Source organism: Gossypium raimondii, chromosome 3, assembly GCF_025698545.1.
Source record: "Gossypium raimondii isolate GPD5lz chromosome 3, ASM2569854v1, whole genome shotgun sequence".
NCBI lineage: Eukaryota > Viridiplantae > Streptophyta > Magnoliopsida > Malvales > Malvaceae > Gossypium > Gossypium raimondii.
This window is the reverse complement of record NC_068567.1, coordinates 54,108,487-54,180,575: the sequence shown is the minus strand read 5'-3', so window position 1 is coordinate 54,180,575 and position 72,089 is coordinate 54,108,487. Positions and strand designations below refer to the sequence as shown.

Here is a 72,089-nt window from a genome sequence, read left to right as displayed (position 1 = left end):
TTGGCTACCGCTGGTGGTGGTGGGTGCGGCTATGTACAAGAAAGGGGTTGTTTTGTTTCTTAGTTCTTGCCCATCTTTTCCCAACATTAATTTGATTTATTGAACCCTCCTAATTAGCCTTTAATCACATGTTAATAAGGAAAAGACGTTCTTGATCAATTAGCCATTCGGACCTCACAATTCGGGAACTGTAAGTGTGATTAATTGTAAACTAGTTTGTTGTTTCGACAAAGTTGTTGGGAAAAGGTTATGGATTGATTAAATGAGGGATTTTAATCAATATTAAATGATGAATTTAATTTAGTGTAAGAAATCTAACGAGTTTAGATTCGTAAAATAGTAGTAATTTTGATGATTGGTTGAAACCCATAAGTGAGTGTTTAAGATATGGCTAAAAGATGTATTGATGGAATTTATATTGATTTTGGACTTAGGTTCGTTTTAAGGTTTATTAAGGAAAATTAGAAGATTCGCTAGTGTGCTGTGAGAAAATGAAAAATAAGGTGTGGGTCCTAAAATAAAAAAACTTAATTAAAAATGATAATTTTTTTGATATATTTGATGATTTAGCTTGCTGATTGGATTGCCTTAATAGCAAAGAACAATTAATTTTGTAAGTGGCCGAACCAGGTATGTTTCAAGCCCTAAAAAATTGATATGTTAGCAAAGTTGCTAGTTTGACAGTGTGACTGTGTGAATGGTAATGTGATGCATGATTGTGTTATTTGGCATGAGATTGATTGTAAATATAGCATGATTTGCTGAGATATGAGTTTATGCATGATATAATTGCATGGATAGTTTGCTATGTTATATTGGAAAGGTTGCTATACATGCACATTGGAAAATCATAAAAGTATGTGAAATTGTGTAATATTGAATGATATCATCTTAATGGTAAATTGAAAGTTGGAACATTATTTCCATTTACTGAAAGTATGTGATTGAGGGCATGTTGAACATGTCAAATAAATGTGAAAAGTATTAAGATATGATTATGTATGAGTTTGTGTGACATATTGCATTTGCATTAGGATGGGATATCTTGTGGTTGATGGAGGAGTTTCGTGGAGTATTGACGTCATATTAAGTCCACATTTATATGTAGTCAGTGTACTGCACTTGGAGTACTGAGGGGATTGGCGATTTTATCACATATTATATGTTATTGGCGGTTGTATCACACTATTTGATATCCGACAGATTTTTCTGTATTATTAATTATTCAGTGGTTTTACCACATCGAGATATGCTCAAATTTGTTAGAGTTTGGCAGACAGGTTCTGGGAAATTCGTGGTGTGTAATGGATGGTATGGGTAGGAACCTTTTTGCATTGCATCATGCTCACGACATATTCGAATGTTATTGATTTATGCTACGTATTATGTTGTGTTGTATTGAATGGTAGCAAAATTAATTATTGTTACTCGAATGGATGATAACCCATGCTCATACACCGTTTGACATGAATTTGATAATGGCTATGTAATGATATTAAATTCTAATGATGGTTCCGTGTTCTTCTGTTAAAGCTAATATGTTTCACTGTATTCAATATTTATGTCTGTTTAAATAATTGTTCCACTCACATCGAGCTTTCATAAGCTCACCCCCAATAGTGTTTAACTTTTCAGGTAAACCTCGAAATTAGGACCAGACTCGGCATTCGAAGAATCACCTTGGACCTCAGACTATTCTTAATAAGTATTATGAAGTCTTTATTGGTTTTGGTTTGTAATTTTTAATTATTTCTGATCTGAGGCTTGGTAACTTTTCTTTTGAAAATTTTTGCATGCATGGATTACTCAAGCATAATAACCGAAAAATGCACGATATCGGGCTTAAGTAAAATTTGACATTGTTCCCTAATTTCTGTTGCATTGCAAATGAACCATTTTTGGAAAAAAAATCGATAAGGCAACTAACTTTCCAAAATAACTTGAAAAATGGTTTTTTCGCTGTAGTAGTTTAACATCGAGTTTTATAAAGAAGAGTGACAAGCAAACGATTTTTTTTTCTTAAACAACACTATCAATAATAAAATGAGCCTTAAGTATAGATTATCTAATAAATGAACTGTTTTAAACTAACTCAAAGTGCAAATACGGTTTTTTTTCTAAAATGAGTTTATTTAAAAATTTCAAAAGCAACGTAAGTTAGCTTAGCCATTTCGGTGGCTAATGTAGCATTCTCAATCTAGCCATAACGTTTAAGCCAGGTTAAGAAAGTTACAACTATGATGAAAGGAGAAACATTATACCCCTCATCAGATTATTATATTTGAGTTTCTTTTTTAAATTAAGATTTAATATTTTAGCTTTTTACTTATAAAATCTGTAATACCCAAAATTTGCCTTGCCCGAGCCCAAGTATTAGCCAAAATATAAAAAAAATATATAAAATAAATAATAATAAATGTCCAGTTTCTTTACAAATTCAACCCAAAACAAAATTATTTTAGCCCATTTAAATTACCCAACACCAGATCCAAATATTAAAACCCCAACCCAAAATCAAATTCGGCCCAACCTGGCCCAAAGCATTCCCTAAACCCCGAAACCCTAGCCTTTAGCAACCAGCTAGCCGCCGCTTTCCCTCGGCCTCACGTACCCCACGAGCCACGCCTCCGCACACCTCCGTACAGCCTTCACACACAGCCATCGCTACCGTACGTGCCACATCCACTGACGCTGCACTCCGTACTTGCAAGAGACGAACAAACGAACAACACAAGGACAACACAGCACAAAGAAACAAAAAGAAAAGAAAATAGCAAAAAATGACAGATTTTGTTTTTTTTTTCCTTTTTCTATTATTCTGTTTTTTTCAATATATAGAACGATTGTAATAGAGCAAAAAGACGGGAATTCGGTATCAAAAACAAAATCAATACAAAAGAAAAGGTTTTTCTTTTTTCCTTTTTTTCGACTCGGCTCTTTTTCCGATTGATTTTATTTCTTTCTCTATTTTGATATTAAGGATATATACAGGCATATATAGAGAAGAAAAAAGAAGAAAGAAAGGGGGGAGATTATACCTTTATTTCGTCACTGTCAAATCCTTGCTCACTGCGCCTTGATCGGAGTTTGGGCAAAGGATATAAAACAATAAATCGACAAAGTTTCTTTCTTCTCCGATTTATTCTTTTCCATTTCTTTATTCAGTAATTTTTTACTAAAAATTAGAGGGAAAGAAAGAGAGAAAAACGAACGTACCTGGTAGCCTAGTTCTTGCTCTCTCCGCAGTCATCGGAGTTGAAGCAAGGTTTGAGGGCTCCTGGACGATGAGTCGACAGAACGACGCAGAGGTCGATCGATTCTCTTCAGTTTTTTTAAGAACGAAATGGGGCTAATGCTTTAGGGTTTGGTTTAAAAGCAGTGGAAGAAACGTCGCCGTTTGATACCAATCTGATGGTTTCAAAACGGCGTCGTATAACGCTAGTATCCGTGCGGTGACCCGACCCGAAGGAAGGATCCGCACGTTTTGGGTCTGATGGCCTATTTGCGCAATCAGTCCTCTTTTGTTTTGTATTGTTCTAATTTGATTTTCTGCAGTTTTTCAATTTATATCATATAGTTTATTCTGGTTTCAATTTGGTGCATGGCCAAACAGCGACGTTTTCATTATCTGAATATTGGACTCTTGAACTTATTTGTTTAATTGATGTATTAGTCCTTATACTTTGGATTGATTGTAAGTTTAATCTTTTAGATGCTATAATTTTGATTTAATTATTATTTTTATTTCTTATTGATCATGATATTCCATTTATTTTTATAAGTATTATAGATCCCTATGGTGAATAAAGAATGATTCTATTTACACTTAGTATTTTTATATATAGTATGATGTAAAATTAGTTTTAGTATTTATTTTAATATGTTTATTTATAATAAATTTTAAATAGTAGGATTAATATTGTTTCCAAATGTTTTTTGCAATCTTAAGATACAGTATATTGTTATTTTAAATTATTACTAACATATTTTGAGTTTATCATACATTGTTTTAAAATTTATTCTTTTTTATTTCCAAACTCTATACACTACACCAAAACAGGCTTTTAGCGGCATTTTTAGTGGCGTTTGGACAAAAAACGCCGCTTTCCATAAAACGCCGCTAAAGATCGAGCATTAGCGGCACTTTTAGGAAAGTGCCGCTAAAAATGAGCACTAGCGGCGTTTTTCCAAAAAAGGCCGCAAAAAACCTAAGTACCTTTCGGGGCTTTAGCGGCGCTTTTGAAGAAGCGCCGCTAATGCTCAGAGCTTTAGCGGCGTTTTTGATGAAGCGCCGCTAATGCTCAGAGCTTTAGTGGCGTTTTTGAAGAAGCGCCGCTAATGCTCAGAGCTTTAGCGGCGTTTTTGAAGAAGCGCCGCTAATGCTCGGGCTTTTAGCGGCGTTTTTATAAAAGCGTCGCTAATGCTCAGAGCTTTAGCGGCGTTTTTGAGAAAGCACCGCTAATGCTCGGGCTTTTAGCGGCGTTTTTATAAAAGCGCCGCAAAAATATTTTATCTGTCTATTTACTATTTAATTTGTTTGTTTATATTAATTAAAATTCAATTTATTTTAATTGAATATTTGTTAAAATGGATAAATTTGAAATAATGACACGTAGAAATAATTTGAAATAAAAACATAGAAAAATATTTGTTAAAAATGAAAAATTAAAATACTATTATTTAAAATAATTTTAAATTTTTGGGGTACATGATGATTGATTTTAATTTATATATTAAATAATTTCATATATAATTGTAAGAGATACGATTGTATTAATTTTAAAATATTTAATTAATTATCATTATAGTTTAGGGTTTAATATATATGGTTTAGGGGTTAAGGGTTAGAGATCAAGAGTTAGGGATTTAGGGTTTATGGATTTAGTGTTAGGTTAGGGTTTAGGGTTTAGATTAATTATTGTGTTTTAATCTATATTAAATAAGGTTTAGGGGTTATGGGTTAGGGGTTCGGGTTAAGTTTAGGGTTTAGATTAATTAGTGTTTTTAATTTATATATTAAATAAGGTTTAGGGGCTAGTAGTTATGGGTTAGGGGTTTGGGGTTAAGGGTTAGAGGTTAAAGGTTAGGGGTTAGAGGTTAAGAGTTAGTGATTTAGGGTTTAGAGATTCGGGGTCGGGTTAGGGTTTAAGGTTTAGATTAATTAGTATTTTTTAATTTATATTAATTAAGTTCTTATATAATTGTAAAAGAGGGGTTAGGGGTTTAGGGTTTATATTTTATGATTTAGGGTTAAGAGATAGGGGTTTAAGGTTTAGATTAATTGGTGTTTTTAATTTATATATTAAATAATTTCTTATATAATTGTAAAAGAAAATATTAATTTTAATATATTAAAATTATGATTATAGTTTAAATTATTTAAAAGATAATAGATCAATTTTATATATTAAATGGTTTAAAATTTAAGGTTTACTTTAGATTTATTAAATGATGAAATTTTATACAATTAATTAATTTTAACAAATAAAATAAGAGATTTTTAGCAAAGTAAAACGACATCGTTTTATTTAAAATGAAATGATTTTTTGCGGCGTTTTCTAAAATTAAAAAAATAATAATAAAATATAAATGAGTTTAGGTTTTAAACTTAAGATTTAAAACTATAGAATATTTCTAGACGAGATTGGAAGGTGGATATACAACAAATTCCAAGAGAGATTAATGTTTTTGCGCATGAATTGGCTAGTTCGATGAGAGAATTTCCTTATGGTTTTAAAGTGTTTCTGTAAGTGTAGTTTGTTTCTTTAGGGATTGTCTTATTAATTATAAAGAAAAATGAATGGCACCATTTTGTTTCTTTTCTTGATTGTGCCATCTTTCGATGCATAATATATACTTGTAACTATACTACCACAGGCTGTTGTAAAGTCTGGTGGAAAAAGGAATGGCCTAATGAACAATGCTAATGTCTTAAGTATCTGTATTCTTAGCGTGTCCGCAAATCAATGTTGATATGCAGGAAGAGAAGGAGGTTTTGGCTCTCTTATCCAAGCCAGATTTAGACAATATTCATTTCGTTGATTCTCCTCCAGGCATGTTTACTTTGAACCATATATGCTTTGGTCCTAGGACAAAAATGCTTTGCATATTCATTTCACTAATAGTACTTCCTATTGATTCTCTTTGATATATGAAATGTTGGACATCTATATGTATTTATACTTGCAAAACTTATTTTTATACGCTCCATGTTCTGCAAAACCTTCACTAGTATCTTGAAACAGTTAAATGAATGAAAGAAATGAGGCATATAATTGGAGTAAGAAAACTAATATTTTTCTAAACTGTCTTTTTTCTTTGTTGTCCTTCTTTTGGACTGTTTGTCGTAAAAGGTAGGTTTTATATTTTCAGTTTTGTTTTTATTATTATTTAAAATCAGGGTAAATTAAAAGTTATTTGGAGACAGTGTGCAACAATAAAACATATTAAAATTTAAGTTGAAATTTTGGAAATAATATATTAATTTTCCAACACTATAAAAATACATATAAAGGTATACTAATATATAAAAAAATTACCGTCAAAACAATTAAGAGTAGAAGCATTGTAGAATTTAGATTACTTGAATTTTCAATAAAACATTACTTTTGTATAAAATTTCAAGTTTCTACTCAACCTTCCTTTTTTTTTCATCTCAACCATTTTCTTATACTTTAATATTCAAATTTTAAATTTATTTAATATTATTAGATTATTCATACTATTTCACTTTGATTTGCTTTTTGCTTTTTCTATTTAGGTTTTGGGTTATTGACAAAATAGAAATTTGCTTTATAACTTTTAGGTACTATTTGGTAAAATTTCAAATTTGTTTTTCATAAATATTCTTTCATTTGGTCGAGCAAGTAAATTATACAGCATGAACAACAAATAAGACAGTAGAGTTGGTTGATTCAAAAACTAATGGAGATCTTTCACGTTCCAAGTCTGAATCAATGAATGCGGATGAAAATCTTCTTTGTCTGACAAGAGATGCTAAGTCGGATTTTGTTCCAGATCTTCAACAGCAGGTAGTATATAATTTTTCCTTTTGATGAATACAATATTTCATTACAGGCCAAACTAATGTTTGGCAAGTTGAATAGATAATAGCCTACATCTTACTCAAAATGTATATTTGCTTGCCTTAAGTTCATGCATGAGAATTTTGTTGGCCTCTTTTGTGATGTTTTACTCTTTAATTTATTATAAACATTCACATGCAGGTTGTAGGGTTAAAGGTCGAGTTGTGCGAGTTCTTTGGAAGAGAAAAGATCATTGTTCTCGGGTTAATAATTTATATTATGTCTATTACTTTTGGTTATTCGATTGTCAGTTCTCTATAGACCGTAGAGGAAATGTAATTTATTTTCTTGGTTGCAGGTTGCTCTTTACCTCTGCTATGTCATAATGTTTTATAAATTGGATATAAGTGACTATTTAATCTTTGCATTTTAAGGAGGAACTTCCCTGTTATTTATTTTAGAATTGTTTTTTTAATGTTCATGTTAATGAGCATATGACTAAGTTTGTAATCTATAATGGGTTTAAGTCATGGTTTTCATTTGGAGCTTTGTGATTAAAACACTATTATTACTTGAATGGAAATGCATTTGCATTTGTGTATCCTGCAATGCTTTTTAATTGAAATTTGGGGTTGGAATTGTTATTAGGAAGTAATTGATGTTTTTATGTTGATGTTAATGAATACAATAGACTAAGTTGAATTTTTTATGGGTTCAAGTCATGGTTTTCATTTGAACTTCGTGATTACAACACAACAATTTACTTGAATGGAAATGCACTTGTGTTTTCATATCCTGCAAAGCTTCTTTAGTCAACTTTGGAGTTGAAATTGTTATTAGGATGTAATTGATGATTTTTGATGATGTTAATGAACATAATAGACCAAGTTTGGGACCTTTTCTTTGGTTTAAGTCATTGATATTCATTGAGAATTTGTGCATTGTGATTAGAAAATTACTTGAATGAAATGCACTTGTTTGTACCCCGCAATGCGTTTTAATGCAAGCCTGGGATTGGAATTGATATTAGGATTTAAGAATGGAGATGTTTCCCCAATTAATCTTGCTTTAGGATGATGCTATAAGATAGAAAAAGGTAAATGCAATCATCGAATTGTTACACTTAGCACTTGTTGTGGTTCTATGATACTCGGACTTGTGTATATGTATTGGATACGAGTATGTTCATGTATTTCTGGTGATATAGTTCTTGCAACAGCTTACGGACATGAGCTTCCTCGCTATGGACTTGAAGCTGGCCTTACAAATTATGCAGCAGGTGGGATTTACTTTTCTAGATGTTAAGATGATCTTTTTTCTTCTATTTGAGGATATTATCTTATTTAATGACATTTTGAACATAGCTTATTGTGTTGGACTCCTTTTGGCTCGCCGAACATTGAAGCAGCTGGAGATGGATGCTGAATACGAGGGTAATGTTGGGGTATGCATTTGCCCTGGTTTCTGAGGTGTGGAGGTGGACTCCTATTTTTTCATGCTTTTTGTAATATATAAACTCCCCTGTTTCACATAAACAATTGGAGTTTATAGAAGCAATAAACCCATGTAGTAAACAGTGAATGTAGTAAACCTATTTTAGTCTAATTTCAAAGGGTTTTTTAATTTCCATTGTAGTCTATAAATTTTCAAGTTTATTACTGCACATTTTGAACTTGTGCATTTTTTTGCAATCAATTAGTTGCACTATTTGAACTTGTAATTTTGCTATTTAAATATTAACATGATTTTTTAATATTTTGACTAAAAAAATATTAATTTATTATATTCAATACTAATTAATTTTTATATTAATAATGTTTAATTTTTAATATTTAATATTTTTAAATGTTTTTAAAAGCTAGTGGCGTTTTTTCATAAACGCCGCTAAAGGTCATGATCTTTAGCGGCGTTTGTGATAAAAGCGCCGCTAAAGGTCATGTTCTTTAGCGGCGTTTGTGATAAAAGCGTCGCTAAAGGTCGTGATCTTTAGCGGCGTTTGTGATAAAAGCGCCGCTAAAGGTCGTGATCTTTAGCTGCGTTTTTGGGCGAAGCACCGCTAAAGATCATGTTCTATAGCGGCGTTTGTGGGTAAAGCGCCGCTAAAGGTCATGTTCTATAGTGTCGCTTTTTCTCATAAACGCCGCAAAAGTTAGCGATGCTATCAATAGCAGCATTTTTTGCGACGCTAGTGAAAGCGCCGCAAATACTTTTAGCGGCACTAAAAAACGCCGCTAAAGGCCTAAAAAACGCCGTTAAAAGCCTATTTTGGTGTAGTGATATCATCATATGTTTCATCATCTATACATGTAAAAATGTTTTCATAATAATTTAACATACCTTGTACATATTTTAATAATTCATTTTGTGTTATAACTCTTTTCATATATTTTAAATGCTATTGTAGGTGTTATTAAATTATTTCAAAAATTATATATATATATATATATTATTGTTTGATGTTTAATATTATTATGGTTATAAATTTCAAAGTATTTTTACATGTATATAGGTGGTTTAGGTCGATTTCATTTATATAATTTATTCATTTCAAAACCTATCTAGGTGGTATTTTTAAAATTATATATGTATCGAGATTCTTACATAGTTATTTTATATGTATTATTTAAGGTGAATTAATAAACATATTTTATTTGTTTCAAGTTCATTTCAAATGCTATTATCTGAAGTCATTATTATTTTATTTCAAATCTATTTTTTTAATTCGTGAATAAATCCTTTTTAGAACTTGTGTGCATAGATTTTGTTAGGTGAAATTACTCTCTTATTATCTTGGATATACTTTAGAATTTAATGTTCGATTGTCAATGTTAGCATTAGTATGATATTATTAAAACTATTATTGCTATTCTTTATTTGTATGTATTTATCGCTTATTTGCCACTTCTAGGTGTAAGTTTGAATTATCATTTATCTTTTGCATCACATGTTTCTTTTAAAATTTCTCTTTTCATTCTATTTCACATTAAAAAGGCCTAGCGTTTATGATTCTCAAGAGAATTGTGCCCTAACTTACTGGGTTCCAATTTTTCTCGAGGAATTTAAATGGCATGTGATTATTTTATCTAAACCATATCATTTTAACTAAGCATTTAGGATTCAAAATGTCGGATCCTAACTTACCGAATGTGACATTCTGTTATCCTGATTTTAAAATAAAGGCAATGTTTGACGTTTAAGAATTTCGAGAAATCGAAACCTAACTTACTGGATTCTGATTTCTCGTTTGACTTAAATGACCGAACAACCTTCTCAAAATGCATGAATTTTAAATTTAAAAACTAAAAAGACATACTTAATTTTGACGATTGAATTGTTGCACCCTAACTCACTGAGTGTGGCAATTTATTTCTTCAAAATAAGTACATCTCATTATTCAACTTGGTTTATTCAAAACTTCAAAGGATCGTATTTCAAAATCTTTTTAATTTTTCGACCTTAAGACATTAAACAATCAATTTGGTACCAATTTTGGTCGTTACGAGGGTGCTAACCTTTCCTCGTACGTAACCGACTCCCGAGCTTATTTTCTCAAATTTCGCAGACCAAAAATCATTTTTAATGGTGAACCGATCACACCTCAATAAAAGATCGGTGGCGACTCCCATTTTATTTTCAAAGTCGATCCCCGTTTTTTTCAAATCCAAAAATGGTTTCGACAAAATCTTTTTAAATAGTTATATAAAAGATTAAATCTTTATGAAAACGTTCAAATAATCTTTTATAATATTGAATGAGGGTAAAATGTATAAGAATTTTTCAAACGTATATTATGTTTAAATTTTTTTTCTTTTCAAGTAATATTTGATTCACATATTATGTATTGAGTTCTAAATAAGTTAATATTCACTTATTTTTTAACTACAAACTAAATTAAAGCACGAAAAAAATATTTATTTAAACACTTTCATAAATGTTTAATTTTTATATAATCATTCTAAAATATTTAACGCTCCTAAGAAAATAAAGATTTGGATCCAACTGGCTGTTAAATTTAATGAAGAAGTAATAAGCGAAGACCACAAGTTGCGATGATAAAGAAGAATTAAGTAGGAAAATGGCAAGTGTGGAGTAATGCAAAGTAATGGTTGGTCCACACAAAGATATTTTGGTGCCGACGACCACAGTCAACAGTCGTATTTATGGTTTGTTCAAATCATCCACGTGTGCGGTCCCTGCTGAAAGCAAAGCAACAAAACGCAGCCCATCCATCCCCCCATTCCCATTTCCATTGTTCCAGCTTATACACCATACATCAAATGGAGAAGAACGAAGCCACGTGGAAGGCAATGCCTGGTGCGATTAAAAGAAAGCTCAGATGTGAGGTATCGTTTGTCTCCAAATGTCTTAACCGTCATTATCTAGTACTCATTTGAGGGATGATGGAAGCGACACACATCCAGGAGGGACTGACTCAATGATGTTGCCAACTCCCCCTTCCACTTCATGGGGGTATAGATTTTCAACTCCCATATATGTCATTTTTTTTAATATTTAAGTTTTAATTGCATAATCTTTTTGAAATATCCAAATTTAATAAATATTTAATGGTTGATAACTACATTTTGTATAAGTTCACTATGGATATTAAGTAAATACCCAAATTCATATATATATATATATATATATATATATATATAAGCATCCTAGAAACCTGCAAATATGCTAATGTACCTATTTCGTTTCCATCCCTAATGATGCAACAGGGTGGGGGGGCGGATTTTTCCCGTCTCGACCCCGACCCAATATTGTACTGCTATATTTCGACTCTGATTACATCTTGAGCTTTAAAAAATTTAAATCAATAAATTAATTGTATATTCAATCTTCCAAGTTCAAATTGTTTTTATTTGAAATTGTGATTAATTAAATTCAAAAATATTTAAAAAATCATACTTGAGATAACTAGGTCAAAGATATATATTACATTATAGAAAAAAAAAATAAGGCACGAAAATGAGAGACAGCAATTTCATTAATATTAAAAATATGGTAAAATGGGAGTAAATGTGGTAAAATGCTATTAGTAGCTAAGTGTGAACAAAACTCGATTCAACTTGAAAAAATTGAAAAAATTTCGAATTTCAAGTTAAACTAATTGATTTATTTGAGTCAACTCTAATTTTTTTTCGAATTTCGAATTCAAATCGAGTTGAGTTTTCAAATTTGAATAACTAGAATAATTTGAATAAACTAAATATCAAACTATAATATTTTACATTTTTACCTCAAATCCCCAATCTTTTTTACTTTTCCCCCAAAACTTTTACTCATTCCACTTCCCCCCAAAACTTTTACTCCCCTCCCCTCCCAACCCCCCATCTATCCCAAATCCATTTCCCACCAAAATTTTCTTTTAATATTTTTCCTCCAAAATTTTACTTCCCCATTTACCTTTCCTTAAAATTTTACTCTCAAAAACCCTCAAAATTTTTTATTTTCCCCCAAAAGTTTTACTCCCTCCCACTTTTCCCTTAAAACTTTTACTTCTCTCCCATCCCACCCCCATCTACCCCAAACCCATCCCTCCCCATCCCCCAATTTTTTTTTAATATTTTTCCTCTCAAATTTTACTCCCCCTATTTACTTTCCCTCAAAATTCTCCCCCCCACAACTTTTTATTTTCCCCCTAAACTTTTAGTCTTTTACTTCTTACCCTTTATTCCCAAATAAAAAATCAAAATCATCCCAAAAAAATCCCTAAACCTAAAAAGTAATAATTTTATTTATATCTATTATTTATATTATTAAATTAATTTTGACATTTTATACTAATTATATTATTGAATTGTTTAATCATATTGAATATTTATATTAAAATTGAATTATTAATAATGTTATAAAATATTTGTGTTAAAATTTTATGTTTGTATGAATTTCACATTTTATTTTTAAAATAACATTTATTAAAAAATCATAGTTTTACATTTAATATATTTTTTATTTTCAAAACACATAGTGACAAGAATCAAAAGATAATTGAAGCAACTAAGCAAGTAAAGAAGCTAACCCGTATATAAAAGATTAATAAATAAATTATGAGGTGATGAAAGTTAATAACAAATTTGATTACGGTAGGTGACAGTGGTTACAACGACCCAAAATTATTTTTAAAAATTTAACTCGAACAAATATATTCAATTCGATCCGATTCGAATTTCATCTCACTCTACTCGATTCGAGAAAATTTTAAATCGAGTTATGATGATAAAATGTGATTCGTGAACTCAATTAACTAGAAATTTTTTCATTCGATTCAATCGAACACTCACTTCTATTGGTAGTAATTAAAATTTAAGGGTTTTTAAAATTTAATTAATATTTAAAATATATAAAAAGCAATTTCAGGCTAAAGCAGATCAATAGTTTTTTAAAGCTAACCCGATCCGATTTGTCCCGAATCTGGATTTCAAAAAGGAAAATGTAATTCTAGCGGATTCAATCAACTCGGCTCAGACAATGTCGATTTCAGAATTTTGTTTTCGAGATCCCTAAATGATGCTATCTTTATACATGGTTACATTTTACAAGGTTTGATGTAATGTATCGTTTGGTGCAACATTTTTTCTTGTTTTGGGTTTGTGGGGTTGGGATGTTGTGTTTACCTTGCTGAGCACGTGCGCACCATAGCTTGCGGCCCATGGTGGTGAAAGGGAAGGGATCCATTGTGACTGTGGGCTGTTCTGTTTTGAATTTTGAGAAAATCAGCTTTATTCATCATCTTAAAAGTGTGAAGACCAGCAACTTCTTGTTCACGAATCATTCAACAAGTATTTTATCCAACCAAAAATTAGTTTAAAATATAAAAATCTTATATCAAACCATAGATATACAACTAATATTATTTTGTTTTACTGTTACGATTCAGCTGTACTTCTGAAAAGTAATTTAACATATAATTTATGAAATATAAATATAAATATAATTTATTTATAAAATTTAATTTAAAGTCTGTAAATCATATCTTAGGTATTAGTAATATAATAACAATTCTGTATAACAATATAATTTATTTGTAAAATTTAATTTAAAGTCTTTCAATCATATATTAGATGTTAGATATTAATAACATAATAGCTGTTTAAGTATTTCGTATAACACTACATAATGTTTGTGAGTTAAAGTGAGCTCATTAAACTACAAGTTATCGAATCTATTGTAGCTTCCATTCCATAACCATGATCATCTACTTTCATTAATATTATTATATGCCCTATCATTTTCATATTTCATAAAGCCAACATTACCTTCATATTTTTAGATAAAATTGTGTATTGTCATTGTAGCAACAATAATCAACATATGTTTTTCAAAACTATAACTTAGCATATCCCTTAAAATTGTCCATTTTTAAATACATCAAAAGATCGCTCAATCACACTACGTAATGATGAATGTGCAATGATCAAATACTTTTTCTTTATCAAATATAAGTCTACCTCTACGAAAGTCAAGTAAATGATATAATTCTCCTTTATATGGTCCAAGAATTCCTTTCATTTGAGGATATCTTGAACCAACAAGATAATATTTTCTTATATGTCATAAGATAATAACTAATCAATTAAAAACTTGTACTTTATTTAAATGAATGAATGAAACAATTTACCATTTGGTGGATGTGGAAATTTTAGTCTTCAATATGAAATTTCATTAAAAAATATTCTAGTGTTATGCATTGATCCTTCCCATCTAGCCACTACAAATTTAAAGCACATATTAAAATCACAACAACCATAACATTTTGTGTTGAGACACATTTTCTTCTGATATAAGTAATCAATTCATTTGGTGCAAGAATCATCATAATATGTGTACCACTAATCAGACCTATGCAATCCCAAATAAATAATCATATTTAGAACACATGTATATGTGAAATATATTAAAATATAATATTATGCTCTTACAATGCAACATGTATCTAGAATCATTTCAGATTTGTTCAAGTATTAAACTAAAAGTACAATTATCTCGATGCAATTATATCAATAGCCAACTTTAAAACTTTCTCAAGCATAATTGCAAAGTATTGACTTATTGTCAATTTAGACCTTTGAAATCTCTCTCGACATTCATAAACTTTTGTACCAGGAACTAACATATGCAAAAAAATACCCAACATTTCATAAAAAAATATTTTTTTGAACATTGCAAATTGTATCTTATTTTCAAAACTCTGAACAAGTTTCTAAATATGATTGGTGACATTTTAAAATTAATCATGCAATGCAATTCATGACCATTAAGGACCTCCCAAACTCATGCATCACTTGGTTGTTTTGAATTTATGTATGATTGTTTCAATAAATATTTATCATAATATAGTTGCACAGAAGACGTTGCAATACTAAATAACGTTTTAAAACCTTTCACGCGCTGTCGAATCTTACTCCTATCATCATTGGTTAATATATACATAGATACTTGAATTTGACAACTTGTATGCGCTTGATACCTAAACTTATTTTAGACCTAATTAGAACTTAAACTTGAAAACCTTAAGCCAAGTTGATACTTTTTATTGGTACTTGACTATATATAGGGGTGAGCAAAATTTGATTCCATTCGCAAAAATCGAAAAAAATCGAATTTCGAGTTAATCAAATTGAGTTATTCAATTTTTCGAGTCAACTTGAATAAGTAGTTCGAGTTTCGAGTTCAATTCGAGTTGAATTTTACATTTTGAATAAAAAATTGGTATAAATACCCCTTTGGCCCTAGTAAATTTTAAAAATGAGCAAATTGGTCTCTTTCTCAACCAAAATTATAAAAAATTCAAAATAATTTTCAAAATTTCAAAATAATTTTAAAATTCAAAATATTTATAAAATTCCAAATTTATATATTTTAAAATTATAAAAATTTAAAAATTATAAAGAATATATAAAGAAAGTTAAAATTTTAAATTTTTCTAAAATAATAATTTTGGGACCTAAATAAGTTAATTAATCATTCAAGTTTATCATACTAAAGATTTTTTTTTTCTTGTGTTGCTTCAAAAAGTTTTCAAATATATATGATTTCAAATTTATATGCTTTAACATGGAATTAGTTATATTGTAACAAGATTTTAATTTGATATGTCTAATTTTTTAATTTAACTAGAACAATTTCACTCGATTCGACTTGACTTGAATTTCATTTCACTCGACTCGATTCGAAAAAGAATTTCAAATCGAGTTAAGATGATAAAATAGGACTCGTCAACTCAATTAACTAAATTTTTTTCACTCGATTTGATCGAATGCTCACCCCTACCTGACTAACATCGTTAGGATTTGGGTTGACTACCAATAAAATGTTGACATGTGTCATAAAAATAAAAAATATCATTTCAAAAATTAAAAAAATCCTTTAAAAGTAAATAATTTTTTTTTATTTTGCATGATAATGAACTCGGAAAAATGTTTGTCCAGACTCATTTGTACTTGGATAACAGTTTGTCTAGGCTCATTTTGAATTTTTTTTTTTATAAGTTTTGTCTTCTTTATAATTTCAAAAATAAGAATATACATTTTAAAAAATAAACTCATGTAATTTATAAAATTTTCTATTTTAATTCTTTTAAATTTTAGAATTTTCTTTAATTTTAAGAATTTTTATTTCAAGTACACAATAAATTTAGACAAATAATTGTCTATATACAAATGAATCTCGAGAACTAGTTGTTCAAATTCGTTTTGAACGTGTTTTCTCTAGTAGTTTTATATATTTTATAATTTTGTAAAAGGATAATATGAAAATATTTTAGAATAAATTCCATGTTTTAAAGTAAATTATAATTTTATTGCTTAAATTATTTATAATCATTTTAAAACCTGAAATTTATTTTAAAGTTATTACTTACGTAATAAAATTTATTTTAAAATTATTTATAATCATTATTATTATTTAAAATCTAGAATAAAAATTAAATTTATGTTAAAATGATTTATTACTTAAGTAATAAAAATTAAATTTAAAATCTTGAAGAAAATTTATTTTAAAATTTTTAATTTAAAATTAAATTTATTTTAAATGATTTATTTTGAAAAATCTAAAATATTTTATTTATTATTTTTATGGCACGTGTCAGCATTCTATTGACTATCAACCCAAAATTTAACGATGTTAATGATATACCAATAAAAGTATCAACTTTGGTTACGATTTCCAAATTTAAATGCTATTTAGGTCCAAAAATTTTATATACCTAATAACTACAAATTGTGAAGTTTAAATATCTCCTTATATATTAACCCTTTCATCGTCACTTCCAACACGATTTGAAATGTTGTTACTATTAATCATACTCATTCTTTGTGAAAATACATTCACCATTGTCACATCATTTAAATACTTCAACAATATAATTATTATTAGTAAATGTTCCATTTATAAACATTATCAAACCTAAAATGCATTCATCATTGTGCGAAAGTAAACAAATGATCAAACATGGGTGGCACTTGTAAGTGTCCAATACGAACCAATATCTAAACATAACAATTGAAAGTATAAGGAACCATGTAAATTTGTAATACAATTCTTATGATCCAAGAATTTTACAAAATTTAGAACTCTCCTCTTTTCCATCTTAAGCCACTAAACTTTAATTTTGGAAGATATGAAAAAAATATAGATTGCTTATCCTTATTAACTGATAACTTCAAAAAATAAAATAACAAAGTGAACTTCACTAGTTTTTGGAAACTTTCTTCGACAAGCTATCAAACACTTTGAAAACTTGAAAAATGTTGTATACATCCATAATAGGAGTCAAACTAGATGTAGCTTAACTCATATTGTTAGTTGCATTACATAATTAATCAATTTGGCTAGATAACTTTGAGGATTACTTTTACTTGTCTTAAAATGAGAAGATCATACTTCCATGGATTTTTATCAATGTTTTTAAAATCGAATTGATGAAATCATCGGTTCTCGATTCAATCAACCCGACCAATTCAACCACCAATCTGATTGGTTTAAATATCAAAATAAATAATTTTGAAAAGTTTGGAAAAATAAGTAAAGCATATTTAAAAATACTCTTTAATCTTTTTTACTTTCATGACACAATTTACTATGCTTAATTGTTAATTGTATACCACTCTCGGGTTTTTTTATTCAAATAATATAAAATAATTAAATAAATATTGAAATGGGATAAACGAAGTAATATTTACGAATCTAGGCTGGAGCTACAGTAAAAAATCGATGTCGCTTGACCAATCGGTGGCACCCCTCTCCCCAGCCACCCGTCACATCAAGTTTTAAAAAAATATTTTTTTATGGGTGTTGCTTGGTCAATCAGTGGCATCGGACTGAAATGCAATGATCTAACATATTTAGGGACTTGATACGCAAATTTTCCATTTTGATTGAAAAGCATTAAGGGTGCCCTGACAGCTTGGCGACCGTAGGGTAAATTGCTTCATAAACCGTTCTTGTTTATTATTTCTTTTTATTTCCCTTCAACACAAAAAAATAGAAAGGTATCTTACCAATTAGTCTTGTAAAGAAGCTTATTCCAACTGGAAATAAATTTTATTTATTTTTGAAAAAATAAAATTTTTTGTTCAAATAATTTTTTTGTAAAATTATTTTTAAAAATTATTCTAACTGGAATAAAAAATTTGAAAAATTTTAAAATAAATAAAATTTATTTCAGTTGAAATCGGCTTTTTTACAAAAATACTTTTTAGTAGAAAAAACTTGTTGGACTAATTGGTAATAGGCCTCCCTATTTTTGGTGTTGAAGGGAAATAAAAGAAAATAAATAAGGGGTTATTAAGCAATTTACCCTTTTGAAGTTTGGTGTCGCCAAGCTGTCAGGTGGCACCCTTAAAGCTTTTCAAACAAAATGAAAAATTTACATATCAAGCCCTTAAATATTTTGCGTCATCACGTTTCAGTCCGATGTCGTCGATTGATCAGGCAGCACCCATAAAAAAATAGTTTTTTTTAAACCTGATGTGACCAGTGGCTGGGGAGAGGGGTATCGCCGATTGGTCAAGCGGTACCGATTTTTTTATTGTAACTTCGGCCTAAATTCGTAAATATTATTGTCTTTATCCTATTTCAGTATTTATTTAATTATTTTATATTATTTCGATAAAAAACCTACAACTCTCCGAATATTTAAAAATAATAATAACAAATTATATTGTCATTAATGAGAAATAAGACTGATGGCTACAAAACCAAAGTCATCCCGTTAGAAACGCAAGCAATTTTCTAAAGCATTAGTCTTGAAAGCAAATAAAGAAATAATATTAGTTTATTCCCAATAAAAAAGAATCAGTTTGAAACATAGACAGGAAGGAGAAAAAAACTAAGGTGATGAAAATCTTATTTTTTGTCTCTCCAAAAAAATCTTCAAAGCAAGAAATAATGGTCGGCAGTGATTGGAGACAATGATTGACAGCAACTAAGGTTGAAACTTGAGATGAGACGAGTTGAAGAGAAGTAGAGAAGTGGTCATTGGCACACAATAGAGCAAAGGCCAAAGCAAAGAGCGGCAGAGTTGTAGATTTTCTTTTTAGGTTTCTTTATATAAATAACCTAAAAATATTAATTAATTATGAAAATAGCTTGAAGAAAAATTTATATACGAAAATGACCTGTTTGCTGTACTATCAATCAGTTCCCTGTAATCATACCCAATCATTAGTATTTAAAAAAAGAATTTTTTTTGTGCATCCATTGTGTTATGTGGCACTCGTATGTGTTTTTCAAAATAGCTATAAAAATGCGGTATTTATGGTGGAGAAAAAAAAAGGAAATTATTTTAATCGGTGCCGCTTGAGAGTCAAGTAGCACTGACCATTTTTTTTTTAAAATTTTTGTCAGTAAAAAAAGGAAATTTTTTTTTCTAATCGGTGCCGTTGGTGTGTCAGGCGGCATTGCTGACAAGTTGTTAGGGAAAAATTTAATGGGTGTTGTTGGTGTTTTCTTTTTTAAATAATTTTTTAATTGGTGTCGTCGGTATGTCAATCAGTACTGGTGGCAGGTTGTCAGGAAAAAAATTTTAATGAGCACCACTAGTGTGTCAGGTGTCACTTGTATATTTTTTAGAAAAAAATAGCTGTGAAAGGAAAAAAAAGAATTCAAAAAAAAATTATTAATGGTGCCGCCAGAATGTCGACGACAACACAAAATATATAATCCCACCCCTGCCAAAAAATCTGTATGTGTTGAATGTTTTGGTTTTTATTGAAGTTTTTGGTATCGGTTTAAGAGAGAAAAAAATAAGGAAGATTTGTGTTTAGTAGAAGGGAAGAAAACCAAAAAAAAGAAGAATAATAAATTCTTCGTATACGTTCATTTCGAGGGGTTAATTTTACAAATAGCAGTTGGTTGTATGTAACGTCTCAAAAATTTAATCTTTGATTTGATAAAATTTGTTACAATTAAGTTTTGGTGTCTATGGCTAAGTGCTTTGTTAGTGTATTTGAGGTCTTGTGTTTGAATCCTTAAGATGATATATATATATATATTGCGAATTTTGTTCTATGTTGTTCAGCTGATAGAAATTGAGTTAAATTTAATTTTAAAAAAATCTGTTAGATGTAGATGGGATTTGGGGGTTGTGGGCAGTTGGATTTGAATTTGAATTAATATTAAAGTGTTTTATTATAGAAAAAAAAGGGGATAATACGGTTATTATTATTATTTCCTTTGTTTTACTAAAAGAAAAAGGGACTGCTTCCAAGTTTGGGTGGTCCTTCCCACGTCTGTTTCTATTACTCCCCAAATCCATGCCGCCATTCCCAAGTCATTTCTAATTTCCTTTTTAATTGATTTCGCTTTGTGCCTCTGTTTATTTCTTTTTCTTTTCGTTAGTTCTTCGTCCCTTAAATTTTGTCTTTCTTCTCCTTTAATCGTGGGGCTGCTGTTAATTCTTAAGATAACCGTTCAATTTTCTTTGACTGCAAATTTAAGGGTAAGATGTTCAAGTTCAGTATTTATTTTATGTGTTATTTGTAGTCGTGTTGGGCATTGGGTTGCGTTAAATCGGTATAGTGGGTATTGTGTTGATTTTGATGTGTTTGTTTTAGGATTGGTACAAGAAGCCGTGGACAACCCTCCAGCGACTTGAGATTTGCGTGGTAGGCATTCGTTCAGTCGGTAAGCGCGTGGATATAATTTTGTTTGAATGGTTGTTTTAGTTGATTGTGGGTGATTAAAGATTAGAGTTGTGCGAATCATTACTGAAATCAGTTGTGTTAATTGGCGACTTAGGTATGGAATTGCTCATGTTCGGCTTCGTTTCTAGAAATTATTAGGTGTGTAACAAGAAACTCGAAAAACAGCGAACTACGAAAGCCGAAATTGGGGCATGTCGACTCCACACGATCGTGTGTCAAGCCGTGTGGTAGGCCGTGTGCGACACACGACCGTGTGACAGGTTGTGTGTGAGACACAGTCTAGGCCATTTTGGGCTGTGTAGGCCACAAAGGCAAGGCGATTTCGGCCGTGTGGGCCCAAAACTCAGAAATTTTCCCTAGGGTCGTACACGTTGTCCCGATCGACTGTGAGCCTTTCGTGGGGTTGGTATGTGATTTTATAAGCTATTAAGCATGAAATCTGTTAATCTAATAGCATGAAACTAGACGTAAATAACGTTCAATATGTATGATCTGTTATGTATAAAACATGTTCTACATTTGTTATACGAGCATGTATGATATGTAATTTTGGTATCTGTTATTTCTGTTATAACTGACTATGGGGTGGGACACGTATTATGTGGAGGAAGTGTTCTGTGTGAAGCGATACCTCACCATTATACTGGCATCATTGCTGCAATTATTCTGAAAAGTGTCGTATGGGCACTATGCGGTGTGTAGGGCTGGGTGGGTTTTATACTCCACGTAGTGTGTTGGGATGGTCGGAGCTGGTGTGTAGAGGATGAGGGTAGGATTATACATATCTGCATTTGTACTACTCTGTTAAGATTCTGATTCTGTAAGAGATTTATGTCTGTATCTGTTTCTACCATGTGATTAAATCTGAATTTTTGTTTACGTATAAGTCACACACTGAGTTTTAAAAGAAAACTCACTCACTGTTTGTCTGAGAATTTCAGGTAACCCTCAGACTTAGGCGGATCGATGTGACGGGAGCTCGGTTGTGTCCACGTTTCCGTAAAACTTTATTTACACAAATTTGGCTTATTTAAAATTCCAATTTGAGAATTTTTTAAATTTTGAACTCTTTGGACTTTTGAGAATATTTTTGGATTTGACTTTTATTTTGGGTTTTGGCATGACGTTCGATAAACGATTTATTGAAAAATGACTATGTTTCTACAATCAACTGTTTTTAAGAAAACAAACTCGGTATTCCAAAATATAATATCTTAAGCACTTCCGCTATAACTTATTCGTTTTATTTAAAAAATGTAATCAATTAAAGGTTTTAACTATTAATAAGACAAACGTTTTCAATTAAAATGGGCTTTTAAATAGCAAAGGTTCATGATTATTTTCAAAAAGCGAAAGTTAAATTCATAACTATTTTATGTAACATTTCCAGATTCAGCCATAAAGTCTAGGCTGAGTTTGGGGTGTTACATTGTATATTTGAATCTCACCAGAAAATTCGAAGATAAGAAACAAAAGATTAGTGCAAAAATAGCTCGACATTGTGGGAAGAGAATGTCTAGACTATTCTACAAATTTACAGTTTCATCAAATTCGTGCAAATATAAGAAGATGATACTTGTAAATAATAAAGACGAGGAGACTATGATCGTGCTTTATTGCTCAACTAGAAATGTAAACGTTAAACCAGTTGAGTTGTTTGCTGAGTTAGCGGATGTGAAGTTCGTTTAAAATGCCACTTCATTAAGTCAACAATATGAAATTCAAGACCCGTGTACGAAGGTTCTGAAAGTATTTGTTGCTAGGTGATCATTGATACATGAGTTTGACTTTGATCTGAATGTTGGATGGGAAAAACAATTTTATTATAGAAGGGCATATTCATGGGTTGAAAATCTGCACCATGGTCTGACTACGTATAACAACCCTAATATGAGTCCCTATTTGCAAATACATCCGGTGGTGATTGATACTGATGCAGATGGTGAAGGACCCGATAATAATGGTCATTCTGATAATGAGGGTGAAGATTTTAGTGACCCCGATTTTGATGAGCTTTTGGATGATATTGACGATGAAGGCGCGGACGAGGGTGAAAATGTACACACCCTTCGGTAGGGAACCTGAGTCATGGCATTGTCATACTTAATGACCTTGAGGCCCACATGTTAAATATAGATTCCGATGGGACGCATGAACCTGAATTCCCTAAGTACTCAGATACAATTCCTTCTCACTAGTTGGCGGTAGATTCCGAATTGGAAGAGTTGTTTGTAGGCCAATAATTCGCGAACAAAGAGGACTACGTATTTGTCATCAAGCAATATAGTATGAAAGTGTCGGTGGATTACAAAGTCGTTAAATCTACACCAACATTATGTGTTGGGGAGCGTTGGAAGTTTGCAAAATGGTGCAATTGGAGGATACGAGCTGCATTTATCCAGAGGTTGCAACTGTGAGAAATTCAAAAATTTGAAGGGCCTCAAACATGCATTGTTGCACGTATGACGCAAGACCATTGCAAACTTGATGCCAAAACAATTTGTAACTGCATCCTGCCACTATTGAAAAACATGCCCACCATTCCTATACCAATCTTCATTGTCGATGTGCAACCTTGGTTTTAGTACAGAGTGTCGTACAGGAAAGCACAGTGGGCTAAACAGATGGTTATGGAGTAGTTATACAGAGATTGGGATGCGTCGTACAACAAACTTTAGCGGTGGTTAGTCGCGATGCAGGAATACGTATCAGGTACTTGTTGGAAAAAATTCAGTTTGAAAATGGTTTTCTTTCACAACAAAAAATAAAACATTTTAAAAACTGAGCCAGTTTGTGATATTTATAGTAATAAACCCTTTACCGAAATTGCACTTGTGTTTTTGGCTAGATAAATCTTTATCATTCTCGGCTTTCAACCGAACGATATTTTTAGCTATTCTTATACTAGTAACTGCTTCGAGCGTGGGCTCGAACAGTTCAAATAAAATATATAAAAAAATAGTTTCATTTACTCTCAGTGTGAAAGAAATATCTCTCTCAATAGAAATTGATAACATGTTAAATTTGCATGATTTTTTGTGTTTAAATCGGTTAATTCTTGAATTAATCCCAGTTGAATTAGTAATTTTATGTTTTAATCTTGTCAGTGATGCAATTAGTATGCTATGAGTTAAAAACGAGCAGAAAAGGACCAATTTACAACACAATCAATAAAGTGGGGCCGAATAAAAAAGTGGAAATAGCCAAGGACTCATCAGATTTCTTTTGACTTTGTAAAAGCCAAAATTATAAAAAATTGGATTTTAATTTTTTTATGAAATTTTAATTATGTATTGGGTGATTAAGCCAAATTTAGTAAGTGATATGCATATAAATAAGGCTTTAATGTAGCTTGGGAGACACACTAGACACTTGATTTCATTTGGATTAAATAAGAATTATTTTATTTCCTTTCCAAATTCATGCGTCAATAGCTACAACAATTCCATTTTCATTTCCTAGTTTTTACAAAATTTGTCTAATTGCTTTCCAAGTCCATTCCCTTCTCAATTTCCATCATTTTCATTCAAATTCAATCCATAGCCAACCAAAGCATGATTAAATCCATGCTTCACTAAATACCAACTTAGCTTTAGGCCAGTATTCTTTCCGGTCTAGAATTGTGAGATATGTATCCGTACTAAAAATCCTTCCAATCGGTATTCACATTTTTCCTAAGTATCGAGATTGACAACTTATCCATTAAAGTTAACTCGATTTCAAGTCAAAAAGTACACGTTGGGTTGTAGTCGTGCTTGGCGGACAGTTGAGGAAATGAGTCGGCATGTTGTTTGAATCTCTAAGAACAAATCAAAGGAGAAGTGATTGAGTTTAAACAACTCACGCGATTGAGGTCGCTAATTCGAGTTCGGTTCTTTAGAGCGCAAGACTGCTGGAATCTTAAATCGGGAACGTGTGTATCTCAATTAGATAATCGATAAGGATTGGTTTGCAGGTCTTATCGGGACTAGCTACGAGAGGAAAAATGGGCGGTTAAGACGTTCTTAACTGTTATAACCAGCTTATTGTTTCGAGGAGAAAATTAATTTTTGAGGATTGATTCTAAATCTGGGTTCTTTAGAGCGCAAGACTGCTGGAATCTTGAATCGAGAACGTGTGTATCTCAATTAGATAATCGATAAGGATTGGTTTGCAGGTCTTATCGGGACTAGCTACGAGAGGAAAAATTGGCGGTTAAGACGTTCTTAACTGTTACAACCAGCTTATTGTTTCGAGGAGAAAATTAATTTTTGAGTATTGATTCTAAATCTGGGATCCACCGAGTCTAGGACTAAGGCTTATTATCTCTCTTTACAAAATCTAAATTTATTTCCCAATTTAATTTATTTCCAATTTATTTTAATTGTTTATTTATGCTGTTTCATTTATTTAATTTCTAAACATTTCAAAACTCCCATGATTTATTTGTTTATTTTTCAGTAGGTCCATTTAGAATTGTGGGCACAACTATTGCCACGATTATCGAGACGACAGAAAATTTGATCACAAGTTAAATGCAAAAGTTTATTATAATACCAATCCCTGTAGACTCGACCCTACTACCACTCTTTATTACTATTTAGAGTTATTTTTGTAGGAATTGTTTTTGGTAGTTTCGATGTCTATCAAATTTTGGCGCCGTTGCCGGGGATGGGAGATATTTTCTAATTTTTGTTTGTTTACCTTATGACCAAATTAGAAACGGGAACTCTAGAGTTTGAACCAGAATTTGAGAAGTTGGCCCTACAACTGCGAAGAGAAACCATTCGACATGGTACATAACCAAATCCAGGATTCGAAACCATATCTTACACCGAGGAAATTTTCTCGTTTGACAAACCAAATGAGATGGCTGAACAAACTATACGCTAACTCATAGCGGCACCGGATGAACAACAACCCTTATGTATAACCTATCCGACGGGAGGTACGCTATACAAGTTAAAGTTGGGTTTAATTCATTTACTACCCACCTTTCGTGGACTACAAGACGAAAATTCACACACCCATCTTAAAGAATTTAATATGGTGTGCATAAGCATGAAGCTTCAGGGAATAATCGTAGACCAAATTAAACTTTGTGCTTTTCTTTTCTCATTAGCTGAGTCTGCTAGAGAGTGGCTATTTTATTTACCCCTAAGATCTGTCAACACATGGTCTGACATGTCTCATTTTTTTCTTGACAGGTTCTTCCCTATAGCTCGAGTGGCTGAACTAAGGAGGGACATCGTAAGAATCAGTCAGAATGAGACTTTCTGGGAGCGGTACAAAAAGTTGTGTGCAAGTTGCCCATAACATGGACTAACTGAATAGTCACTATTGCAGTATTTCTATGAGACTTTTCTCCCAATGGAAATGAAAATGATAGATGCTGTAACTGGAGGGTACTAGTTAATATGACTCTTTAGAAAGCATGAGAGGTGATTTTGACAATGGCTGCTAACTCTCAACAATTTCGACTTGTTATAGAACCTATGAGACGGGTTCACGGGTTAAGTTCTCTATCTTTAAAAGAAAAAATTGATAAGTTGACTAACGTATAAAATTTGCTTACAGATAAAATGGGCCTAGTATGGTTGTGTGAAATTTGCGCTAAGCTAGACTACCCAATGGATTCATGTCCAATTTTACATGAGGATTTGACAGAACAAGCAAATGTTGTCGAAAACTTTCCAAGACCGCCTCAAAGGTGATATGACCCCTACTCAAACTCATATAATGTGGGGTGAAAAATCACCCAAATCTAAGTTATGGGTCCAATCTTCGGTTCAATCAACCTTACCAACAAAGACCGCCTCCAAATCAATAATTACCACCCTTAAAGTCATCTTTAGAAGCCATAGTGGAAAGGCTAGCAAATAGTATAGAGAAGTTTTAGCAAAAGGCTGACATGCAATTGCAGGAGTTAGATGAGCAAGTGAGCAAGCTTGTGCTCATGGTTAGTCGTTTGGAGTCCCAAGGTAAGCTACAGTCCCAAACTGAGCCTAATCCTTGATACAATGTAAGTGCTATGACATTAAGGAGTGGGAAGGTTTTGGAGCCCGTACCTGGCACGAGTTGTGCCCACGACGTTGCTTGAGATAAGGAGAAACTTGACACAAAGGCTCCAGTAGAGTTAGCACCACAAAAATCATTTGCAGTACCACCTCCGTTTCCTGGAAGACTTGTCCAATTCAAAAAGGAACGAGAAGAGAACGAGACCCTTAACACTTTTCGAAAGGTAGAAATCAATATACCTCTTCTTGATGGAATTAAGCAGATTCCACGATATGCAAAATTCTTAAAAGAATTATGCACGAGTAAGAGGAAGCTCCTGGGTAATGAAAAGGTAAGTGTTGGAGAAAATGTCTCTGCCGTTCCACAAAGGAAAATACCACTCAAATGTAAGAACCAATGTATGTTTTTCATATATTGTAAATAGGTAGTGTCGGTATTAAAAAAGTAATGTGTAACTTAGGCACATCAACTAATGTTATGCCTTTGTCAGCTTATAAACTACTTAACGCAGGTCCTTTGAAGGAAACATGTGTAATTATTCAGCTTGCAGATAGATTTATAGTGCATCCGGAGGGAGTGCTGAAACACATTCTTATTAAGGTAAACGAACTAATATTTCTTACAGACTTTTACATTATCGACATGGAGGATGACAACTCAGCCAATTCATCTAACATACTTCTTGGGAGGCCATTCTTGAGTGCCGTACAAATGAAGATTGATGTACGAAGTGGGATACTCAATATGGAGTTTAATGGGGAAGTGGTGAAATTTAACGTTTATGAGGCCATGAACCGCCCTAGCATGATTTCTAATGTTTCTAATATTGATATAATTAAGCCTTTAACTGAATTACATTTAAAATATCATGAAGAGGATGAATTATGAACTATTCTTTGCAGAAATCTAGACTTTGATGCCATGGAAGAACTAGAGAAGTGGATAACTATTGAGACACCGCAGTTATGGAAAAATTCAAGTAAAATTTTTGAATTGTCCCATTCACAAACTAAGCTTTTACCATATGTTTTGCAGGATCCAAAGTTGGAACTCAAACCACTTCTGGACCATTTGAAGTACGCTTTTCTCAGCGAAAGAAATACCTTACCAGTAATAAACTTGAGTAAACTCTCAAAGGTAGAAGAGGAAAACTTGGTACGAGTTCTTAGAGATTATAAAGAGGTAATCGGGTGGATGATAACCGACATTAAGGGTTTGAGTCCCTCGACTTGCATGCACAAAATTCAAGTTGTAGAGAATGCAATTCCCAAAAGAGAGGCTCAAAGGTGTCTCAATCCGCCCATGATGAAAGTGGTAAGGAAAGAAGTTCAAAAGTTACTTGATGTTGGGATGACCTAGCCCATTTCTGACAGTAATTGGGTCAGCCCGGTCCATGTAGCACCAAAAAAATTGGTGTGACCGTAATTGAGAATTCAGTAGGTGAGATGGTTCCCACCCGGGTCTAAAATGGGTGGAGAGTCTGCATCGATTACAAGAAGTTGAAGTTTTTAACTCAAAATGATAATTTTCCACTTCCTTTTATTGACCAGATGTTAGAACGTTTAGCTGGGATATCTCATTATTGTATTCTTGATGCTTACTCAGTTTTTTTCCAGATTCCAATAGCACCAGAGGATCAAGAGAAGACGACGTTTACGTGTCTATTCAGTACGTTTGCTTACAGATGGATGTCATTCAGACTTTGCAACGCATCAGCCACATTTCAAAGGTGGATGGTAATTATATTTTTCGACTACATCGAGAAAATAATTAAGGTATTCATGAACGACTCTACTGTGTATGGCGAGTCTTTTGAGGTGTGTTTGTCAAATCTTGCAAAAATTCTGGAAAGATGCCTAGAATTTAAAATTGTTTTAAATTATGAGAAATGTCATTTTATGGTGGTTAAAGGATTAGTTCTAGGTCATATCATCTCTGTTGAGGGAATTTCTGTTGATAAAACAAAAATCGACATTATTAACCCACTTCCATACCCCACAACTGTGAGGGAGATTCATTCTTTCCTTGGTCATGCAGGTTTCTATAGACAGTTCATTAAAGACTTTTCAAAAATTGTGCAACCACTTTGTAATATTTTATAGAAGGACAAGGAGTTCGAGTTTAACCAATCATGCAGGGATGTATTTGACAAGCTCAAACATAAGCTTATTTCGACACCCATCGTTCAACCATCAAATTGGAACTATCCTTTTGAAATAATATGTGACAGAAGTGACCATAGCGTAGGAGTAGTCCTTAGGCAAAAAATTGAGAAAGAACCACACGTTATCTCCTATGCATCTAGGACCTTGGATGCTACCCAAAGCAATTACTCAACCACTAAAAAAGAGTTTCTAGCTATAGTTTTTGCTTTGGAAAAATTCTATTCATATTTATTAGGGACTAAGATTGTTGTTTTCTCTGACCATGTAGCTCTTAAATATTTGATCAAAAAAAGGAAGTAAAATCGAGGCTTATTAGATGGATATTACTTTTACAAGAGTTCGATCTCGAAATAAATGATTAGAAAAAATGTGAAAATTTGGTACCTGACCATCTGAGCCAAATACCTCCATCAAAGGATGTCACACCGCTTAAAAACGATTTTTCGGATGAAAGTCTATTTGCTACTCAGACAATTTTCTCTTGGTATGCAGACATGGAAAATTACCTTACTACAGGTATAGTCCCTTTTAATTTATCATGATCTGAAAAAGATAAGATCAAACATGAATCGCGATACTATATTTGGGACGACCCCTACCTTTGAAAATACTATTTCGATCAGGTAATTCGACGTTGCGTTTCAGAAACTGAGGTAAAATCGATTCTATCTTTTTGTCATTCTTACGCATGTGGTAGACATTTTGGACCTAAATGAACCGTGCATAAAGTACTTGAGTGTGGACTATATTGGCCAAATATTTTTCGTGATGCATATTTGTTTTGTAAAACATGCGAAAAGTGTCAAGGGTAAGAAACTTGAGTCGAAAAATAAAATGCATCTAACTCTTATACATGTCTATGAAATATTTGATATATGGGGCATCGATTTTATGGGACCTTTATATATATGGGGCATCGATATATGGGGTATCTAACTTGTAGTTGACTATGTGTCAAAATGGGTGGAAGCTAAAGCCACTTGTCGTGCTGATGCCAAACGGTTGTGGATTTTCTAAAGAGTTGAATTTTTTTCCAAATTTGGCACACCACGAGCATTGATCAGCGATTGGGGAACACATTTTTGTAATAAGGTGATCGACACACTTTTGAAAAAATATAGGGTAGTGCAACCAGTCGCTACGACTTACCACCCTCAATCAAACGGTCAAGCGAAAGTGTCAAATCGAGAAACAAGTTGATTTTGGAGAAGATCGTTAAGCCAGATAGAAAAGATTGGAGTTTGCAACTAAATGATGCACTGTAGGCGTATCATACAGCTTATAAAGGACCCATAGGCATGTCTCCTTATCGACTAATTTTTGGTGAACCGTGTCATCTTCCTGTAGAACTAGAACATAAAGCGTTTTGGGAGTTAAGCAATGCAACATGGAGCTGGAAGCTACAGGTAAGTATCGTAAGTTACATATTGAGGAACTTGAGGAAATTCGACGAGAAGCGTATGACAATGCCCAAATTTATAAGGATAAGGTCAAGGCATACCATGATCAAAAGATAACCCGTAAACAATTTGTGGTAGGACAAAAAGTATTACTTTATGACCCTACATTAAGAATTTTTGCAGGTAAGCTCCGAACCAAGTGGTTAGGGACTTTTGTTGTTACTCACGTATTCCCACATGGTGTAGTTGAGGTTAAAAGCGAAGAATCCAGAAAAAATTTCAAGGTCAATAGACAGTGGTTGAAGCCTTTCTATGAAAATTTTCAAGTCCACATAGTTGAGGAATTATTCCTCGAAGAGTCGGTTGAATAAATTCCCAGGTCGTCGAGCTAATGACGTTAAACAATAGCGCTTTTTGGGAGACAACCCAAATTTATTTTCATTTATTTAATTTTAAGCTTTAGTAGGATTTAGGTTGAAAATAAAATAAATAATTTTTTATTTAATCCAGTTAATGTGATATTTTTAGGAACATAATGGAGGTCTTGAATTTTTTGAAAACCGGATATTGATGGTGGTGTGGGCACGCCATGCTAGGTGCTGACATTTATTTCCCTACAAACGAAACTCAACATCCTTAACCCAAATAAAAACCCTAACGCTGATAACATCGTTAGAAACACATGGGGAGTATTCTTAACCTTTGTCTTTACTTGTTGTTTGGGTTACTCTACTTTATTGCATATAAAACATGCTTGAGGGCAAGCATAGATTAAGTGGGGGGTTGAAATGGTAAGTATGCATGATTGATCAATTTTTGCTGCATGTTTCTCTTTTGCATATGTTCAATCTTATGCTAGATTTATTCAATAGTTTATTTGACATTGAGCCTCTAATCTCATTACTTAGTCAATTTGGACAATTGGGTAATTTTTGAATTAAAATGTTCAAGTATCTAGATTAATCGACATGTGTGTTTTAAAGTTGATATATGTAACTAGATTTTTCATATAAATTGATTGTTTTTAAAAAAAATTATTTTCTTGTACATAAATAAATAAAATGAAAAATAAATAAATAAATAAATACTCAAGTTATGAGTGAAAGTTTCGAAAAAGTGACCGAATTTAGTAACCGGGATGAGGTGCTTGGGTTGTCATCTCATCTCACATTAAAAGGTTCGAGTGACAAACCGAAAATTTACAAACATTCTGCTAACTGAGCTTCCAAAAAAAAAAAAAGATTGTTTGAACTGAGTAACAGGGGTATGGTGCTTGGGTTGTCATCCTAGTTCGCGTAAAAAAGTTTGACCACATTTAAGAAAAAAGAAATTTAATGCATGATTAATTAATAATACCTTGCAAATTTTGGTTCAAACTCAATTTAGTGAAATGATTTAATTCACATGTTTTGGTTTTATGACCCTTGTTGATCAAACTAGGTATTTTGAGTATTTATTTATTTTTTGCCTATATTGTTTACATTGATTATGGATGCGGAAAAGAGGCTCGATTTTTAATAAATTATTGAATAATCTGTAAGGGTTGGTTTGTAGGTCGTATTGGGACCAGCTACGAGAGGAAGAATTAGCGGTTAGGATATTATTAATTACTATAACCAACTTATTGTTTGGAGGAGAAAATTAATTTTCGAGGATCGATTCTAAATCCGGGATCCATCGAGTCTAGGGCTAAGGCTTATTATCTCTGTTTACAAAATCTAAATTTATTTCCCAATTTATTTAATTGTTTATTTATGTTGTTTCATTTATTTAATTTCTAAACATTTCAAAACTCCTATGATTTATTTGTTTATTTTTCAGCAGGTCCGTTTGGAGTTGTGGGCACGACTATTGCCACGATTATCGACATGACAGAAATTCTGATCACAAGTTAAATGCAAAAATTAATTATAATGTCAATCCCTGTGGACTCGACCCTACTACCACTCTTTACTACTATTTAAAATTATTTTTGTAGCAATTATTTTTTATGGTTTCGACGCCCATCAAACCTACAGAATTGTTATTATGGAAAATAGAATAAATACTTAGAGAATAAACTCACACTATTTTTGGGGAAAATAACATATCTTAAAGTTGTATATTTAGCTCTACCGGTGTCATCTATTTATACGAAGAAGAGGTAAAACCTTTGTTAAAATTGTAGAAGTCTATTTTAATAGAAAGATGAACTCCTAATCTAACTAGGAGTAAGTGAGGCGACAACCTTAGTTAAACAAACTAGGGTTTGTCGTCCCTGTCTTTAAACATGAGGGGCTTTTAAGCTTCTCCCATATTGGGTCCAATTATAAATACTTCTTGGATTTTAACCTAGTACTGTATAATTCAATCCAACATCGATATTTTATTTTTCTATTTCTCAAATAAACATCTTACATTAATTTAAATAAATTAAAATTTCCAATAAAATAATTTTCTCAATCCAATTCTAATTTCGTTAAAATCATGATGACTTTACCGTAAAAGAATCTATAAAAAATATATTTAATATTTTTGCCTTCAATGGATTCACTATAACCAAATAATTTATTTCCATTTTTGAACTTCATTTAATTCAAAAACCATAAATTCTTTTACATGTCATTTTCATTTTGGAGAAAACTACATTCATTTCCAAATGTTTCTCATTTCTCCAATTTATCATTTCTATCCATTTGATTTAACATGCAATTCATTTATGGTTTCAACGAGCTAGCGGAAGAATCAATTGGACATATGCGATTATGGCTCAAATGATTTATAATTAAGTTCAAGCTTTTCGCCTATTAATTATAAACTCATTTAGTCACAAATTCATTCCACTATAGTATAATGACTGAACTCTCTCCATTAGCATACCGTTACAAAAGCACCTTGATCAGCGCTCGTCTAATGACCTTGTCATAAGTGTATTACCCTTATAAGATATCCTTAATCTCTTTGAGATAAATCTGTTCTCCCAATATGATACTATTTTATCTTTTGGTAATCATTAAATATTCATGAAATGTCAATTACTATCAAATAGTAATCAACTCATTCATCATAAAAACGAACGACCCATGGCCACGTTTACTTTTCATCAACCATGTAATGCTAATGACAGGATATCATTTACCCATATCTCGGGCTATGAATTCCATTTTTTTAAATTACGCTACATACTATAGAAGTCGTATGCACAATGCACCAACTTTCAGTTCCTTATCTATTTGAACTCAAACTTTTACTTACATCAAAGTATACGAATCATGCATACATAGCTTGTCATCCACTAAGGATTAAGTTATGTCACACTTTGAACGTCACAAGTGACTAAATTCATAAAAGGATTCAGGATCTATTATTCTTGGGTCTAATTCGATATACTATCAGTCTAGTTAGTCACATCTATATCTCTATCTTCTAGGAGCCATCCACTCCGATGCTTAAGACAAAACATCTCCCCAATTGGCCAGTGCCACCTGACAGATCGACGACACCTAGAGTTGTCCATGAGTTAGGCCATCTATCCCGACCCGAAAGCCCTTCTGAAAAGTGAGAGGGTTTGGGTAAAAATAAAGGCCTAAAAAATGGGCTTGGACAAAAAATAAGGCCCTTTTTTTAAACAAGTCGGGCTTCAGGTAAGCTTTTTTTGGCCTGGGCTTGGCCCAGGTTGAATTTGTAGAAAAAAAATATTGCTGCTATTTTTTCATTTTTTTGCTATCATTTTGCTATTATATTGTTTCTATTTGGTTGTTATTGTTTGAATATTGTATAACTCTTACTTTATTATTAATTTTGCTACTATTTGAGAGGTATTTGTTTACTAAGTTGCACTTATCTTAGTGTTATTTAAGTACATTTTTTGAATTTTTTTCTCATTTGTTGGGAAACATTTATTTTAATATTTTTAGTGTATTTAATGTATTATATTTTTAAAATTTATTTTATATAAAAATAACATAAAAATTTTAATACAGATGGGCTGAGCCAAGCTCAGGCTTTAGCATTTTTATTTGGGTCGGGCTTGTGCAAAATTTCATGCCCATTTTGGGCTGGTTCAGGCCCAGGCCTAGAAAATGAGCCTAAATTTTTTGCTTAACTTGACCCGGCCCATTGACAACTCTAGCGGCACCCACTAAAAAAATATTTTTCCCTTTTTTTTTCTCTACAATGAATACCCGTATTTTTCGCGAGTATTTTGAAAAATACATACGACACAATTTTTTTTTAAACACTAATGATTAAGTCTTGATTAGGAGGAAAAAAGGGAGTGGTGTAGACTGGTACTGTAGCAAACATGTCATTTTTGTATATAATTTTTCCTCTAGGATATTTTCATAATTAATTAATATTTTTAGGTTCTATATAAAAAAGTTTTATTTTTAAGTGATTTACTTTGATTTTTGTGGATACACGATAGACCTGATCATGCATTAAGCCGGGCTAAATCGAGTCAATGCAAAATTTTAGGTGAGCTTGACTCGAAAAATGGGCCTAAAGTTCTACCAAACTTGATCCAAATTAAAAATGCTAAATCTGAGTGTAACACCCCTAACCGGTCTCTGTTGTCGGATTAGGTTTACAGGGTATTACCTAGAAAACAGAACATTTAACTTCACAACAGAAACAATTATACAAATTACATGCTATCATATAATAATTGAATCTAATCATGGAAAAAATAAACTTATAGGCCTTAAATCGAGTCTACGAGGTCCTAAAAACAGTTTAGAAACAATCTGAGATCAAATCGAAACAAATTAAAAAATTCTGGCAAAACTTGAAAATTTTTGAAATAGGGTTCACACGACCATGTAACATAGCTCAGACCGTGTGAACATTCGAAGTCTGGACACACGGTCATGTTCCAGCCCATGTGTCTACCTGTGTGATATTCGTAAAAAGACCACACAACCGTGTCGCAGGCCGTGTGCCAAACCATTTTACATACTGACTTGAGACACACGAGAAACGAATTCAAAACGGACTTACATGTAAGAACCTTTCAATGGCCGAACCTTGGAAGTATTTCCATGGAGTTTTTCTTTCTACATTCGGTGGAGAACCATTGTTAAGGAAGATGATAATGATTTACTTTTATTTTACTTTAGTTTTATTACTTATTTTTAATTATTTTAACCATTAACACATGAATAAGACAAAATTTAAAAGCTCTCTTGCCGTCACACTAATTAAAAATGGTATATTTTCCATATTAATCCTTCCACTTATATTAATTAAGCCATTTAATCATTCAAATCCAATAGTGATTAATTTTACGTCTTTTACGATTTAACCCTTTTAATTAATTAACTATTTAAAAATTAAAATTTTGAACCAAACCTTTACATATCTAAATAATAACTCCGTAAATATTTAATAAAAATATCTACGAGCTCGGTTTACAGAAATGAGGTCCCGATACTTTATTTTTTGAAACCACTTAACTTTTGGAACAATCACTTATACTTGACCATTAATTCATTTAATTAAAATTCATCAAATAAGAATTCAATTTAAAACTATATATCACTTTTATAATTTAAATACTAATTATCACGGACTTACTCGTTGAATTTGTGGTCCCGAAACTACTATTTTTGACATCACTGAAAAATGGGTTGTTACACCAAGCTCGACTCGACCTGCCCGTATTAAATTTTTTTAGATTATTTTTTATATAAAAATAAATTTAAAAAATATAATACATCAAATACACTAAAAACATTTAAAATAAATGTTTCTCAACAGATTGAAAATACATTAAAAATAATCTATATAGTTAAATAATACTAAGATACTTGCAACTTAGCAAGTAAATGCCTCTAAAATAGTAGCAAAATTAACAATAAAATAAGAGTTATATAATATCCGAACAATAACAACAAAATAGTAGTAATGTAATAGTGAAATGGTAGCAAAAGGACAACAAAACAACAACAAAACTGTAGCAAAACAGTTGATTTGGATCGAGCCAAACTGAGTTCAAACAAGAAAAATCCTTCTCGAGGCTTGATTTATTTAGATAACAAGACTTATTTCTTTCCAAGACCATTTTTTGAGCCCATTTTTTGCCCAAACCCTCTCACTTTTTGAGCGGGCCTTCGAGCTTAGACGAGTGACCCAACCTATAATCAAATCTAGTACATGATAGATTAGTTTTTTTTTTACTTTATTATTTATTTAATTATTTTAGGCTAGGTGTTTGGGTTGGGTTTGTTAGATTTTTAAGGGTTTGGACATGTTTTCAATGAATTTGGGTTGGAAAGCTTCTTTTTTAATTCGGCTAAAGAAATTTGGCCCTAAAATAGAAAAGTCGATTCAATTGATTTTTTACCGGTTGATCCAGTTTACATGTCGTGGTCCAATTGCATTCCACAGCGGTTCGCAACCCAACCAATTCCCATCCCTATTTAGGGCCAATATCCCAACCGGTCTGGTTGTAATAACATTGATTTTTGGTTTTAATGTAGTTGTTGAACATGTTGTTAGAGGTGTTCAATCGGTTAACCAATAAACTTTTTGAACCCTTAACTGTTAATAGAACCGAAATTTTTTCAAAAAAATTTAACCAAATTGAACTTTTTCGGTTAATTCGGTCGGTTAACTGAAATTTATGTTTTTTTTGGTTAAAATAAGTATAAAACATATAAAAAAATTAACCGAATTAACCGAATTAATTGAATTTAATATATGTAAAATGTATATAAAAAAATATAAATTTTTAATTAATTCGGTTAATTAACTGATTTCGAACCGAATTAATTGTTAACCAAACATCCAAAAAATTATTAACCGACCTCAATCGAATTAATTCGGTTAACCGACCGGTTAATTGAATTAATTCAGTTCAGTCAGTTAAATCAGTTTTACCCGAAATTTACACACCCCTACATGTTGTTGAAGCCAAAGTTGAAGTTCTACAGTTTGGTTGTCTTTATCTATTGCATTTCCTTCTTCATTTTTTTAAGGTGTCTCATTATCTTAATCCTAAAATAAATTATTAGGGAGTATACTTGAAGGTGCCCATGCTTTGTGACGAGTGTCTACTATCTAGTGAATATTTGGTCCAACTTTCCTTTTAATTCAAGATCAATGCCTGTAATTTTAATTTCTAAGCTTCGAGAACTAATTATCTATAAAATAATGGTTTAGTAAATTTTAAGAACCTTATAAATAAGAGAAGTAATAAATATAAAAAAATAATGTACCTTTAGCTTACTTTGTAACCTCCCCAACTCGGCCTAGACGTTAGACCTGAATTCGGAAGATTACATTAGCCACCGAAGTGACCTAGTAAGCTATTGCAGTTTTGAAAAAAGACCTTTTTAAAACCGTTGTTTAATTGAGTAGGAAACATAATTAAATATCAACTAATTTTTCAAAACCTTAATTAGGATATAGTAGTAGAATAGTGATATGTGGTTGTTTTTAAATAAAATCGGGGTTTCATGCATAACTTATAAATAATCATCTCTTATTATCCTAAACGAAGATGAAGTGTCATGAAAAATAAAATACATAATCCTAAACCTCATGTCACAGTTCAAAATAAGATAATACGATTTAAAAATAATTAAAATAATAACTCTAAAATATTTTAGTAAAAGCAAAGCCGAGACCCTCTGGGTGCCGCGTCCTAACCTGGCGGGTTATTTGTAAGGATGAAAATTAAAGGAGAAGTGAGCTATGTTGCTTAGTGTGAGTTCCATCATAAGTAAATTGATGCCAAATAGTAATCCAAGCATAAATAATAACAGTTCTCCATGCATTAGTATTCATATAGCATAGCAAAAATTGACAATTCATTCAAGCATGTTAATGTATGATGATGCAATATTTTCAGCAATTTCAGTTTAATAGTATAAATAGGTCCTACCCCACAGCTACACTCCACAGTAAGAATTCCCTAGAATTCTTATATCTCGGACACTCCAATTTGTAGATAAACCACTAATGTTGCAGGTTAATACACTGTCAGTAGTTGTGAATACACAACGGGCTTACAAATAATAGTTGCCAGTATAAGTTGTGGATAAACCACGAGTTTTTGCAGGTTAATATGCTATCAGTAGTTGTGATACACAACAGTTTTGCAGATGAAAGTTGCCAGTAATTTGTGGGTCAGTATTTGCAGTTGAAACTGCCAGTACTTCCTCCTTTCAAAGCGTCTCGCCCCATGCAATGCAGTATGACATGTGAGCATCAATATAATACAAAAATAGTAAACATGTTTAACATGCGTTTATATCAACAATAGCAGTGGGCATGGTTGTCATGTATGCGTTTTATCAAATACAGTAAGCATGTGATTTATGCAATAAGTAAATTAGTTATACGGATAACATTAATAATTTATCGATATTCCAGTCATAGAACACATGTAAAAATCATGTAACATGCTTATATAGTAATAATTTAATCAATCAATCATGGATTCTAGCATTAATCCTAAAATCAGGGACTCAATTGAATTAAATAATAACTAAAAATAATTCAAGAACCGTTCAGGGACTAATCTACACAAATTATAAAAATTTGGGCAAAATTGTAAATTTTGAGAAGCAAGGGATACACGACCGTGTGACCGGACCATATGGAAAGCCCTGGACCGTATGGAGGGGGTACACGACCGTGTGGCTAGACCGTGTAACAAATTGAGGCCATGTGGCATTCGAAAATTCAACCTACATAATGGACACGACCGTGTGAGAAGTGAAATTCCTAACTTTCTAGGGGACATAGTCGTATAAAGAGGTTTTGTGGTCCACATGGGAGGCCCATATGCCCGTGTGGCTGGTCGTGTAGTCTAATCTAAACTCGATTTTACCTCAATTTTCTCGTAAAAGAACACACACTTGACTTTCGAGGTCTTGAACGTCGTTCCTTGCGCCTAAGTATGATTTGGGGTACCTAGATAGGGTTATTCAATGAAAAAACACACAAGAAGTAATATCGATTTTTAAGATTTACCAAAATTATCAAGATTTTTGGGAAAACTCGTAAAAGATTCGTAATCGTTTTGGAAGATTAACAAGAAGAATGTTATTCTAGAATTTTTGGGTTTTACTTAATTGGAAGCAAGAATACTTACTGATCTTTGATGGGATTTCGAAGGTTATCGATGATGAATTTAACGGTTAATGAAAAAACAGGTTTAATTGAGAATTGATTTCGATTTGGGTTTTTGAGAGATCAATTTCCAGCAATAAATGTAATTTTTTATAAAGAGAAAAAGGGGAATAAAAGAAAATGATATATTTAAAAAGAAGAGAGGAGAAGTTCTAATTAGGGTTGAACAAGAAGTAGAAATCCACATGTAATTAAATAGTTAGGGTTTTAGAAATTTAAGGGGTTGAATGGTAAAATACCTTTTTTTTCCAAAAATGAAAAAAAGAAAAAGAAATGAGGGAGTGAGTGAGTTTTAGTGTGATTCAAACCTAAGCGTAAGGGGAAAATTGATGCTTAACCAATTGGGATGCTGCCCATAATTAACATATTTCTACCATATTTAATAAATATGCTAGCTTAATTTTGTTCCTTAGTTGCTGAAAAAGAATAGAAGAAAATGAAAAGAGTAGAACTTAAACCTAACTGCAGGTCCAAAATATGCTTCAAGCACCTTTAAACTTTTGAAAACTCGTCAATGTCCATTACTCCATTCTCACAAATAATTCATTTATATTTTAACCTCTTTCTTCTCATAGGATTCAACCAACAAAGCAATATTATATTGATGATGTTGGATCTAAAAAATTAGTCTGTCCAAACCTGAAATAATCAAAATAAATTATACCTTTATTAAAGATTGAATTAAGGATAACTTCCAAAGTATCACAAGCCACAAGAACTACAGAAAAAAAACATCATCTCGTTATTCGCATATATGTTTACATTATCAACAAGGTAGAAAACGGAACATCCAAGGGAAAAAACCATATGGGAGAGTCATCCGATACGGTTGTGTTACATGGGTGTTATATGATATGATGCCCCTTTTAAAGAATCATTAGGAAGGATCACCTCCTACCAGGTCTATTCTACTTGTTTACAAGAAGGAAAAATGAAAACCAAAACCAAAACCAAAAATCATCCGCATTTACTCCTATGTCCTACCTTTTTTGTGATGAATCTGCATGCCTATAGAAGTCTGGCCTCCTTATGTGATGATAAGTAGATTATTCTCAAATCCGTTGTTGTTAACAATAGGGCGCAAGGGATCAAGCTTCCATTCACCATCAACAATGAATTTAATCTACACAAGGTAATGGTGCTGAGCTATTATTCATCATACAAGTAAACATTAACAATTCTGAGTTGTAACAAAGTTAACAAAAATACACACCTCGTATTTTCCTGGATACAACTTCAACTGTAAAGAAAAAACACCCGTACTTGACTTCTCCATCTTTCTCTGAAAGATATTATTGCAATTAATAAGCTACCAAACAAAGAGTTACAAGCTAGTTAAATCACTAATTGTCACATGAGCAGGCTTAAATGCAGAATAACAAAAGGATTATCATAAAGAAGTAACGAAGCTCCTCATGTATGAGAGCATATAGGGTGCACACAGAGTAAGTAAAGAAAATGGGGCCCATTTTGCTTTACCAAAAGAAAGGGTCATTTGTATTCAAAAAAAAAAAAAAAAAAGCAAGGGCCACAGTTTTCTTCATCACAAATGAAAGATATGCCCAATCAAATTCTAGGATGTTCACTCCAATCCATAGGCATTCACAGTTGTATTTATACAGGGAGCCTCACAGTTATGCCCATCAAACACTTATATCTCATTTGAACTGTAGTACATAACTAATGTGGGATTTACGGCTCCCCTTCAGAACCATGACATGATGCATGTATTTGAAGCATTCCAAAGTTAAAGGAATTCTAAGTCTAGACATGTAACAATCAAAGTCTATCAGCATAATTATGGATAGAACAAGCCTATAATATCAAAAGACATGCACAAAACCAAAAACAGGTAGTTTATGTAACTGCTCTATCAAAAAGACTCGAGATTTGCACTTCAATTAATGAATGCATTGATCAAGAAAAGTGTCATTATGAATTCACTACAGTTGGACTGAGGTGGGAGCAAACCTTGGTAGCCCACCCATCAAATGATCCTGCTAACAGCACCTCTGATCCCGAATTAGGCCATACTATGCAAGCAGTCCGAAGAAGTTGTAAAGCTCTACGAGCATCATCAATCCTTTTCTGTTTCTCTTCCACGGTCTTTTGTGCATCTCTGCCAAAGGATGAAAGGAATGTAGAAATGTGATTCTTTTGAAGTAAAGTAAGGTAGGTATCTTCTTAAACTAATAAGAGTAGGCTACTGCATACATTATTGCCAGTGTCATCTTCCCTTCTAAAACTGCCAACCTTGCCCGTAGTGATCGCAATTTGTCCTGGGCATTTGATATCTCATTTTCCTGGAACTCCGAAGCATCAGAAAGCTTATGGAAATTGTCAATGGAACTTTCATCACCCTAGGCATCATGATATCAGGGTTAAAAGTCAATCGATAACTCAAAATGAATGTATGGGGACAGCACATGTTGAAAAAATAAAGCTTCAATTCTCTTCATCTTTTCCTAAGCACTCCTCTAGGCTAAATTATGCCATAAACAAACAGATTTAAACAGGAAGATGACAAAAAAAAAATCTCATAACTGAAAGTCATGATTACTGTACTGATCCCCCAGAAAGGGATTAAGAACATAAAAGTGCCATTCCTTGCACAGTCATAAATATCACTTGGTCACTCTTTCTTCCTTCAGAACATAAACCTGGAATAGAACTACCTGCCTCCACCTCCAACACTCTCCTTCTGTCCTCTGGTTTTTTGGTTTTGTTTTCCAATTCTTTCTCTTTGTATTTCAAAAGTAATAAATATGAAAGCAGGTCATATTTTACTTGTAAAGAAACCATCTTGAATTAAAAAAAAAAACTGAATTGCAAAGAGAGCTATCCTGTCTTTCAATTACTAAAGGGAAGGCCATAAAAATACTTCAAATTCGGCTTCCTTTTAAAGAGACAGAGACAGAGATCATTTGCTCACCTCCCGTGATAGAACCTCATCAACATTAGACCTCAATGACTGCAGTACAGATGAAAGCTCCAACTTCAAGTGCTCAAGACGATCTCGTATTTCATTGTGATTAATATCTTTTCCAGAAGCACGTGACTCTTTTCTTCTGTCTAGTTCATTGGATTTATTTCTTATTTCAAGTGTCCCATATCCTGAAATATCTGTTTACCATTTCATTCCGTTCGAAAATTTCAGCAGTTGAACTAGTGCAAATAGATGCATATCATATCAAAATTTAAGACATGAAACAACAGAAAAAAACGGATGGACTACCTTCAAATTCCTTGCCAGCAATTCCTGCTCTTTGAAGGCTCCACTCTCTCCATGTTGGATTTCTTAAACCATCAATGCCTGATAGAGGCTGGTCCTGAATAAACTTGGCCGTGGTATCATTGCCTAGGCCAGAACTGCCACTGAATGACATAAGTTTTCTTCTATGAGGACCACCAACTGTCTTTTACAACATAACAAATACAAAAAAGTTACAATTAGGATAAATTCCACACCAAGAGGCTGACGATAAAATGAAAACAAAAAGAATCAAGGTTAAAATGAGTGGGACAAAGATAACAGTTGGGGAGACATAATTGTCCTAAAAAAGTTATTAAAAAAAAATCTTTTTTCATATAAAGTAAAATATGAAACCAAAATAAGCTGAAAAATTATACAGGGATGTAAGAAAGATTTCAAAACTAATAAACTCAATGTACCACATCTGTTGAGGCTTGGACAAGAGACTCTTCTTCAGTACAGTTAGTTTGGGGACAAGTATTGTCACCTTTGTCTCTGAAACCAATCCCAAAATTCACATTCCTTTCTCTCTCCAAGCGACTCAGAATACCCTCAACGCCACAATCATCCTTAGCTGCTACTTCTCTGAACAAACCAAAACTTTTGTCAAAAACCTACCCAGGACACAGAACTCCCAGGACTCCAGCATTCTCCCCTTTCCTCTAATTTCAAAAGGAGATAATTGGTTTGCAGGAAAAAGTATAAACTCATTCAAGGCAACACATTTATCTTAGCAGTTGTGTTTATATATCCCAAACATCACAAAAATATAAACACAAGATTGATTCTTTTAACATCATAACGCAATCAATTTCAAATAATATCTCACAAGCAATATCAAGTCCAAGCAAATCACCTTTTACACAGCAATGAAAGATTAAACATTTGTAACAATTCGTTCTAAACACGGGAATGGTAAACTACAAAGAATAAATTTCAACAAGGCATTCGAATAACAAGTGCAATAACTAACTTTTCCACACAAGAAAAATAAAAATACATTAAGCAAATAAAATCCCAAGAATTAAAGATCTCACAGTGATCTACCAGACGAGGAGGTTGAGCTGGAAGAATTAACAGCCAAATAAGAAGCCCCACTAATTTCAACTTCACTTTGAGCCCTTTCTTGAAAAGTCTGGTTATCCCATTTCTTCTCCTTCTCCAGAAGGTCCCAATCCTTAACACCAGCTTCTGGGAACCCTTTTTCTTGAAATCCATGTTCATCATCATCATCCAAGTCCCAGCCCATAGCAAGCCACCCTCCTTGTCTCTTAATCCCCTCAACCAGATCCATCCTCCCAGCATCAACCAGCTCTTTCTTGCTTGGAAAAGCCTCAGGTTTGTCACTATTTTTCATGAACTCCAATATATCTGCCTCCAATGCTAAATCCCCGTCGTTGTCCCACCCTTTCTTGCAACAACAAGACCACCAAGAAACCCTTTTCTTATCTTCCCCAAACACCAACCCGCGAACAAGATTCAGCTTCAGAGACACCGAATTCCCTTTGTTCCCTGGGTTAATCCCGCAGAAACAGGATGGGAAAACCCGAGCACGGAAGTGCGTTAAAAACGAATGAGGCGAGACAAAAGTATAGGTGGAGGAGGTGAAGGTGGCCATGATTCTGGCATTTCTCCAAACACTTGCTGACGGTAAAAAAGAAAAAGGAAACAGAAAACTAATTAAAAAGATTCCATCTTCAGGTATCTTAGGCGTGTAGAGAGGGAAGAGGGGGAAAGAAATGATACGAAGAAATCAATAAAAGGAAAAGGGTAAAGGAGAGAGAGAGGGGGGATTAGGCAAGAAACGAACAATACTACCGAAAGGCGTAACCTTCATTTAATGCGGAGGTGGTGGAGCACCGTTTTAGATGTATTTTGGGCGGGCAAATTTTCACTAATAATCTATACTTTTTACTACTTCAACTCCATTTTCTTTTAATTAATTCTTCCCCTTTTTTCGAAATTTTTGGGATGAAACATTTTCTTCTTTTCAAGTGGATCAAATATATTAACCCTTTTCCCACATTGCTAATCTCTTACTATGCCATCATATATTGTGTATTTTTATTTAATAATGACTAATTTGACCAGAATATTTATTTAGTTATATAATTTTATTTTTACACATAAGTATCAGATAAGTTTTATACTCATAAGTTGAATAAATTTTATTAATAAATTAATTTAATACAATAAATATTTTAATACAATTGGCATGCCAATAGGGTCATATGTAGAAATTAGTTTAGTTAGTTGTTGAGTAGTTAAGAATTAGTAATGACTTAGTTGCATGGTTAGGTAGCTAGCTAAGTAGTATAAATAGACACATTTTAATTTAATTCAGTGGTGAATGAAGATTTTGATGCATTCTTTACATGGCAAGTATTGTATCTTTGACATGCTATCAGTCCCAAGTTTCGATCTTTCTCTTGGTCTCCATGGCTGATTTCTTCAATCTTGATTATTTTTTCCTTGCGGGTTACTCGTTCGTATAAGGCCTGGTTGTTTTTTATTGGACCTTGCTATTGGGCCATTCTGTTTTGCTTTTGGGTTTTCCTCTGATTTGTTTCATTTTCTTTCTTTTTGCGTTCTCAATAATGGCGTCGTTGTCTCTCAGCCATGGATTCTACAGTCATCAATTTCACACATCCTCTTTAACTGCATTCATCTGATATGCCGAGAAGTCTGCTTGTTTCTCACCACCTAACTGGTCTCAAGAATTATAGCCTTTGGAGTTTTCAATGCGAATCATGTTGTTGGTGAAGAATAAATTAGGGTTTGTCGATGGAGATTGTGGTAGAGATGATTTTGATGTTTCTCTTCATTCCCAATGGGATCACTGTAATGCAATTGTTCTTTCTTAGATTCTCAATATTGTCAATACTGAGCTTTCGGCAAGATTAGACTTTGCCTCGAGTGTAACACTTGTTTGGCAATATTTGAGAGAACGTTTTAGTAAGATTGATGGTTCACGGATTTTTTTCCTCCATTGTGATATCGCTATGCTTACTTAGGGAGAAACTTCTGATTTTGCATACTTAACGCGGCTCAAGCTTTTGTGGGACGAGTATGCTGCGTTAGTTCCAATTTCTTCCTGCAATTGTGCGAATTCACAACAGAATTTGCAACATGTTCTTCAATAGCGCTTGTTTCAATTCTTAATGGGACTCAATGAGACATATTCTACAATTCGCAGTCAGATTCTCCTTATGCAATCGCTTCCATCTGTTAATCAGGCGTATTCTATGACTGTTCAAGAAGAATCACAGCGGAGCTACTTATCTAGCGTCTTGCCCATTTCGAATTCTACTGCTATGTTTTCAAATTATTTTAGTGCTTTTGTTGCTCGTCGTGGTCAATTCAATAGGACATGTGATTACTGTAAGCTTAAAGGTCACAAGCATGAACAGTGTCATCGCCTCATTGGCTTTCCCCCTGATTAATTTACAAAGCGTAAGAATGTGCAAGCAGTAAAGATGGTCAATTCTAATACCCCTGATAGCTCCCCTCCTGATTCAGGATCGTTGAATTCTCCCATGCCAGCTCCTGTTTTCACCACTCAGCAATATAATCAAATTTTTGGTATACTAAACAAAGGACCAATGTCTAAGTCTGCTACTGATCTTACAGGTATAGTTTCTCGATGTTTACCTGTTTCTGGTTCCCTTACTTAGATTTTGGACACTGGTACGATAGATCATACGTTATTTAATCTTTAAAAATTGAATAACCCTGTTTCTTGTGCTTTCACTTCATAGTCTGTTCATCTTCTCGATGGTAAAACTCTCCCAATAACACATATTGGCTCTTTTTCTCTTGATTCTAATCACACTTTACATAATGTTCTATATGTGCCAAATTTTACTCATAATTTGTTTCTTGTTTCAAAAGTAACCCATAAGTTACATTGTGCCAACATTTTCTATCTGATTTTTATCTTTTTTAGGATTTCTCCATTGGAAAGGTGATGGGGATTGGTAAGAAACAAGGAGGTTTATATGTCTTTGAGTCATCTTGTTTGAATTCTAGTTTGTTTTAACAATGTACTTCTATTTTGCATATGTCATGTGCTGCTGTTTCACAATGTATGTCTTTTTCATCTAATAATATTGCTACTCGGCATGCTCGTTTAGGCCATGCTTCTCTTTCAAAACTACATAAAATATCTTTGTTTCATAATACTAAGCTTGACACTAATTCTATTCATAATTGTTCTATTTGTCCTCTAGCAAAACAGTCTAGATTCCTTTTTCCCATTAGTCATTCCAGAGTTGATTTTCCTTTACAACTTGTTCACATTGACTTATGAAGACCTTATAGAGTGTCTACACATAGTAGCCATCGCTTCTTTTTTAATATAGTTGATGATTACAGTAGAATATCTTAGGTGTATTTGTTGAAGCTTAAGTCTAATGTCGTTCTTTCTTTAAAGAAATTCTTTTCTTTCATTCAAAACCAATTTAATACCAATGTCAAAATCATTCATAGTGACAATGGTTCTGAATTTTTTAATTCAGATTGTTTCACTCTTTTTTCTTCATTAGGAATTATTCATCAGAGTTCTTGTGTTCATACTCCATAACAAAATGGGGTTCCTAAGAGAAAACATAAACACTTTTTAGAAGTTACTAGAGCTCTCTATTTTCAATCTAAAGTCCTTGTTAAGTTTTGGAAAGAATGTGTTTTAATTGCTTGCTATCTCATCAATAGGCTTTCATCTGCTATTCTTCAATGAAAAATCCCATTTAAACTTTTTCACCACAAACAACCTTCTCTCTCTCAATTACGAGACTTTGGTTGTTTATGCCATGCTACTCAGCCTAATTACAGTGATAAATTCTCTCCTAAGGCAATTCTTTATGTTTCTATGGGTTATTCTTCTACTAAAAAAGGTTATCTTCTGTTTAGTTTAGAAACCAAAACTTTTTTTGTCAACAAAGATGTTAATTTTCATGAAACCATCTTTCTTTTTCACTTTTCAGTGACTTCCTCTAAAAGTTTTTTCATTCCCAACCACAGGTTCCTGATTCTGATTTTCTAGTTATTTCTCATTCACCACAGTCCTCTGCTCCCCCATATAATTTTCCTTCTATTCCTAATTCCCCTACTTCAACAAGTATTTCTGTTCCACCTTTGTCTATTGTTTCTCCACCAGTCCAAGGTTTTAGGATGTCTTCTAAGGTCTCTCGACCTCCTATTTGGTTAAATGATTATGTTTCTTACCAATCTTCTTCTAGTTCAGGCCAGTATCCTATATCTTCAAATATCTCTTATTCTCATTTACCTTCACATACTCAATTGTTCATTTCTTCTACATCCACTATGGTTGAACCTTGTACCTATTTTGACGCCATTCAGAATGGATTGTTGTGTCTTTGCCCCCAGGTAAAGTGCCCATTGGCTGCAAATAGGTATACAAATTCAAACACAAGGCTACTAGTGAGGTTGAAAGCTTTAAGACACGATTGGTTGTTAAAAGGTATAACTAGAAAGAAAGGATAGATTATGTTGATACCTTTTCTCCAGTTGCCAAACTTGTTACAATCAGAATTGTCCTAACTATTATTTTCATACACAATTGGCCCCTTTTTTCAAATGGATGTATACAATGCCTTTCTTTAAGGTAATCTGAATGAAGAGGTTTATATGTATTTGCTAAAGGGTTTTCACTGTCAGGGGGAGAATAAGGTTTGTCGACTGCAAAAATCTATATATAGGCTAAAGCAAGCATCTAGGCAGTGGAACATGACGCTGACTGAAGCCTTATTTTTTGGTAGATATATTCAAAGTAAGTATGATTACTCTCTATTTACAAAAAGACAGGGAATCAAGAAGGTAATCATGCTTATTTACGTTGATGATTTGTTGTTAACTAGGAATGATGCTGTAATGATTGATGAATTGAAAAACATCTTGAATTCTAATTTCAAGATGAAGGATCTGGGAGAACTTAAATATTTTCTTGGATTTGAGATACTAAGATCCAAAGAAGGAATTTTGCTGAGTCAGAAGAAGTATGCACTAGAACTTATTGAGGATACAGGTTTAAAGAGAGCCAAACCTACTATCACATCTATGAAACAAAATATGAAGCTTACCACATCAAAGTATGGCACTAAGTTGCATCAATATGATAATGATGAAGTGTTAATTGAGGAGAAAAGAATCTTCGAGAGATTAATAGGAAGGTTGATTTCTTTTACTCATATGACGTGTATCATCTTAGTTAGTTTATGCAGAAACCAAAAAGATATCATCTAGAAGCTACACTTAGGGTGGTTAGATACATTAAAAAGGATCCAGGACAAGGAATATTATTGGCAGTTTCGAGTTCTAGTCAGTTGAATGCTTATTATGATTCTGATTGGGCATCTTGTCCAATGACTAGAAGATCAATTACAGGCTTCTGTATTAAACTTGGGAATTCTTTGATATCCTAGAAATCAAATAAACAAAACACCATAGCCAGATCATCTGCTGAAGTAGGATACAAAAGTATGGCAATAACAACAGCAGAAATTATTTGGCTGAAAGGATTGCTTGTGGAACGTGGAGTTGAAGACCTGAAGCTAGCTAAACTTTATTGTGATAGTAAGGTGGCCTTACAGATTGCAGCAAACCCAGTGTTTCATGAAAGGACCAAACACATTGAAATTTATTGTCATTTCATAAGAGAGAAAGTATAGGAGGGAGTCATCCAAACAGAGTATGTAGTGTTAGCAAATCAATTAGCTGATATTATGACCAAAGCTTTGGGAATTCAACAACATGATTTTCTAATGTCTAAGTTGGATGTTAAAAATATTTTTCAACTACCAACTTGATGGTTAGTTGTTGAATAGTTAAGAATTAGTTATGGATTAGTTGCTTAGTTAGGTAGCTAGCTAAGTAGTATAAATAGACACATTATAATTTACTTCAATGATGAATGAAGATTTTGAAGTATCCTTTACATTGCAAGTATTATATCTTTAACATCATATGCGCTTTTGTGTACGAGATAGTTGAAGATATGAAGATTCTGACAGGTTATTTTGAGATCTAGTATTTTTTACAGATCATCGAGTATTCATTGTCTCTGCAGAGACCTTGGTGTGTGGAGGGATATATTTGAATATGTTTAAACATATCAGCCTACGGGTTTTGCACTTCGGTGCCTTTGTGTGGTGTACTTCACCTACATGTCTGAGTCTGTTTTACTAGGCTTTTAGTGGACAAAACGTTAAAATTGAACTTTGAAACGAAAAATAAAATGGAAATAATCGAATTTAATATGCTAAAAAGGTATGTAACTAAATGGTATTGGCATAGATTAATGACTTAAATGAAAGTATATGAAATAGTGATGGACCTATGAGAAATGGTGCAAATTGGTGATGTTTGAGTTTTGTTTATCATGTTAATGCCAATGAATACTTATGATTATTATGTACACTTTTTTGTGACCTAAAGTGTCATGTGCTAGCTAAATGTATTGTTGGGGATCAACTTGATTATGCAACGAACAAATACAAAGTAACGAAAGAAATTAATAAATTGAACACACAAATTTAACATGGAAAAACCCCTCCAAAGAGGATAAAAAATCACAGGCAAAGATAATTTTACTAAAATGGCAAAAGAACGAAGAGTACAAAAGATAGAGATAAAAACTAAACCCCTATAACAGCCCATTTTCAGTGAAATCAGAACAGTGGTTTTGGGACCACAAATTCGTGGTTGAAAAATTTATCTTATTATTATTTTATGGTCTACAACATGATAGTGTTAACGTATAAAAATTTTGTTAAGAAATTTTACCGTTTGCTTGCTCAATTTGATAAAAAGAACTAAATCGCGTAAAGTGCAAAAGTTGAGTTCTAGTAGCTAATGGTATTAAATAGCTATAGAACTTTAAAGTGGAGGTCCTTATATGGTAATTAGACCATAATAATGATAGTGGAATATAATGGCTTGGCATTTAGTGAAATAAATAATGTTTATAAAGGTTAATTTTGTAATTTGGTTAATAATGATATAATAAGTTAAAACAAAATTAAAAAGCTTTCATCTTTCTTTTGTTCTTCAACCAGATACTAAAGAGAGAAAGAAGCCATTGTTGTGCTTAAATTTTGGCCAAGCTTCCATTATCCATTTAGGTATGATTTTTGCCCCATTTTTAATGATTTTTATGTTTCCAAGATCGTTGTAGCTTAATCTAGTTAGCCCGGAGACTAATATGTGAAATTGTTAAACTAGTAGGGTTTTACCATTGATGATTATGCTTGAGTTTTGAAGTTTTATGATAGAAAATGGATAGTTGTTGTTAGATAAACAACTTTCGTAAAGGAATTTTTAGTGAAATTGTCAAATAGGGACTAAATTGAAAAATAGAAAATATTATGGGTGAAATTGTAAATTTATGATATATATGGGCTACTATTAGTATGTATAGAAATCGGCCAGGCTTGGGTAAGGGAAAAATTGAATGAATTTCATTTTTCGAGCCTATGAACTAAATTGTAAAAAAATTAAAAGTATAGGGGCAAAATGGTAATTTTGCAAAAATATGTGTTGTACTAAATTGAATACGAAATATATTGAATTGAGTTAAATTTATCTGTATAGATCAATTCAGACCTCGTACGGAGTTAGATCTAGGCAAAGAGAAAATCTCGAATTAATCGCCTCTGTATTTACGTATACTCGTCGTGGTAAGTTCGTGTAATTAAATTGTGTAATTATATGCTTTAATTGAATTATATGTATGATATTTGCATTATTTTCATATATGAATACTGATCGCATATCCGACGATGTACGACAATTATCGAGTCCGGTTTGAACTTTAGGAATTCGTAGGGTACAAATGACATGTTATTAGGGTTACCGATTCTCAGCTTGAGAGAGCTTACCGATATTCAGCTCGCATGAGCTTACTGATATTCAGCTTGTATGAGCTTACCATTTACAGCTAGTAAGAGCATACCAATTCAGAGCTCGTATGAGCATACATGTATAGGAATTGACGGACTACAGTTCAGTACACCTTGTGTGTGCTACCTGAGTATCCAACGATATTCTAAATGGTTCTGTTATGAGATTATATGAGTTCGATACGAACTACTACAGGTATTTAGATGAAATACATGGAAATGATGTTATATGATATATTAATATATGAAATGTATGATACATGTATATGAAATTTGAATAATGGTTGAGTTCATCCATGTGTATTGGATATTATATGTGCTTTATATGGTTAACATGTTGGTGAATATGTGTTTAGGCTTTTGGCCAAATTGAGTTGGGGTCTGCTATGTTTACTTACCTAAATTGTGATTAATTGGTAAGTTGAATTCTATGTTATACGACCTTAGTAAGCTTCAATACTTACTATGTGTTATTTTCTGTGTTTTATAATGATTCAGAAGCTCGTTTGGGTTGGAAGCTTGTCGGAGCTATATCACACTATCCATCAGCTCTTTTGGTACTTTTAGTTGGTTACATTTTGGTTATAATCGCATGTATAGGTTGTTTTGGCTAATGATAGCCTATATGATTTGTTATGTTTATAGCCATTTGAGTTGGCTTGTGATTTGGTATATTTTGGTATGTATATATGTGGCCTTAACATGGTTGATGATGTGTTTGATATGTTTACATGATAAAAGGGTAAAATGATAACTAAGTGTACATTTTGTACTTGTGTTTTGTGATATGATGAATTGGTACCTTGTTTTAAGGCATATATGCCTAAATATGATAGTTTATGGAATGCATTTTGGTACCAAATGGTTGTGTTATGGTAAATAGATTACATGGTATGTTTTGGCATGAAATGATGCAAAATGGCTTGGTAAATTGTTGGCTTATTTGATTAAATTGTATACATGAATATACATGTTTACATATTGTCATTTGAGGTGTCTAAGGGCATATTGGTTATATGTGAAAATACTACATGTTTAATGATTGATTTTGCTTGTTTTGGATGCTTGATTATAGCTTGTGTATGTGTGCATTTTTGGGTGTAGGTTGATGCCAAATTGGGTGAGAAAAATGACTTGCAAAATGGCCCATTTTTATCCACACGGGCAGAGACATAGGCGTGTGTCCCCTGTAGCTTTAAAAGGTTTGCAAGTCAAGCTGTTACACGACCTAGCATACGGCCTGGCACATGGGCGTGTGAGGTTACTTTGAAGGGTACACGGCCTAGCACAGGAGCGTGTGGCTTGTCCGTGTGACCAAGTCAGAGAGTTACACGAGCACGAACACGGACCGGGACACGGCCGTGTGCCTACATGACCTAAGACACGGGCGTGTCTCTTGGCCATGTGAGTCACATGGCCATGCCACACGGCCGTGTGACCCCTGCAACTTTGAAAATTTTTAATGTATTTCAAAAAATTCTCTGAGTTTTCGATTTAGTGCCAACTTGTCTCTAACGCGTATTTTGGGCCTCGAGGGCTTCTATAATGGATAGTATGTATGATTTCAATTGATTTTTTACATGAATATTATATGATATGAAACGTTTGAAACTTTTGCCTGTTTGATTGTAAACCTCGGTAATGCTTCGTAACCTTGTTCCGGCGATGGATACGAATTAAGGGTGTTATAACCCCGAAACTGGAAAAATAAAAAAACCTCAAAATGTAAACACAAAATTCTCCAAATGTATTATGAGTTCTAATCTTTTAATGAGTATTTTTTCTAAGGTTGTAAAAGAGTCTATTTATAGGCTAAATTCGTAGGTTAAATAATAAAATAATTTAGACTAATCAGAGTTCGTCTGAAACAAATAAACAGAGTTTAATTGGGAGATTATCTCTCAAATTTGACTAAAATATGAGTGATACTCAATAAATCTCCACCTTGACTCGTATTTTCACAATGCCATCTTTGCCAAAGCCCGCCATGGGCCTATCTTGAACTATACAAGGAATTAACTAAGTTGAATCTGTGCTTAGAAGCTGGAACACTTCTAACTTTTGACTTGTACACGGCCAAATCAAAACCAATTCGGGTCTGATTTTCACAAGCACAGTGCCCTAACTTTTCAAAACCTGTATCTAAAGAGAACCTCTATTCAACGAAACGGTCATAACTTTTTCCTTTCTATGATAAAGTTGCCTCCTCTCCAAATGAGTTGACTTCGACTCTGTAACAGACGAGGGATGTATGATTTCACCGTCATTGTAGAATCTTCCAGTATATAAATACTGTCAGTCCTTCTACCTTTTAACAAAATGAAGGCCCCACGAGACACCATAATGCCATTAAACTCGATGTTGATTCTGCAACCTTTCGAGTATAAAATACTCAAGGAGATGAGATTCTTTCTTAAATTAGGTACATACCTGACATCTGAGAGTGTCCTAATTATCCCATCGTGCATCCTAATTTTAAAAATACCAATACCGATTTCCTTACTGGATGAATTGTTTCCCATGCGCACAACTCCATCTTCAACTGAACTGTATGTGTAGAATCATTCTCTATTGGGGCACATGTGGAAAAAACATACTGAATCTACGATCCACTCAGACGTAAGCTCAAATTTATTGCTTATTGACAATAACAACAAATCATCGCCTCTTTTATCGGCCAAATTAGCACTAGCTACATCTTCCTCGTTTCTCTCAGCAGCCATTTTATTTTGCAGTTTATAACAATCTATTTTGATGTGACATAACTTCTTATAATAGCGACACCTTTTGTCTCACTTCTTTGATGCTACCAAAATGGAAGCTTGCCTATCTACCTTGCTATCCGAACCAAACTCATTGTTGAGTTTGTCTTTACTTAACAAATTACCCTTTACAGCCTTGAAGAAGAGTTTGTCTCTGCCATAAATGAGGGTCTCCCTGAAAGACTTCTATGAAGAGGGTAAAGAGCACAATAATAGCATAGCCTGATCTTCATCGTTAATCTTATCCTCAACTTTTTTTAAATCATTCAAAAGAGTAATAAATTGACTAATGTGATCTCTAAAAAGCTCACATTCGTTCATGTAAAGTGTAAATAGACGTTTCAACACTAAATGATTAGCTAGAGACTTAGTTGCATAAAGAGTTTCTAACCTTTTCCACTAGGCGGATAAGGTTTTTCCATCAATACCTCTTGCAATACCCTATTCACAATGCACAGCTAGATTGCAGATAGTGCCTTTTCATCAAGCTCTTCCCATTCTATCTGATCTAGATTCTTAGGCTTTTTCCCGATAATGACCTTTTTCAGGTCGATCTAAACTAGAATTACCATCATTCGGAGTTTCCACAGATTGAAATTTGTGACACCATCGAACTTCTCAATGTCAAACATTATTGTTTTTATCTCTAAACTGGCTAATATACAAAAATTGAACTAACTCTTGATACCACTTGTTGGGGATTGACCCGATTAAGCAACGAATTAGTAAAACATAACGAATGAAATTAAAAAATTGAACACACAAATTTAACATGGAAAAACCCCTTCAAATAGGATAAAAAATCACGGTAAAGATAATTTTACTATAATGGCAAAAGAACGAAGAGTACAAAAGATGGAGATAAAAACTAAACCCCAAAACTTGAAAATAAAAAACCCTGAAAACGTAAACACAAAATTCTCCAAAAGTGTTATGAGTTCTAATCTTTTAATAGGTGTTTTTTCTAAGGTTATAAAAGAGCCTATTTATAGGCTAAATTCGTAGGTCAAATAATAATAAAATTATCTAGACTAATCAAAGTTTGACTAAAACAAATAAACAGAGTTTAACTAGGAGATTATCTTTCAAATTTGACTGAAATATGAGTCATACTCAACATGTATGTCTAACTTTTGGTAAATAACATGCTCACCTATGAGCAATGTAAGTATTGTAATTTCCATTTGAACTTACTAGGCATTGAATGTTTACCTAAGATTGTTTTCCTTGCATGTAGATCCTTAGATTATAGAACTCACCAAGTCGGATCAGTTTGTTTTGTTTATTTTGAGTCCTAATATTGTGACATGTATATAGGGTCTTTATTATGTAAGTGGTTATCTTTAGTTGTGAATGCCAATGTTGTATTTGTGGCTAAGGTTAAGTCTGTATGTTAAGTTTGATATATGACCTAGTTTTTGCTTAGTTTTGATCATGTTTGGTGCATTTTGGATCCATGATTTAAAGCTTGCATAAGCCATATATATTATAACTTTCAAAATGAAGTAACTTGGTATTTCAAGGTTGGTGAATGAATTAAATATTCCTAGATTATGATCATGTGTTTTTTGCCATTAGAGTGCTTAATTTTAAAAGTGTGTTAATATTTTGGCATATCTTGCATGACATGATGCATTGTTGAAATCGTCATATGAATATGTATTAATATTTTTTTGTAGGAAGCATGAAATGGGTACCAAAATAATTTTTGCCAAAATAGGGGTAATGTCTCGATGACAAGTCCCAAACATTGCGACTTAAGTCGAAAGTGAGTGGCGTCACAACGTTGAGATTTTTTAAGTCACAATGATACTCACTGATTGACGAGGTTGTGATGTGAAAGCCATGATGTCGCGATGTTAACTCACAAATTTTGAAAACTTTATAATTTCCTTAACTGACCTTAGGTTAGCAAAAGAGCTTTGTTAAGCTTGTATAAGAGTCGAAAATGATTTTACAACATATTGAAAATGTGTTTTATACTAGTAAGCATGTTGGAATGGTTAAATTGTATTGAAATAAGTTGTAGTGGCTCTAACAACAAATGTGACATTTTGCAGCTCGAACACGACGATAAGGTCGGGTAAGGGGTGTTACATTTACTCTTTATTAATTAATTTGTAACGACCCGAAAGTTATTGGTGTTAGAAAGTACGATTTTGGAACCCCATTTTTTAATATTTACAAGGTCAGTATAAAGTTTAATTAAAGTTTGGTCCCTTAATTTTTGCAAATTGATTTTTAATTAGGGTACAAGGACTAAATTGTATTGCTATGGATTTTTAAATAACCGAAGGACCAATTGAGCAATTGGACCTTCTTTATTATGGTAAACGATGGTGGAGGCTAGTTGTAAGCCATAGAATTTGTTAATCATGCTTAACATTAATCTAATTAAGTTTAATTAAAAATAAAATAAGATTAATTAAATATTCATTAAGCATATAAGACAAAAATCATAAAGATAAACAAAAATATTTGTTCATCTTCTTCTCCACACCAAAATAAGGAGAGAAAGATAGGGTTTTAAAGCTTTGAAGTTTTGGCTACTAAATGGTTAGTTTGATTTAGTCAATTTTTGTAATTTTTATGTTTTTGAGGTTGTGAAAGCTTGATTTAACTACCCCGTGAACCAATTTTAAAACTGTTAAAGTTTCTAAAAGTTTCCATTGATGATTTCTTAATGAAATTGGTGTTAAATGGTTAGATTTTAAACTTAGATATGAAAAATGACTAATTTTGTAATAGCCTGAATATTCAGTGGTGTCGGAATGGTGATTCGAGATCACTAAATCTGACAAACGAGTAGAAAATATTATAAATTTAGCAAGTATAAGTTAAATGTGAAGTTAGAAAAATTTTTGAAATAGTGAATAGTGTACTAGGAATAAATATTAAAATAATTAAAATAAAAAACGAGGTATCGAGACCTCGAAGATTTTAAACCGAGCCATAAATATTTTTAGAAATATTTATAGAGTGTCATTGAGTTGGTATTAAAGTTTCGTTAGAAAATTTTAACGTTTGGATAGTTAATTAACTAAAAAGGACTAAATTGAAAACAGTGTAAAATTTGTTAAATTGTGATTAAATAGCTGAAGTGACTAATGAGGAGGGATTTAAAAGGCAATTAGGCCCAAATTTTATGGGCTGGACGGTTGGGTAAGAAAAATCAGCAGAATGTAAGTAGAAATAGGGGCAAAATTGGAAACTTAACAAATTAAACATTTAAAACAAAGACAAAAGTGAAAAATCTAGAGACCTCTTCACAATTTATCAGCAAAAACGCCATAGGAGGTCTGAAACAAGCTGGTTTTTCATATATTTGAATCATGTAAGTTTAATTCTTGATTATTTCTTCTAATTTTTGTGATTTTGATACTTTTACAATTAGGCCCAACTAATTATTTCATTAGTTTTTGATTTCATGGCTGATTTTGAAAGTTTATATGAATACATGATGGAAGTATATGATGAATGAACATGGAATTAAATCTTTAATTTTGTTATATGATGATTTTATTAAGTAATTTTGATAGAAATTGATTTTAGGGACTTAATTGTGAAAAAGTTGGGAATTAAGGTTTGGTGTTGCGGTTTTGAGTATGAAAGGCTATGTAGTAGTTTAAAATAGTTGGAAAAGGTGTTAATTGAGAAAAATTAGATCAATTGAGGGGTTAATTGAGTAGGGACCAAATTGTAAAAACTGTAAAGTTTGGGGTAAAAGTGTAATTTCGAAAATTTAAGGGCATAAATTGTGAAATGGATTAGAATAGAATTATATGCTGATGAATGAATAAATTTGTATTTTAGATCGAGAACCCGAAGCAAGCCGAGGAAAAGAAAAAGTAGTTGATTAGTCCCGAACTTTTGCAAATTTCGCAAATCGACCTGTAAGTTCATATGGCTGAAATTTAATGATTAAATGTTAATTTCATGAATTATACAATGTATGATGAAATGTATTTATTGTTGAAATGAGAATAAAATAAAATGTGAAAATCGAATAAATGATCAAATTAAGTGGAACGCCGGATTTGAGTACTTCTGATCAAGTGACAAAGTGATAAGTGGTAGTTTTAGCTACACTTATCTGATCAAGTGACAAAGTGATAAGTGGCTACACTTATCTGATCAAGAAACAAAGTGATAAGTGGTTACACTTATCTGATCAAGAAACAAAGTGATAAGTGGTTACACTTATCTGATCAAGAGACAAAGTGATAAGTGGCTACACTTATCTGATCAAGTGATAAAGTGATAAGTGGTAGCTTCAGCTACACTTATCTGATCAAGTGGCAAAGTGATAAGTGGTAGCCTAGCTACACTTATCGGATCAAGGACAAGTGATAAGAGGTCATATGTCAAAGTGAAAGTGAAGTACTCAATTTTCCGTAACCGTTCCTTAATTTTGATCAAGGATGGTAATTGACAAATGGGCCCAAAGGAATTATGGTAAAAGAATAAGTAGTAGTGAGTTTATACCAAGGAACTCACCAAAGATTGTGGTTGACAGGTAAATTTAGTAATGGTGTATATTGTATAAGTGTACAAGTGTTTGGTAAGATTTATGCTTTATGCCTATGAACTTACTAAACTTTTCTATAAGCTTACATGTGTGTGTTTATTGTTTTTGTAGATTAACGTATTTATACATTCGGAGGATCGGATCTACATCAAGAATCACACTATCCAGATATACTCCGGTAGATTATGTTAAGCAACTGTTTGGATTTATATGGCATGTATAGGGAATTGAAGTAAAAAGTAAATTTGAATGTTATGGTTGCGTTAGATATCGAAATATATACATGTTTTTAGTTTGAAATGGTTGATTGGTTGAACTTCATTAGTATTTAAATGAAGTAGATGAAATACTGGAATTGGTTATGATTTGAAATTTGCAGGGAAGGTTAGACAATTATAAAGGGGTTATATTGAATTTTTTTAAAAAAATTGCAATGGAGCAGTTCTTGGACAGCAGCATTGATGTAACTTTTAAAAATCACCAAAAATAGTGGAAATAGAATTAGAAGTTGAGTGAGATATGAAATTAAAGCTGAAAGAGTCTAACTTCATATGAAAGAAGTGGAGTAAGCAAAAGAATTATATACTTTTAGATATTTGAATTTTAGTGAAACAGGGCAAGAATGTTTTGAAGTCCCTATTCTGACTTTAGAAATTCATTAAAATTGTACAGAAGGAATTATGAGTTATAATTTATATGTATAGATTCCTTAATGAGTCTATTTTCAGTAGAAATAATTTTAATCACCATATGAATCCTTTAATAAGAGATAATTAAATTTTAGTGATGAGTGGTCAGGATAGTCGATTAGTGAAACAGGGGAGACTTCAACTAATAAACTGTACTAATTGGCTAAAGAAAAAATTCTGAAAAATTTATGGTGAATATATATATGAGTCTAGTTTCAGGGAAAATTTACGGATCTAAATTTTGAGTTTCGTAGCTTGAATTATAATTATTTTAGTGACTGCTATACAGGTGGACAGCTTTATTATGAATGATGAAATTAAATTTGAAAGTAAATTTTTATGCCCCGAACTTTTAAGTTAAGTCAAGTAACGCCTCATGCTCGACTCCGGCAACGATATTGGGTAAGGGGTGTTACATTTTATTGGTATCAGAGCCCGGTTTAGCCGGTTCTCGGAATATGTGTGAAGTGTAAAGTGTTTAGAAATACATGCCATATAAATCTGTGATAGTGTGATAGTGTGATGTGTATGATCCGATCTAATCTTTGTTATTTTTATAGATATTCTCCAGTGATAAAGATGTCAGATATACCTGAACGTGCCGAGCAAGAAGAAGTTAACAGTATAATACAGAATTCTGAACAAAGAACAATCAGTGATGTTCCGATTTCCCAAATGCGAGAGCAAGAATTAAAGAATATGATTTATGGGATTATGAATCAGTGGTATACTGAAATGAGGCAAGAAAGAAATCAGGCTGAACCACCTCCTCCCCCTACTGCTCCTGATGTAATTGCTAGTACTTTCTATCTTTATGATGTTATTGTTTATGCATTGATAGACCCTGGGTCTACTCATTCATATATTTGCACTATGTTAGCATCTGAAAAGAATTTATATGTTGAGTCCACTGAATTTGATATACAAGTCACAAATCCATTAGGTCATAGTGTGATGGTTAATTTGATATGTCGTAATTGTCCACTGAAAGTGAAAGGCTATGAATTTCCCGCTGATTTGATGTTGTTACCCTTTCGGGAATTTGACATTATTCTAGGGATGGACTGGTTAATGAGACATGATGCGGTGGTGAATTGTCGTGATAAGCAAATCAGTTTGAAATGTCAAACAGGAGATGTAATCTCAGTTGGGTCTGAAAATATGGATGATACAGTCAGAATTATTTCAGCTCTCTCTGCTCAGAGATTATTACGCAAAGGCAACGAAGCATTCTTGGCCTATATCCTAGATACTCGGGGTTCTGATTTAAAGCTCGAACAAGTGCCAGTGGTGAATGAATTTCCTGATGTGTTCCCTGAAGAGTTGCCCGGTCTACCACCTGATAGAGAAGTTGAATTTGTAATTGATGTGATCCCCGGAACAACTCCTATCTCAGTGACACCGTACAGAATGGCTCCAGCTGAGTTAAAAGAGTTGAAGGCGTAGTTGCAGGTGTTATTAAATAAAGGGTTCATTAGACCGAGTATGTCGCCTTGGGGAGCACCTGTCTTGTTTGTGAAAAAGGACGGTTCTTTAAGACAGTGTATAGATTACAGGCAGTTGAATAAGGTAACAGTAAAGAATAAATATCCTTTGCCTCGTATTGATGATTTGTTTGATCAGTTGAAAGGTGCTGCAGTATTTTCCAAGATAGACCTTCGATCTGGGTATTATCAGTTGAAAGTTAAAGAGTGTGATGTGCCGAAAACTGCCTTCCGAACTCGATATGGTCATTATGAATTTTTGGTGATGCCATTTGGTTTAACCAATGCTCCTGCTGCTTTTATGGATTTGATGAATAGAATTTTTCAATCATATTTGGATAGATTTGTGGTTGTATTTTTTGACGATATATTGATATATTCAACGACAGAGGCCGAACATGCACAACATTTAAGGATTGTACTACAGACTTTGCGGGAGAAACAGTTATATGCGAAATTTAGCAAATGTGAATTTTGGCTCCATGAAGTTGCGTTTTTGGGTCATATTGTATCAGCTGATGGAATAAGAGTGGATCCAAGTAAGGTAGCGGCAGTGGTAAATTGGAAAGTTCCGAAGAATGTTACTGAAGTGCGGAGTTTTTTAGGATTGGCAGGTTATTATTGCCGATTTGTCAAAGATTTTTCAATGATTACCTTACCGTTGACTCGATTACTACAAAAGAATGTTGAATTTATGTGGTCAGATGAATGTCAGCGGAGTTTCGATCAGTTGAAAAAGATGTTGACAGAGGCTCCAGTGTTGACTCAACCAGAATCGGGTGTACCGTTTGTAGTATATAGTGATGCGTCTCGAATGGGTTAATGTGTGTACTTATGCGGTCGAGCAAAGTGGTGGCATATGCTTCTCAAGAGCTGAAACCGCACGAGAAAAATTATCCTACACATGATTTGGAATTGGCAGCGATCGTGTTTGCTTTGAAGATATGGAGACACTACTTATATGGTGAGAAATGTTATGTGTATACTGAGCATAAAAGCTTGAAGTATTTAATGACTCAGAAAGAGTTAAATTTGAGACAGAGACGATGGTTAGAGTTGCTGAAAGATTATGATCTTGTTATTGACTATCACCCAGGGAAAGCAAATGTCGTAGCAGATGCACTTAGTCGGAAATCATCATTATTTGCACTACGGGCATTGAATGCTCATTTATCTATTAATGAGGATGGTTCTGTACTAGCAGAATTAAAGGCTAAACCTGTGTTCTTTCAACGGATTCGGGAGTTACAGGATGATGACCCAAAATTGATGATAAAACGACAGATGGTTCAAGATAAGTCAAGCTCAGAATACTCCATTGATGAAAATGGTATGTTATATTATCGTAATAGAATATGTGTTCCGAATAACTTAGACTTGAAAAATGATATTTTATCAGAGGCTCACAGTAGTATGTGTTCTATTCACCCGGGAAGTACAAAAATGTATTGTGATTTGAAGAAAATGTATTGGTGGCCTGGAATGAAACGAGAAATCTGTGAATATGTAGCAAGATGTTTGATTTGTCAACAAGTGAAAGCCGAGCATCAAGTGCTTAAGCGTGGTTGTTACTGACCCATTATGATTCCAGTGGAAATGGGAACATGTCACGATGGATTTTGTATCCGGATTACCAGTAATTCCGAAGAAAAAAGATTCGATATGGGTGATTGTTGATCGGTTAACTAAGTCAGCACATTTTATTCCAATCAGAACAGATTATCCGCTTGAGAAGTTAGCGGAGTTATATGTGTCAGAGATAGTGAGGTTACACGGGGTACCGATATCTATTATTTCAGATCGAGATCTGAGATTTACCTCGAGATTTTGGAGTAAATTACAGGAGGCTCTGGGCACCAAATTAAATTTCAACACAGCTTTTCATCCCCAGACAGATGGGCAGTCAGAGCGAGTGATTCAGATCCTAGAAGATATTTTAAGGTGTTGTGTACTTGAGTTCGGCGGTAGCTGGGAAAGGTATTTACCTTTAGCCGAATTTGCTTATAATAATAGTTATCAATCTAGTATTAAAATGGCACCGTTGGAAGCTCTGTATGGAAGAAAGTGTAGAACTCCATTATATTGGTTTGAATTAAGTGAATCGAAACTGGTGGGAGTGGACTTGATTTGGGAAACTGAAGAAAAAGTTCGTATTATTCGAGATTGTTTAAAAGCTGCCTCCGATCGGCAAAAATCATATGCAGATTTGAAGAGAAGGGATATAGAGTTTAGTGTGGGTGATCGTGTATTTTTGAAAGTGTCACCGTGGAAGAAAGTTTTATGTTCGGCAGAAAGGGAAAACTCATTACGATTTATCGGGCCGTATGAAATCATTGAAAGAATCGGTCCGGTAGCTTATAGATTGGCTTTGCCCCCGGAACTTGAAAAGATTCATAATGTGTTTCATGTGTCTATGTTGAGACGGTATAGATTAGATCCATCACATGTAATTCCTCATATGGAAATAGAGCTCTAACCTGACATGACTTATTCAGAGGAACCGGTGAAAATTTTAGCTCGGGAGGTTAAAGAGTTGAGGAATAAACGTGTACCACTAGTTAAGGTGTTATGGAATCGACATGGATCTGAGGAGGCAACCTGGGAAACGGAGGAATTGATGAGATCTCAGTATCCTAATTTATTCACAGGTATGAAATTTCGAGGACGAAATTTCCTAAAAGGGGGGGAGAGTTGTAATAGCCTGAATATTCAGTGGTGTCGGAATGGTGATTCGAGATCACTAAATCGACAAACAGTAGAAAATATTATAAATTTAGCAAGTATAAGTTAAATGTGAAGTTAGAAAAATTTTTGAAATAGTGAATAGTGTACTAGAATAAATATTAAAATAATTAAAATAAAAAACGAGGTATCGAGACCTCAAGATTTTAAACCGAGCCATAAATATTTTAGAAATATTTATAGAGTGTCATTGAGTTGGTATTAAAGTTTCGTTAGAAAATTTTAACGCTTGGATAGTTAATTAACTAAAAGGACTAAATTGAAAACAAAGTAAAATTTGTTAAATTGTGATTAAATAGCTGAAGTGACTAATGAGGAGGGATTTAAAAGGCAATTAGGCCCAAATTTTATGGGCTGGACGGTTGGGTAAGAAAAATCAGCAGAATGTAAGTAGAAATAGGGCAAAATTGGAAACTTAACAAATTAAACATTTAAAACAAAGACAAAAGTGAAAATCTAGAGACCTCTTCACAATTTATCAGCAAAAACGCCATAGGAGGTCTGAAACAAGCTGGTTTTTCATATATTTGAATCATGTAAGTTTAATTCTTGATTATTTCTTCTAATTTTGTGATTTTGATACTTTTACAATTAGGCCCAACTAATTATTTCATTAGTTTTTGATTTCATGGCTGATTTTGAAAGTTTATATGAATACATGATGGAAGTATATGATGAATGAACATGGAATTAAATCTTTAATTTTGTTATATGATGATTTTATTAAGTAATTTTGATAGAAATTGATTTTAGGGACTTAATTGTGAAAAGTTGGGAATTAAGGTTTGGTGTTGCGGTTTTGAGTATGAAAGGCTATGTAGTAGTTTAAAATAGTTGGAAAAGGTGTTAATTGAGAAAAATTAGATCAATTGAGGGTTAATTGAGTAGGGACCAAATTGTAAAAACTGTAAAGTTTGGGGTAAAAGTGTAATTTCGAAAATTTAAGGGCATAAATTGTGAAATGGATTAGAATAGAATTATATGCTGATGAATGAATAAATTTGTATTTTAGATCGAGAACCCAAGCAAGCCGAGGAAAAGAAAAAGTAGTTGATTAGTCCCCGAACTTTTGCAAATTTCGCAAATCGACCTGTAAGTTCATATGGCTGAAATTTAATGATTAAATGTTAATTTCATGAATTATACAATGTATGATGAAATGTATTTATTGTTGAAATGAGAATAAAATAAAAATGTGAAAATCGAATAAATGATCAAATTAAGTGGAAGCAGCGGATTTGAGTACTTCGATCAAGTGACAAAGTGATAAGTGGTAGTTTTAGCTACACTTATCGATCAAGTGACAAAGTGATAAGTGGCTACACTTATCTGATCAAGAAACAAAGTGATAAGTGGTTACACTTATCTGATCAAGAAACAAAGTGATAAGTGGTTACACTTATCTGATCAAGAGACAAAGTGATAAGTGGCTACACTTATCCGATCAAGTGATAAAGTGATAAGTGGTAGCTTCAGCTACACTTATCTCGATCAAGTGGCAAAGTGATAAGTGGTAGCCTAGCTACACTTATCGGATCAAGGACAAGTGATAAGAGGTCATATGTCAAAGTGAAAGTGAAGTACTCAATTTTCCGTAACTGTTCCTTAATTTTGATCAAGGATGGTAATTGACAAATGGGCCCAAAGGAATTATGGTAAAAGAATAAGTAGTAGTGAGTTTATACCAAGGAACTCACCAAAGATTGTGGTTGATGAGTAAATTTAGTAATGGTGTATATTGTATAAGTGTACAAGTGTTTGGTAAGATTTATGCTTTATGCCTATGAACTTACTAAACTTTTCTATAAGCTTACATGTGTGTGTTTATTGTTTTGTAGATTAACGTATTTATACATTCGGAGGATCGGATCTACATCAAGAATCACACTATCCGGATATACTCCGTAGATTATGTTAAGCAACTGCTTGGATTTATATGGCATGTATAGGGAATTGAAGTAAAAGTAAATTTGAATGTTATGGTTATGCGTTAGATATCGAAATATATACATGTTTTAGTTTGAAATGGTTGATTGGTTGAACTTCATTAGTATTTAAATGAAGTAGATGAAATACTGGAATTGGTTATGATTTGAAATTTGCAGGGAAGGTTAGACAATTATAAAGGGGTTATATTGAATTTTTTTAAAAAAATTGCAATGGAGCAGTTCTTGGACAGCAGCATTGATGTAACTTTTAAAAATCACCAAAAATATTCGAAATAGAATTAGAAGTTGAGTGAGATATGAAATTAAAGCTGAAAGAGTCTAACTTCATATGAAAGAAGTGGAGTAAGCAAAAGAATTATATACTTTTAGATATTTGAATTTTAGTGAAACAGGGCAAGAATGTTTTTGAAGTCCCCTGTTCTGACTTTAGAAATTCATTAAAAATTGTACAGAAGGAATTATGAGTTATAATTTATATGTATAGATTCCTTAATGAGTCTATTTTCAGTAGAAATAAGTTTAATCACCATATGAATCCTTTAATAAGAGATAATTAAATTTTAGTGATGAGTGGTCAGGATAGTCGATTAGTGAAACAGGGGAGACTTCAACTAATAAACTGTACTAATTGGCTAAAGAAAAAATTCTGAAAAATTTATGGTGAATATATATATGAGTCTAGTTTCAGGGAAAATTTACGGATCTAAATTTTGAGTTTCGTAGCTTGAATTATAATTATTTTAGTGACTGCTGTATAGGTGGACAGCTTTATTATGAATGATGAAATTAAATTTGAAAGTAAATTTTTATGCCTCGAACTTTTAAGTTAAGTCAAGTAACGCCTCATGCTCGACTCCGGCAACGGTATTGGGTAAGGGGTGTTACAAATTTGTAAAGTAAAAATTGTTAGTTTTGATCATAGGGACTGAAGTGTAAATATTTTGAAATTGGTATGAAATTTTTGTAATTATGAATAGCAGAGGGTTTTATAAAGATGTAATTGAGATCAATTTTGAAACCGAAGCTCAAATTTGAAAGATATTACAATTTTGATTTTAGGGACTAAATTAAATAAAATGTAAAATTTTAGGAGCATTCTAATAATGAAATTGAACTGATATATGCTTATAATATTATGATATAACATGTTTAAAATTAACAAATTGAATTGAATTATTGTTAAGATCAGGAATTGTATCAAATGGAGGATAATCGGGGAAAAGACAAAATTATCGATTAGTCCTTGCAATTCAACTTGTTTGTTGTTTTGACTAGGTAAGTGTTGAATCTGGTGCCCTAAGTGTAGTATTTTCATTTAAGTACACTTGTAATTTTTCGAACAGATTGAATAATAAAATAAATTCACTGATTACATTAATATACTTTGTATAATTGTCCTTATATGATTTTTGCACGCAAAGCAAAATGGAAGCAAATATTGCTTACTGGTTGTCTAATGTTTAACTAATACTAAGTGGTATTACATGGTCGGATCATGATAAGTGTCAAAAGTAACATATTTGAATCTCGTTCTTTATGCGTTTTTGGGTGATTAATCAATGCAAAATGGTAAATTTTATACTTCTAATCCTTTAAATTCATGTTTCTATACTTAGGAGTGCATTTGGGAGGAAAACGAGCGAAAGTGGAGCAAATATCAGACAATTGAACCAGATTTCAGGAGCCACGCGGGCTGGACACACTACCGTATGAGCCACATGGATTGCCACAAGGCCATGTGCCAGACCGTCTCGATTTCGCGAGTTGTATTTTGGACACGCGAAAAAATGCAATTTTTAGGTCTTTTGGGCATTTTAAGACCTATAAATTACCAAATACAAGAAGAGGAAAGAGAGCTGTCGAAGATTATTGAAGAAAACAACTCGAAAAACACCATTGAAGTTGACTCTGAAGCAGATTTCCACCAAGATTGAAAATCGCCTTTTGATTTCTTTGAAGTTTATTATGAGTTTCTCAATTTCTTGTGGTTATATTATCTTTGAGATGTTTTTATTTCGCGATTATGAACTCATTTTCTAATTACCTAGGGGAGGTGAACCCTATGATGAATTATGTCTTTTGATTTCTGTTTTACGCAATAAATACTTGAATATTGTTCTCAGTTATGTGTGCTTAATTCTTGATTTAATATTTTAGGATTACTAATTCATGTTTGATGTGCTTAATTCAGAGGAGGAATAGACCCTGTTTAAGAGTAGATCTAGCATAATTGAGTGGAGTTGCATGCAATCTTAGAAATAGGACGACATAAATCTACTGGACTAGAGTCAAATCTAATAGGAAAATTCATAGATCGAGTTAATGTGATAATAAGAGTTTTAATTAGAAAGAAATTTCAATTAATCAACCTAGAATCAATTGCTTTTAGTCTTGAAGAGAGATATTAGCATAATTTAGGGATTTCTACGGATCAAGATATTAGGTGAATAAATTGTTTAATTCAGATTGATAATGAAAGATGCAGTCTAGGCAGATTCTTTCCTGGATATTAGCATAATTTAAGGATTTCTACGGATCAAGATATTAGGTGAATAAATTGTTTAATTCAAGTTGATAATGACAGATGCAGTCTAGGCGGATTCTTTCCCGGGTAATGTTTCGCTTCTTGGTTATTATTCGATTATTTTTATGATTTGTTCTTTGTTGAGTACTTAGTTAATTAATTTAGTTAATTTTTGTTTAATTCAATCACTTCAATTTATTAGTTAAATAATAAAAAGGCAGTAATTACTAGTACTTTTAGTCCTCGTAGGAACGATACCTTTGCTCACCGTAGCTATATTGTTTATCGATAAGTGCACTTGCCTTTGTCGTCTTTTTAGTTGGTTCTGCAGACATTAGATCGTAATACATGAAAACAACTTATATTAGTAGGCGAACCTAAACATGTCTTTAATCTAATCGAAAATGAGCAAACCGATCAAAAGACTAATATGTCGTCTATTATGTCCAATTGGGGAGATGCCTTGTCTTGGGCATTGGAGCGGATGAATCCTAGAAGATAGAGACATATATGTGACTGACTAAATCCAAGCAAAATAGATCCTGAATCTTGAGTGGATAACGAACTATGTATGCGTGACTCGTACAGGTTAATGTAAGTAAAAGCCTAAGTTTGAATAGATAAAGAACCGGAAGCTGGTGCATCGGGTGTATGACTCCTACAGTACATAACTTCATTCACAACAGTTAAATTCATAACCTGAGACATGGGTAAATGATATCCTCTCATTGGCATTTCATGGTTGATGAAAAGTAAATGTGGCCACGGGTTGTTTGTCTTTATGATGAATGGCTTGATTACTATTTAATAGTAATTGATTTTTCATGAAAGAAGATTTAATGATTACCATGAGATAAAATAGGGTTATATTAAGACAAAAAAATTTATCCCAAAGAGATCAATGATATCCTATGAGGGTAACACAGTCATGACAAGGTCATTGGACGAGCACTGAGAAGATGTTTTCGTAATAGTATGTCATTGGGGAGAGCTCAGTCTCGATAGTATAGTGGAATGACTTCGTGACTAAATGAGTTTATAATCAATAGGTGAAAAGCCAAAACTTAATTATAAATAATTTGAGCCCTAATTACATATGTCCAATTTGTCCCTCCACTAGCTCGTTGAAACCAAAAATGAATTGTGAGTTTGAATAGCTATGAATAGAATGAATAGGAAAAGAGAAATGGAAAAGATTTAGGAATAATTGTTTTTTCCCAAAATGGAAAAATAGAATAATTTGGAAATGAATGTAAGTTTCCAAAAATGGAAATGTAAATGATCCATTTGCAATTGTATATAGATTACTTAAAAATTATCGGAAGAATTTTTGAGCTGTTTTGAAGCCCGAAAATGAAAACAAACCATTCATTCACAGTGAACATGTTAAGTTATGAAATATTGAACATATTTTCTAGAAATTTTACCAGGGGTAAAATTGTTAAAATTTTACTAGAAGTAAAATAGAGAAGAGAAAATTGTTTAATATAGAATATTAAAAGTTTATTTTGGGAAATAGAAAAATTGAATCGGGTTAAATCACATTACAGAGTATTAGGTCAAAAAGACACAGGAAATACTTGTAATTGGACCTGATGTGAGAGAGGCCCAGATCCCCATCATAATATATATGAGGGGAAACACACCCCAATAGCCCATCTTCCTCTCCCTATAAATAGATGGCATCGGTATAACAATTGACACAACTTTTAGAAATTATTACTCTACTGAAAAATAGAGAGAATTTATTCTCAACTACTAAATATATTTTTCCAGAATAAAAATCTTATCGGTTTCTATTAAAAAGACAGAACTTTCGTTTTTACCCAAAATAATAGAGAGAAAACTTTTTCTAGTTCTGTGTTTCGATTCAATTGATTCGATCCCACACTCGAAGTAATTTGTGGTACGAGAATAGAGGATAAGATTTTTTGGTTGAAAGTTCATAACAACGAATTTTCGGTAAGCCAAAAACACAAGTATGAATTCGGTTAGGGTTTATTGTTATAAATATCACAAATCGGGTCAGTTTTTAAAATTTAAATTTTTCGCTATACAAGAAAACCATTTTCAAACCGAGATTTTTTCAACAGTAAGTTCATATGGTATGATTGAATTTAAATTGTTATATACTTGAATTGTGAATTTATGTATGATTAATAGTAATTTGAATTTTTGTAATTTGGTACAAAAGGAGAGATATGGACTAAATCGTAAAGAAGTGATAAATTGAATATAATTGATTATGACTGATCAAATTATATTGGTGTGAATTTGATTGATTATCGAGATAGATGACTAATTTTAATAGAGTTGAAAATAATGTAACTCGATGAAATTGCGAAATTGGCTTTGAATTGTGTTCACTTATGTTATGCTATATATTAAATGATGATTTTGGTGATGAATCCAAAATGATGAGTTATAATCTGAGCTATGTTATGAATTGGAAAATTGGTTGCCCTACTAACTGTTCGGGCAAAGTGGGATATAGTTGGCATGCCATAGAATAGATAGAGTACAAGTTACTTCGACTACGTGTTGTGAGTGTTGGGCACAAATTTTATTTTGGTTATACCAATGAGCGCTGGGCGCAAGCTATTTACTTCAATATTGTCAGATGAGGCATTAGGTGCCAAATTGGTGTGTTGGTTAGATCCATGTATCCATTCAAGTCCGAATCAGGTAAATAGGGGTATAAAATGTAAATTGGATAAATGATATTCAAATTGAGTTGATATTATGATTTGATGATATAAATACAAGCTGTGATATACGAATATCAATAGCATGTGAAAGATCATGCGAACTTATTATACAAGCCTAGAGGGCCGATATGGAAATGTGACGAATCAATGGATTCAATTTGGAATTTGAATAATGAAACGAAATAGTGATTGACATTAAATTGAAATTGGATGTATTACTGATAAATAGATGAAATGATATGAATATACTAGTAAATTGATTAAATGTTGATTGATTAAGTGAATTTGAATTTAATATGTTTCAATTACTATATGATATGGTAAATGTTGAACTCACCTTGTTGATTTGTAGTTACCATGTTAGGAAAACTTGATAAGCTAGTAGCTTATCGTATTAAATTGTAAATTGAGGTAAATTTTTGTTTAATGCCTTTAAACTTACTAAGCTTTCAATATGCTTATCATGTTGTTTTTCCTTTCCCTGTAGATTGCCAACTTGCTGAACTTGTCAAGCGAATCATCTAGAAGCTCACACTATCATGTTATTGACTCGATAGTCTTTTGATAATTTTTTAGCTCAATTATGTGGCATGTAAATAGGTGTTGTTAGGTTGACTTAAAATGGTAGTTGGTTGAACTTTGGTTAATGCTTGATCTTGTGAAAGTTAATGTCGATTT

At 32.6% G+C, this 72,089-nt stretch overlaps 4 protein-coding genes across 5 annotated transcripts; 3 read left to right on the top strand and 1 right to left on the bottom strand.

Annotated features, from left to right (window-relative positions):
* The first annotated feature begins 8,164 nt into the window (after nucleotides 1-8,164).
* On the top strand, nucleotides 8,165-8,652 carry LOC105794735 (60S ribosomal protein L5-like). The gene is made up of 2 exons (XM_012624038.2): nucleotides 8,165-8,304; nucleotides 8,390-8,652. The coding sequence occupies exons 1-2, from the start codon at nucleotides 8,169-8,171 to the stop codon at nucleotides 8,491-8,493; spliced, it is 240 nt and encodes a 79-aa protein (XP_012479492.1). The 5' UTR covers nucleotides 8,165-8,168; the 3' UTR covers nucleotides 8,494-8,652.
* A 14,416-nt stretch (nucleotides 8,653-23,068) lies between these two features.
* LOC128039982 (uncharacterized) lies at nucleotides 23,069-30,947 on the top strand. Its single transcript, XM_052628938.1, has 8 exons — nucleotides 23,069-23,236; nucleotides 27,081-27,138; nucleotides 27,319-27,573; nucleotides 27,687-27,991; nucleotides 28,211-28,357; nucleotides 28,792-28,911; nucleotides 30,606-30,746; nucleotides 30,924-30,947. The coding sequence occupies exons 1-8, from the start codon at nucleotides 23,069-23,071 to the stop codon at nucleotides 30,945-30,947; spliced, it is 1,218 nt and encodes a 405-aa protein (XP_052484898.1).
* A 9,555-nt stretch (nucleotides 30,948-40,502) lies between these two features.
* Nucleotides 40,503-44,945, bottom strand: LOC105794734 (protein PTST homolog 2, chloroplastic). Of its 2 annotated transcripts, none has more exons than XM_052628537.1 (8): nucleotides 44,148-44,945; nucleotides 43,598-43,695; nucleotides 43,093-43,269; nucleotides 42,790-42,980; nucleotides 42,072-42,217; nucleotides 41,829-41,976; nucleotides 41,071-41,139; nucleotides 40,503-40,980 (listed from the first exon to the last, which is right to left on the bottom strand). In XM_052628537.1, the coding sequence occupies exons 1-8, from the start codon at nucleotides 44,726-44,728 to the stop codon at nucleotides 40,885-40,887; spliced, it is 1,506 nt and encodes a 501-aa protein (XP_052484497.1). In that variant the 5' UTR covers nucleotides 44,729-44,945; the 3' UTR covers nucleotides 40,503-40,884. The 2 variants fall into 2 exon arrangements, with proteins under 2 accessions (XP_052484497.1, XP_012479491.1); XM_012624037.2 differs by having other exon boundaries at nucleotides 43,093-43,273; nucleotides 43,530-43,695; nucleotides 44,148-44,943.
* Nucleotides 44,946-61,489: 16,544 nt separating this feature from the next.
* On the top strand, nucleotides 61,490-62,311 carry LOC128039981 (uncharacterized mitochondrial protein AtMg00860-like). The gene is made up of 3 exons (XM_052628937.1): nucleotides 61,490-61,573; nucleotides 61,628-61,733; nucleotides 61,878-62,311. Exons 1-3 carry the CDS (start codon nucleotides 61,490-61,492, stop codon nucleotides 62,309-62,311), a joined length of 624 nt encoding a protein of 207 aa, XP_052484897.1.
* Nucleotides 62,312-72,089: the final 9,778 nt, after the last annotated feature.

Bases quoted from the DNA above. Each gene is read 5' to 3' on its own strand.
- LOC105794735 (XM_012624038.2), top strand. From the start codon at position 8,169: ATGATACTCGGACTTGTGTATATGTATTGGATACGAGTATGTTCATGT. The intron at 8,305-8,389 runs GTGGGATTTACT...TTTTGAACATAG, and splicing joins CCTTACAAATTATGCAGCAG to CTTATTGTGTTGGACTCCTT.
- LOC128039982 (XM_052628938.1), top strand. From the start codon at position 23,069: ATGAGTCCCTATTTGCAAATACATCCGGTGGTGATTGATACTGATGCA. The intron at 27,992-28,210 runs GTTTCTAATATT...TATGTTTTGCAG, and splicing joins GCCCTAGCATGATTTCTAAT to GATCCAAAGTTGGAACTCAA. The intron at 28,912-30,605 runs GTAATTATATTT...GATGCACTGTAG, and splicing joins CCACATTTCAAAGGTGGATG to GCGTATCATACAGCTTATAA.
- LOC128039981 (XM_052628937.1), top strand. From the start codon at position 61,490: ATGTCGCCTTGGGGAGCACCTGTCTTGTTTGTGAAAAAGGACGGTTCT. The intron at 61,574-61,627 runs GTAACAGTAAAG...TTGTTTGATCAG, and splicing joins ATTACAGGCAGTTGAATAAG to TTGAAAGGTGCTGCAGTATT. The intron at 61,734-61,877 runs GTCATTATGAAT...ATTCAACGACAG, and splicing joins TGCCTTCCGAACTCGATATG to AGGCCGAACATGCACAACAT.
- LOC105794734 (XM_012624037.2), bottom strand. From the start codon at position 44,728: ATGGCCACCTTCACCTCCTCCACCTATACTTTTGTCTCGCCTCATTCG. The intron at 42,981-43,092 runs GTAGTCCATCCG...AATGGTAAACAG, and splicing joins TGCTGGCAAGGAATTTGAAG to ATATTTCAGGATATGGGACA. The intron at 40,981-41,070 runs GTGTGTATTTTT...TACCTTGTGTAG, and splicing joins TGTATCCAGGAAAATACGAG to ATTAAATTCATTGTTGATGG.